General features: G+C 37.9%; 1 protein-coding gene across 1 annotated transcript; it reads left to right on the top strand.

Moving 5' to 3' along the window:
* Positions 1–10,613: 10,613 nt before the first annotated feature.
* On the top strand, positions 10,614–38,101 carry SNRK (SNF related kinase). Its single transcript, XM_009886803.1, has 6 exons — positions 10,614–10,712; positions 12,042–12,734; positions 27,517–27,658; positions 30,244–30,456; positions 31,277–31,411; positions 36,210–38,101. Exons 2-6 carry the CDS (start codon positions 12,146–12,148, stop codon positions 37,426–37,428), a joined length of 2,298 nt encoding a protein of 765 aa, XP_009885105.1. The 5' UTR covers positions 10,614–10,712; positions 12,042–12,145; the 3' UTR covers positions 37,429–38,101.
* Positions 38,102–70,697: the final 32,596 nt, after the last annotated feature.

Raw genomic sequence — 70,697 nt, 5'->3', positions numbered from 1 at the left:
CGCCGCGCGACTGCCATCTGACCCCACGCGGGTCTGTGTCCCTGCGTGTCCCCCACTGGTGTCTCCCCTCGCCCTCCGCCCCGGAGCAGCATACGCGCACCGAGGGGTCACCGCGGGAAAAGTGGTGACCAGTTTGCCCCTTTGCCACCCTTCTGCTTTCGCCAGCTGTGACGCGTATTTTCTGTCGCTTAGAAAAATAGATAAACAAGCGAGGCGAAAGCTCTCCAGTTAGTGGGACTGGTCACGGGTGCGTTTTGGGGGAATGACGGTGCATCTTACCCCCTCGGAACCAGGTGCATAGCCAACAGGTTTGCTCAGAATGCAAGCTGGCGTCTTTTCTCCTCGCAGAGCTGAAGCATACCCCTGACAGAAGCTGAAAGCATAAGTATCCCGTGTTCTTTGTCGATATGTGTATTGCTTCTGTCAATACATTTATTGCATTGAATTTACTGCCTTGAGATTACTATAGAAATCGGTCAGATAAATACGTAGGTCCTGGAGAGAGGTCTTTGTGCATTTTGCTAGGTGGGTTTGGCACTCAGGTGGTCTCCACTAGTTAAATTTATGGAAGATGACTTCAAAAGATGTTTGTGGTTGATGAACAGTCTTGGCAATAGCTGAAGGACAGATGTGTATTGGTTTTGGTGTGGGTTTGGTTTGTTTAGTTTTATAAGTAGACTGAATAAAGTATTGGAGAACATCCACTAGGGAAAAAGCCTATATTGGCCAGAGGATGGTTGGTGACAAATGTGACCTATTTTCAGATTGGATATTTTTGTCGGTAAAGGATGCTAGAACACCTGTGAAGGAGAAAGCTTTACATGGGATATGGGCATGTCAAAAGCTTTGGGTTTTTGCTTATGCATAGATAGTTTCTGATCATCTTGCTTTTAAGAGCTGGTTAAGAGTAGATATGCAAAGAACTGGTTTCTTCAATGGTACCATTGCAGTTCCAGGAGCAGCTGAAGTGTATTGTATGATTTACAGCCACCTAGCATGAATGAATTGCATGCAAATCTGCTTACGCCTGCCCTCTGTAGTGCAGTCACTACTTAGTCATATAGGCTGCTTTTTGGAGTTGTTTATTATGGATATATTTAGATCTTCAGGCTCTGGGGAAGGACCAGTTTAATGAATCTCAGCAAAATGAAATCCATATAGAAGTGTTTACAAGCAAATGTTTATTATGTTAGAATTAAGCAGTTCTTGCAAGGCATGCACCATTAGGAACTGGGTTAATGAATGGTGGGGGTTTTTGATAGCTATATCACAGGAAGTGGGAATTTGGCTGGTGGTTATACTATTGCTGATCCTTAGAAAGAAGGAATCTGAAACAAACTTACAAAAACTAACAGTCATTACTACATAATGCAATCAAATTTTACCTTGTGAAGCAAGTTGAAATGTTAACTTAAATAGACTATTATCTGCCCCTTTTACTTCTAGTGCATGAAAACATCCAAATTTTGAGGATTTAACAATAAAAGCTAAGGAGGAAAAAGTCTAGTGTTGTCTCAGTTTTTTCCTGTATATTCTACATGACCAGAAAGGTGGTAGAATGATGGCATGATTTTTCAAGTGGTTGGGAAAAGCAGCTAACCTGAATGCTGGCGTAGTGCCTGGTAGGCAAGGTACCATCTGAGATGGCACATTCATCTGGCTCTTTTAAGAGAATCTTTGTGATCCACGCCTGAGGCTTCCAACAAAAAAACAGGGGAAGAGATGACATATTAAGTGGACTTAGTGATAAACTGGGATGTTTTATATTTCTCCTTTAGATGAAATACTTTATGTTCAGTTCCTTCTGTTGCAAATACCCCCTCAAATGAGAAGCAAGAAACTACAGATTGAGTTTCGGATACTGAAATTCTGTACAGGTTACTGAAATTTGTGTTCCTTGAATCTTGCTATGAGAACTGATATATCCATGTGGTGTGGGTGGTTGCACTGTAGATACATAATCTGCCTTTTGATTATTTTAAATAAATAACAAGTTAAGAGTATGCATGTTAATATGCTACTGCAGATACTGTACTTGCAGTAGTCATCTTCCTTGTGCACTGTTCTGACCAACCTGGTCTCTTCTAAGGCTCTAACCCTCTACCTTCGATATCATATTTGAATAATTCTTTTACAGTCTAGTCTTTCAGTGTATTGTCCTTTTTATCTGCTAGCAACTGTAATGCCAAACTAGCACCTTTGTCTTGCTTTGTTGCCTGCCTTGCTTTCAAGGGCACAATATCCTGGTGCAGCTAACTATTTTCCTCGGAATGTGCGTCTCATGAAATAATGCACTTCTTTTCTTGGATTTTGTCTGCTTTCAAAATGCCACTGAAATGCTGTAGAACTTCTTGATGAACTTCTGTCCGTTCCTACTTAATAGTGTTTTCTAATTATGTCTTAAAATAAGAAACCAATGAAACATGGTTCAGATCAGGGACGCTGCTTTTTGTACATAGGACTGAATGGCAGTTTGTGATGAATATAGTAATATTAAATTGCATAAGCTCTTAACTTTAGTAACCTATGAGGTTCTGCACGTCTTCCTTGTCACACTATTTTTGAGCACTTAACTGGAATGCTACAGCTTCTGTAATAATGTAAAGTAGCTGTTGTTTTAATACACATAACAGTATTATGTAAGAGCTTAAGAGGATTTGAAAAACTGTATATTCACTTACAATTCTAGGATAACTTACCCTGGCAGACTTCTAGTACACATAAGTTGATTAAGTCACCAATGTTAAGAGCTTAATGAGGAAAAAGTGCTGTGTAGTTTTTATACTTGTGAAATATAAAGCAGAGCATGTTTGCTTTCTGAAAAGCTGAATCTGTCTGTTGTACGGTGATCTCCAACAGTGTTAGGACATGAATGTTGCACTGAATTTGACAGACTGGTTTTTACTTTTTTTCTTCATATGTCATTGTGCGTTTTCTGCAGCAGTCTCCTGTCTCATTACTGACTGGACTTAAACCAACTTTAATTGAGAGATAAAATGATAGCCTAGACTTTTATAATTTTAGTTCATGTTGAAGCATGGTGAATTTCAGGTGTCTGCCAGTTCCTAACTAATTTAGGATGCTATAAATGAGGATAAAGTATTGAAACTGAGTAACTGTAGGTTGGGGGTGATCTATTTCTTAAGGTTTAAGTAGTTAGTGTGCTGGATGGAAAATGTCAGTATCTCAGATGCAACTTAAGCCAATTCAGTACTTAAGTTTTATGTTACCAGAGGTATTGCTAAACAAATGAAGCTATCTGACATTTGAGCTCAGCGCTCATTCTTAAGAAATTTTGTAGAAATTATTATTACTTGTAATAGGTACTAACAGTATGTACATATGTTTGCATCTGTATGCTCATATTTGAACTAGCATTTGATGTTTTCATCTCCCTTGATACAGGATAAAATCTTGTTTGTGATTCTGAATTTACACAACAAAGATGATGTTAGATGTTACAACAGTGGTAACTCATTAAAATGTTAAGCCACACTGAAGTGTTCATTGATTACTGGTAGAATGTTTAGAGCTCCTGTTAGTGGTCTTTGCTACACTGTCTGGCATGAGAAAATTATGTGGTAATGTTAATAAATAGACATTTGAAAAAGGCGAAACAATTCTGAGAATTCATGGACAGGGAGTACATGAGGTGATTCCTCTAAAAGAGTCCAGATTGGTGGAATAGTTTGTCTGTTTTCTGCAATGTTCCTGCAGTAGGGTTTCTGGAAATAAAGATGTAGTATCCTGTCTAAAAGATACTAAAAGATACCATCATGAATCACAACAATATGACTTCTGTCTAATATGCAAAATATTTCTTCATCAGTTTCATGTGGCTAGTTATTTTTTGGGGGGGAAAGGAAGAAAAAAAGGAAAATGTGATGAGATTTAGAATATTAAAGCCTTTGAGAAGCTACTTCAGTACTGCTTATCAAGCTTGGAAAAGGATAATTTCGGGCTAGGGAGTCCAGCCACCATGAGTTATCTCTGTTGCTTGTAAGATGGTTGACTGAAAAGCTTCTCCATGGTGTTCAGACTACTTTGATACCAGATCTTGATTGGTTATGTTTGAATGTTTGTAACTAAGATACGCATAATAATTTCCTGTATAGCTGAGGAGAAATTTTTCTTTCAGTGGGAACTGCAAAACATGATCGTTTCAATTGCAACTAATTTTTTTTATATATCGTGACATCACAGGGTCTGAACAAAGTTTTGTAACCGATTTACAGAAAGTACTAGCAGATATCACAAAATATGGGACATGTGCTTTTTAAAAGATGCTATTGCATACTGCTTGGTGGAAGACAATTTAGGGGACATGGCATTTGGGAAGATGTGGTATTTTTCTCTTCCTCTGCAATAATACTTTAAGAGCAGCTTTAGATCTTAAGTGGTGTATTGCTGAAGCATCTGATACGTGAACAGGTTGATGAGGTCTGTTTGTATTACTTAAAATTTGTTTAGCTACATACTGAACTTTGAGAGTAGGCACAAGAAGAAAACAGAGACAATGTGAAATTGTTTGCTTTTTGAGCTGTGGCTGGTGTGAGGACTTTAAATGGTGTAAAGCTATTGCTGAGTTCTCAAATCCATAGGGCAGATTGCATTTGTCTTGTGTAATACCTCCTCTTAGAAATGGAAAGTGCCTTGTGAGCTACACTGGTTATCAGCATGATTATGAAAGTATCTTGGGCCTTTAACACATTTCACAACTAGAGGCAGTTGGAACCAATGCCAGTGACTACTGATGGTGGGTTTGTCAATGGATCATAGTTTGACCACTCTTAGCACATCGGTCCTCTTAATAGCTTTGGCATCTAGTCAGTGATCATAATCTTATTACTACTACTATGTTGCTATTGCCTTGCAATATGTATCTACTTCAGTGTTGTCTGTATTTTTCTTTGCATTCACCTGCTTGTTGTGAAAGAAAAAGGAAATATGTGTTCTTGACTTTTAAAGTGGGGAGCCTTGAAGGACCAATTCAGATCCAGTGATTTTTTTTTCACTTGTCTATATTGAAGATGATCCTCACAAAAATAACAACTATCTAGTGGGGTTTCTACAACACAGTTCTCAAATCTTAGTTTACTAGTGTTCTGCTAGCCACTCACCACAGCTTGGCAGACCCTTGTGAAAGAGGAAAGCTTACACTTTCCGTGCTTGATGTGACTGTACTGTGACTTCAAGAAAAAAGGATGGCAGACAGCAATCTGTAGGTCTAAAAGTTTCTTGTCTAAGAAATAAATATATTCTTTAATTGACAATATCCTGGATCATGCATCATATTTTTTAAGTTTAATTTTTCTCAAACATGGGACCGTCATAATTTTCTGTTACAAAATAATGTTAGTAATTTATTTCTTTTAAAATCTATTGCGCTACCCTTCCCTCGTCCAACCTGTTGTTTATAGGCCTGCCAAGTACTTCTGCTGCTGACCGTTCACTGAATAATGGACCTTAGAGTTGAAGCATTCTGTTTAGCGTTTTGTTTTTATTTCTGGATTCTAAGAAGAGTTAAGGCTAGGCATCAGTAGCTCTGACGCCTGCAATACATTCTAACATAATGAAACACTAACATTTCACTACAGGCTTCCCAAATGTTTAATGGCAAAACTTCATCAGCAATTGGCAGCTCTCATATCTTTTCTGAGCAAAATTCTGAAGGCTGTTTAAAACTAGGGAATACCATCCAATTGTGCAGGTTAATTCTTCCTTTTATGTTTGGAACATAAAACTACTTGGTAACTTTTATCTTCATCATTTTAGGTGTAGCAGTGCTGAATGGTAGAGAGATTTGCTCATATATCTTGACACTTTAGTAACACACTGTGAGGTGGATGCTGACGCTGTGGGAGATGACAGTGAGACCTAATATGAAAATAAAAGTGCATGTGCACCTTGCAGTATTTCATTGTGGAACTTGTCATGAGCAGGAGTGTTTATAGAGTTTGTCATCAGTGAAGGGGAAGATATGCATGTATGCTGTGGTGCAGTTACTCAAAGTGGAAAATAAAGCATGAGATAGCATTGTGTATAGAAGGGCTGAGTTGTATCACTGCTGCCCCCACCCCCCAAGAATGCTGCATCCGCAAAGTGTTTGGCTGTAGTGCAGGTACCAATTGCTGTCCTTTCTTTGAGTACCTTTGAATGGTAGTTGTGTAGGCTTAGGTCAAAGGAAGGTGGACAAGGAAGGGCTTTTCTGGACTGTGACACCTCTGTGTGGAAACAAAAGGAGAACACAGGTTCTTGGGCTTTTAAGTCCAATATTGTGTCTTGAATATTCAAGGCATATTGGGTAGTGTGAGGCTTAAAAAGTTTCAAATACTCTGGAGGAGTTGATTCATGACTAGTTTTCAGAGCACGTGGTATGCATTGAAGTGTGTATGTTCTTCACACTTCACTCTTGCAGTGCTTTGTACCTGTTTCTAGCATGTTGGCTCTCCCTTATATAAAAGGAAAGGTGATCGAAAGCCATCTCAGGGAAAGTAGATTGATACACAGGTAAAGGTCTAACATCATCACATATAAGTAGTGGCTCATATAGTAATAAAGACTGTGAAGGTATCTTACAGATAGCAGGTAAAAATTGATAGAAAATATTGGGAAAAATGTGAAAAATTATACTTGCACAGTTTGTATAATGAGTTGATATTTCCTTTGCTTTGATCTCAGATTCTAGTGATTTGTACAAATTGCTTTCAGAGTAAAAAAGTTGCTTCTGGATCTCTGAGATCAGTTTATGTCAAATTTTGGTTTACTGTGTCTAGGAAGAATAGCAACATAAGTCTTACTCTCAACATATAATTATGTAGTAAATAAATAATTGGCATAGATGCTGTTACTTTTTTGAGGAAAAAAGAGCAAAAGGAGAAACGAGGTGAAACTTATTTAATCTATGTTGTGGATGTGTATAATATATACATCCACTGAACTAGTGATGCTAAATTCCTGTTACAGAAAATGAAAATGCCTGCTTCTAAGAAACGATTCATTTGATCTATTTAGCTATCTGCTTTAGGGTGTAATTTGTTTTATCATATACTCTTATCTGTGTTGACTGAATCTCCATTTATTGTAAATGGAGACAGGAATGGTTAGCTGTCTGTGGGTGATGAGTCCCAGTGAAGATTACTTCAGCTTTTATGTCTGTTAGCCTGATAATGCAGGGAAGTTTTTGCATTGATAGTATTACACTTTGTTGAAATGGGACTTTGCATCTTCATTTTCTAAAGTAAGAAGCTAATACACGCATTAAGGTAAGATAAACTGGGCTGGTCTTGCATGTAGTGTATAATATAAGTAATGAAACTTCTTGGATGGCATGAACTGCTTAAAGAAAAACTAGTGTCTCTGAAACATGCTGTTTTTCTGAACAGATCTATTCTAGATCTGTTGGATATCTATTCATCTGTCTTTTAGAGATGGTTGAATCACAGTACTGTTGTTAAGCCTCTTAATAGGATGCATGTGATACTACAAAACGGCTTCTGCAGATCTCCATTACAGAGGCTGTTTGCATTATTTTGTGGGATATGTGAACTTCTGTGGAAGGAAGGATCTGTTCTGAATCTATTTACTGGTAAATGTCTACATTGCATAAAATGAGTATCGGGGGCGTAGCTGAATTCTGGTATAGTTAGGGAAAACTGCATTTTTAAAACCATAATTAGCCACATGGATTAAATGCTGCTAATGGTTAGTAAGCTTGCCAACTAGAAAACCCAAACTCTCTAATGCTGAAAAATGAACTTATAAAGGACTTCAGATAATGTGAATTAAAAGACAGACAGGTAAATATTTTCTGTGATATAACGGGCTCTTAAATGTTTTTTCTCAGGCTGTAGTTTGGCTTGCTGGCAAAGTATGGCTGGCTGATTGTCAAGTGCTGCAGTTTGCAGTTCCTTCATTTGGTAAAAATGTTGAAGAGGTCACATTGTAAACTGGATCACTGAAATGATCTGTTATTAAAACTGACCCTGGTTTTGGAGCATGATGTTAGTCGATAAGTTAGATCTGGAAGTTTTGGGTGATTCTGTTTACAGTGAGCCCCAGAAGTTTTACTGATGTAGCTAAGGAAACAACTGCAAAGAAAGGGTCACAAAGAGGATTCAGCTTGAAAGCTGGTACTTTTGAAACTGTACTCTTAGTTGACCTTTTAAGTACTTTCAAAATTCTGCTTTCTTACTCTAGAGAGAAGTGGAGAAAAAGAAACTACTTCTTTGAGAAGTATAGCAACTGTGATCCTTTAGGTGGCATATTTAAATTGTAATCAACATTTGTATCTATATGCACTATGACAATTTTGCATCCATTTCCTATGACTGAACAGTTCTTGATTTTGATATGTTCACTTGTGCATCTAAGATCCTTGTGTTTAGCTGTGGAAGCTCCATCTCTAAAGATTTATTTAAAAGCCACAGAGTTAAAAGTTAGTTGGTCTGTTATTGTGGAGACTTTATGTTAAACTGTTAATGAATCTGCATTAATTTTATTTCAGCTAATGGGGCCGCAACATTAGTGAGCGTAGTTTATCTTCCATTTCTGTAAGCTTTTATCCTATCGATTACTATCTGATTTGTTTCTCCATGGCTTCAGCATAACTGATTTTTTGCTGGAATTTTGTTGACAGGTTGATGTTTATGTGCATTCTGTCATTTAAAGATAAATCACTTGTTGAGTTTGTACAAAGATGGTTGAGAATGTGCCAAGTGAACAAAATAATTAGTATAAATCCTTACTGCTGAGTGTTGTAGTTACTTAAATTCAGGCAAGTTACATTCTGTTCCATCTGCCTGGGTTTGCTCTCTCCCTTTTCCTCTGCTAGGAATGGAACATTCCTGAATTTAAGAAAGAAAAGCTAAATCAAAATTGACTGAGGCATTTTTACCTCCATCTTCTTACCCCCTCCAGTAACAAAACTTTGGTTTTGCCATGCACTAAGAAAGCTCTATTTTGTCTGCAGGTGTTGTTTTTGAATCCAAGACTTAACACAAAATCTCTCTTAAAGCCATGTCTCCTCCTCAGAGGGTAAAGGTGTTTCATGATCTGGCTCAGATTTCTAGGATGTGATGAATTTGTGTGAATAGAGATGTAAATCTTGAGGTTTGATTTAACATTCAAGAAAGTAATGGTCTGTAAAACCTTGAGCTCTGGAGTTTGTGTTGTAGGTAACTTCAATGGCTGGCTGGTTTTTTGACACAACTCTTATGTTTGTTTTTTTTTTAATTTAAGGGTTCTAAAACTGCTAAGCAGTTTAGCGTAAGGTATTGACTATAGGATGCGTTATGGATGTCCTAGTGGCAGTTAAAAGAGTTGTCTTTGTAATTTTGTGTGCTCTTTTTTTCCTCTTATTTTTTTCATCTAGAAGCAGTGAAGCGTCTGGTTAGGGTTCTGTGGATACAGCAGTTCTATGTGTGGTGTAGTTTTTTTTTAGTTTTTTTAAATGCTTGCAATCCTTTTAGGTTTGGGACTCTGGAGTCATACAACCATATAGGGCACAGCTGATAAATATCTCCCCTATTGCTTCATACACGTTAAGGTTAGGTTGTTTATGTGTGTACATGGACTATTTTTCATTAGCCATCTTGGGGGTTAGGTCAGTATGATGGAACATTATACAACAATAATAAAACATTAAAACCAAAACAAAACATGCTCCCCAAAAATAAAAAAAACACCCCATTACCAAATTGGCCTTAAAAGTGGTATAAAACAAACCAGAAATTGTGTAGAGAAAGGCAAGAAGAATGCTAAAGCCTGTGGAATAACCTCTGTAAAAGGAGGACTTGAACAAGACTGAACTGAAACTAGGAGGGGAGGAAGCTGAAATAAACTGAGTTGCTTGAGGCAAGGTAGACTATGATAGTTCTTGTTTTGGAACAGACAGTGAATGAGAAGATGCACAAATTATCAGGACACTAAAAACAAACAAAAGGAAGTGGTTCTCACAGCACATAGTTAAGCTATTAAACTCCTTGTTGCAGGATGTTTTTGATACTAAAAATTCACATCCTTTAATAAAGCACCTGCCCAGTTTCACAGCCCATTAAACACAAAGTCACTGCTCTCTGATGTAAAGAACTTTTTGAAACTCTTAAATAATGAAACTCTCCTTATCTTTATTGTTATGTTTCCTGTTGTACTATGGTTTTCCCTATGCATCCTCTAATGGTTGCTTACCAGGTAGGGCAGTGTTTGATATGGGCATTTGGTTTAATGAAGCATGCTTTAATCTAGTTTTGTACTTTCTGGAATAAGGATGGGATGGTATTACGTGGTTAATTGGGAGTGGTAGGGGAAACTCTGTAAGATGAGCAGTATGGGATGTGTTGAGAAGCAGATATGTTAACCCCAATTTTGATACTATAGCATCTTGTAGTGAAGTGGAGTGTTTTTTGGAAGATCATCTAAAGCACAGTGCTTAGTAGCATAGTGAAAGGGTACAGTAACACAAAACCCATTGAAGCTTTTTAAAGCTGGATTATTATCTTTAAAGAAAAAGAAAAACCCAAACCCCAATGTTTATATGATTGTTACACTTACCCTGTTCCTTGTCTTAAGTTACAAGGTTTCAGAATTTGATTGATTTCATTCAATTTTTACAGGGGTGGAGGTCTCAAACTGAATTCCCACAGAGCTTGTGGAAGGAGACAGCTGGATAGAGAAGAGGTTATACAATGGCTCCAGCTGAGAGAAGCAGTAAGGTGAGCATGTTAAACATCAGAGAATCCTCACAGGACCCCCAACCTTGTAATTGAATCCATATGAAACCAGGTTCATTAGTTTCACTGCCTGTGAAATAACTTGTTTAGCAGGGAGTGTTTTTAATCTAATGCTTACATTTCAAGTTGAAATAACTAATGTAAGGGGCTGTTTGTTTGCCAGCTTCCTTTTCAAAGATTTTCTTTTTGAAGTTCAGTTTTGAAACTGTGAAAATACATTCTAAAGAGCTATGTTTTCTGTATTTTATTGAGTTGGCAATAAGCCATCTAATTTTCATATTTCTAGCTACTTTGCACACAAAGTGGGAGAAATGGTTAGCTTTTTGATAGCTACAGATTTTTATTTAAACCTCGATCTAAGTTAAAGAGGACAAGTTTTTGGGAGGCTTTTTGTGTGGAAAAAAAATGGTGATGGGATATAAGACCTTCAAAACCAGGTTCGAATATGAACATATTATAAGTTGGATCTTGTCTGCTTAAATGCCAAATTAACTGGTAAGCAGGAGTTCAGCGTTAATAAGCTGAACTCTTGAGTTCTGTCCCCTTCCTTCCCACTCTTCTTCCCCTTATCCTGACTCACTCCCAGGACTGCTGAACACATGCAGCCTACGTGCAAACTTTTATCACCAGTTTTTATAACTCCAATCAAAATATTTAACAAGACATTTTATTTAGCACTAAGAGTACATCCAACCCAAATGTTTCATTTCAGCCTGTAAAGCTTTGTTTATTTGTTGTAATTATGGTATTTACTGTTAATGCTCAAACTAATGAGAGTAACAAAATTAAGTCTTGTGTGTCAGTCTGAGCTTTGCTAAACAGGAAGCAGTTAAAAGGGAGAAGGTAAAAGTCCAAAGTCATGCCATCAGAACTTTGTATTAGAGCTGTTCTGTGCTGCAACATGAAGGAATATGCCAAAAATAAGACTTGTCAATATATTGTGCTGCCCAGCTGATTTCTAATGTAGCTGTAAAAGTTACAGATTTCAGCTTTGCCAGTTTTAACAGTCATTATAACACTGATTTCGTCAAGTATTGCTTGCAAGGTTTCTAACTCAAGAACATGAAGGCCGCTGAGTTTCAGAGAAATTTTCATTAATCCACTGTTAAAATTGACTTTCTTCAAGCATACTGATAAAATGACTTCAGAAATGTGATGGTTACTGCAGCATGGCTTATCAAACCCTTTGCAAAAAACCCTGAAGAATTTCATAAGTCATCTGTAATAATGTCTCAATGTAAATTTAGGAGAATTACCGGATAATTTTGCTTATATTTATACAAATATATGATCTTGTCTCTTTATTTTTAGGTGTGCTTGGCAGTGATGATGGACTATTTATTTGCATCAGATACTCTTATATGAAAAGATCACGTTTCCAAAGAGCCTAAGTGTTATTTTGTTTCTGAAACAGAATGGCAGGCTTCAAACGAGGATATGATGGAAAAATTGCAGGATTGTATGACTTGGATAAAACTTTGGGCAGAGGGCATTTTGCTGTGGTCAAACTTGCTCGGCATGTCTTTACTGGTGAAAAAGTAGCAGTAAAAGTAATTGACAAGACCAAACTGGACACTCTAGCCACCGGACATCTTTTTCAGGAAGTTAGATGCATGAAACTAGTGCAGCATCCCAATATAGTACGGCTGTATGAAGTGATTGACACCCAGACTAAGCTTTATCTTATCTTAGAGCTAGGTGATGGAGGAGATATGTTTGATTACATCATGAAACATGAAGAAGGTCTGAATGAGGATCTGGCAAAAAAATACTTTGCCCAAATAGTTCATGCTATATCCTACTGCCATAAACTGCACGTAGTTCATAGAGACTTAAAACCAGAGAATGTGGTCTTCTTTGAAAAACAAGGACTTGTGAAATTGACTGATTTTGGGTTCAGCAACAAATTTCAGCCTGGAAAGAAGCTCACCACAAGCTGTGGATCTCTTGCATATTCTGCTCCTGAAATTTTACTTGGGGATGAATATGATGCACCAGCAGTAGGTATGTCCTCTTTGAATTCAACCAGTAATCTAAAGTACCATGATGCTGTAGCACTATGTTTTCCGTTTCAAGTTAATGCCGTATGTGGAAGCCAGCTATTTGGCAAGAAATAATATTACAACCTAGATAAGTTATGGATGAGTTAATGCTGGAGCAGCTCTGTTTGAAGAAGATAATAAAGCACTCTCAAAAATGCTTAAAAGTTCTTTTTGTATGAAATGATGCAATTGTATACATTGTAATTAACTTTTCTATTAATGATAATGTGAATGCAGTGTGTATATTTGTACTTGCTTTGTTAGAGTACCCACCTCCTTTTCAGAAAAGTGCCTGTTTTTACTTTATTTTTAACATTCCCCCCCTGCAAAAAAACCCAAACCACCTAGTGACTTTATTTACTCAGTTTAGCCATATGAGAATGACATTGTGAGCCAAAGCTGATTACATGTTCTGCTGCAAGGTAGTAGGAATCAATTTTTACTAAGTACGAACTTGGCTATTGAAGGAGGAGACAGGGAATTAAGGAAGGCTTAACTTCTTCCTCTTCCTCTTCTCTGCCCTTTTCTTATCTGAGAACTGAAAATAGGGGGGGAGTTCCTAGTTGGTCCCAGTTGTTTAAAAGGTAAGAGAAATAGTAACATGTAAATTAGTCTGCATGTTTCTAGCTGGAAAGTGGAGTGTGCTAGACAGACTACTATAGGTAATTCTCTTACTCTCTCTGTTAGTTTTCCTGCATATACTATTAGAAGTAACTTAGAGTTTTTTTAAAAATAGCTGTAAACATTGATATAGTCACTGAATGATGTCCTGGAGTCATACAGATTGTTTGTATCTGTTAGTTGAGGTAGAACGTGCTGCTTCTCCAACAAATGAATGTACATTTAATTCCAAATGATGCTTCAAAAAATAGCTAATTTTAGTCAACATGCCTCTTGTTCTTGTGTGCCCAGTATCTGATACTTTTACTGCATTAATAACACCCATTAGGACTCTGTACATGGCTCTCTGCGTGTTATGCCATGGTTATTGTAGTGGATGTAGTGATGGTTTAAATTAAGACTGACTTGTCCAATTTGTTGCTAATTTACCTGAAGTAAGCAATCAGCTAATTTTGTATGCTGACAAGGTATTCCTACACACTGTTGAACTAAAATTCTTGCATTATTTTTAATGTAAATATTTTTAGCTAGTAGATCTTACAGTCTTTGCTTAAACATTTGAATGTCACTTCATGACTTCTAACTTTGAATAGGTATTTTACTGTGGGTTTTCTGGACTTGAAAGTACTTTGTGTGCTATAATTAGGAATTTTAGATGTCTGTGCAGTTTGTGGTTTTGCAAATCCATGTCGATGCTACAGTGATACTTGACAAAATGATTTCTATTTAGATTCAAATGTTTTAGATGAGTTGGTTCTGTTTTTTTATTAGTGGTGAATTAGATATCTTGAGTCATTCTGTGTTCTTCTATGTCTTTTTATTTTGAGAATTTACTGAAGCATGAGTGTAAGTGATTGCAGTGGCCTCCAAAACTAAATGGAAAAGTGAATTTGTTAAATATTCTGTACAGTGCCTTATGTGAATTATTTCTTGAAAAACGGAGTAGCAGTCAAATTTTGGAGGATGAGCAAAAAATGAAGTTTTGATATTGCTGCCCAACTGAAGATGCTAGGAAGAAAGAAGGTGTATGGGGATTAATGGGGGGTCAGGGGGCATTAGGAACACTATGACCAGATGGTCCAAATTGAATTATATAGTTAGTAAAGTGAATTTTTGACCTCTTAATGGTAAATGTAAGAATGGTGGCATCACATAAAAAGTTTCTTAGAGGACTTTGTAGGCAATCAGTTAGGTATACTTTGGAATAGTACTAGAAGAAAATGATTAAATGGATTCATAGAGGAGACGGTCTTGATAATACAGAGTGGACTGATATGAACAGTAGAAAAACTAGGAAAAATTAATTTCTTCTAGCTGGTCTTTAAGGACACTAGTTAAGTTCTATTTCTGAGAATATTTAAATACAGCTCTGTAGTTTTTGCTTACTTATTCCCCAGTATACTGTCTCAGTTACTGGATACTAGAACTCCTCCTATCCTAGTTGACAGATTGTAATGCTTGTATTCAAACTTTTTAGTGGCACAGTTTTCATTGCTTTGTAATGTACTAACAAAATCTCCAAAGTACTGTCAGTACAATAGTTACAGAATAAAAAAATCAAAATTTATTACGAGTTGCCTTGAAGAGTCTGGATTTTCCTTTTCTAACTGGGTAGAAAAATAAGATACGCTATGTAAGGTTTCTAAATATGACTTATTTGTGTATTTTAAATGCAAAGATTGTGGAGGAAAACAAAAATACCAGGGACTTCTTTAGAGCCCTCCTTCCCCCAAATGGATTCTTAAATGTAGAATTTTAAAAGCATATATGCTTAGGAAATTTATCACTAACCATGTAATTATGCAACTGAGAAATCAGATTGTGCAAACTTTTCTTAACCTTTAAAGATAAACTTTCGTGCTAAGATGAGGTCATACTTGTGGACAAGAAGTATGTATAAATTCAGAAGTAGACGTTTTCAAAAGAGATTATATCAGTTATGTTTTGACACTGGTAATGTGCAAGGTGTGTATATATATAGCTTGAAATAGTGGTGAAGTGCTGTGAACTCATTCAGCTATTGGCTGAATAGGGCTGTTAATATTGCGATGATGACAATGGCAAAGATATTTTGCCAGTTAAGATGATATTACAATGTAGCTGAAGCAATCTAAAAGCTAGTTGCTTACGTGAAAGGTCAGGCTTTCTCCAGTGCAACTGCATGGTCCTGCCCCTTTACGAGAATCTGACCACTTGAAAACCAACTCAATTTGCTAAAATGCCAAATAAAAAAAGGATCGCCCTGCTTATAGTCTGTGCATGTTAAGGTACGTTGGCACTCATAATATTTTAAAAACTCCACACCTGTTTTCATTTATCCAGAATTGTTCTTATATTTGCAAAAATTACTGCAGGAAAAAAAGATCAAGACACATGATGTTTTGGTTTTGTTTGTTGGGTTTTTTTTGCCAGAGACCTTTGACACAAATGTGGCTTTTCTGATGTCTTATGAATAATATTAGAATGAGTATATGAAGGAAAAGACTTTACATTTTCGTGCTACAAAGAGCTGAAATATTCATGGCAAATCTTCTATTAAGTTATATCCTTAACAAATATCATGGAAAAAGCTTGCTTTATGAAAAACTAACTGTTTCAGCTAGTTTAGGGTTTAATCTCCCCTTTGTGATGCTATTAAGTTTTCACACTTGAAAAGGGACTAGTTAATTTAGGTGTCTCGTTTCCTTTTGTGTTTAAGGCTGTAGTTAAAATGATGCAAGAGGAATATTAGGCAATGATTGTATGTTCCCAGGGCTTTTCAAAAAGCTGAGTGAGTTAGATAATGAGAGGTTCTGTTGCTTATAGTTTCTCATGTTTTTTTCACACTTAATTAAAATTTGTTCTAGTCAGAGGAAAGTGAGAGGACTGTTGTTGCACATAAAGTTCATTTTGTAAATCAAATGGACATATTATTTTAGATCAGATAGAGTTCTGTTTAGAGCAGTGGTGTAATTCAGCGAACTCCAGCAGTATTCAAAAGCAGGTAAGTACAGAGGAGAAAGAATAAAGCATGCTTCTGGTAGTACTTTTCCTTTGTTACCCTACAAGCATCAACAGAGATTGGATCATTAAATAAACAGAAATCACCTCTTTCCTGGGTGATAAAGCTTAATTACAGTTTTTCAGATTAGTTGATTCTTTCAGAGGAAAGCAAGTTCTATTTTAACTGCTTGGTATCTCTACAAAGTATTGTGTAGGCTACAGTAATTCTGGAAGACATTGATACATCTGAGAGGCTTTTATTATTGTAGTTGGGTATTCTGTATGTGATTTTTGTAGGTGCATGGAAACATGCACATTAAATTTATTGTAAGATTGGGATTGTCTATTCAGCACAGTTGAGCACAGGCCTCTAGAACAGTGCTGTAATGCACAAATAACACTGTAAGTATCATCACAATTACTTAGCATCACAGTCTGTCACAGCAACACCAAGAGAATGGTGGCAAGGTGTTCCCAATAAGACATGACTAACAAGAATATTACGGTTACTGTAGCTCAGTGCTATTCATGTAGTCCAAGTCCAACTTGCTGCCTTCTTGGAAGTTGCAGAGGCCAACCATTTGGATAAGGTTCATTACTTTAGTAGTTAGATGCTGGCTTTCTTGCACAACTCAGACCTGGATATCTTCTGACAATATGGTAAGATAATAATGAATGTATTCATGTATGTCATTATCTAGTCAAACATTTTTGATTATTAACAGAAACAGAGCATTTTTCTGAGATGACGATACTACTTTTAGACCCACATTGTCTCTGGAATGATCCCAAATTCTTTCGTTTTCTTTTTGCATCAAGCATTTGCAACGGCTTCTTATCTGCATATAGTGTTGCTGGAGCGTTTGGTCTTTCAAAGCTTCAGCCATGTTTACCAGGTGCTTGAGGATAGCTAAGTAGCCCCAATGATCCTGTCTGGCCTGTGTGGAGCTAATTTTGATGTTTTTGCTTGTGTATAGCACTTCATTCACAAACTGAGTCACTAATGTAAGCATAATGGCCAGTGGGTATGTACAGTAACCTTTTACATGATAAAAAAGCTGAATATAAGATTTGATAGACTTGAGTTAAAAAAAAAAAGTGGTAAGACACTTGCAAACCATATATGACATTGAATCATTTAGCATACCTGACAGCATTTTGGAGTTTCAGTATGCTCAAAATCAGATTACAGCCAAACCTGACAGAAATGAAAGGCAAAAATTCCTACAAAAGCTTTTTCACCAATTCTTTTGAAAGTCTCCTTTTTTAATTTTGTGTTGTAGCACTTTAGAAGATTTATAGATATATTATAGAATGAGCTTGAAGGTGTAAGAGTGCAGAAAGCTGAAAGAGCATAATACTCGGCTGCTTCCCCTTCCGATTTGCTTCCGTCGGTGCAGAGCTACCCCTTCTTATGTGCTGCACTCTGACCATTTAATCAACTGATTTTATTAGCTAATTTGACAGATTACTGAACTTTTCTGCAGGTTTAACTTCTGCCAGGTTAGCAGACCTGTTTGTTCCCTGAGCATTGAGTGGAAGAGCTGGTGCAAAGGAGGTGAAGGGAGCATGCAGCTTGGACTAGAGTTCTGGGGGAAGATAGTAGGACCTGCCCCTCTTTTGTGTTAGAAGGTTTAGGTTAGATCAACTCAGCCTAGCTCTCTTCACGTTCCATGTAAAAGAAAATAATTTGACTGAAATTCATCAAGTATCGTTGCTGGCTGGGGTTAAGCCACAGCAGTCACACTACTGAAAAAAACTGAGTCAAATTTGAAAAAATTATCAGAAATGAGCTTTTTATACTTCTTAGAAGGGGCAAGGAATTGGTTGTAGAATACTTTTAGAAAGTTTCAGTCTCAAGGATATTCATGTCATGTTAATAAAGAATGTATTTAAGTTCTGTGGCAATTTGTGTGCAGGTAGTAAAACTTATTTTTAATAGAAGGGGAGTCCAACTTTTATGTAGTATGCTATCCTTTGATTCTGCTTTTTTTCCCCTCAACCTAATTACTTTATTGACAAAAAATACTTTTCATGCCTCAGATTATTGAGGGTGTTATGTTACAGGTATCAGAGCATTGTGTTCAGGAGTGGAGTTACGATGTGACAGGGCTGTAATGAAGGGTGGGTGTCTGTGATCCTGAAGACAGCTCAGTAAATCTGTGACAGCTAATATTTATGAAGTATAATTTATGTTCCATTCTGAATTATTTTATGCACAAGTTTTAATGCATTCACCAATAAACTGCTGGGTGAAGCAAAGAACAATTTATCTAACAAACTGCAGAGGAGAAGCTGTCAGGATAGTCTTCAGTTACTACCATATCAGCTAAACTGTAACTTAAGTATAGGGATGTTTCTTAGTCATCTCTCTGTGTTCAAGGGAGAACAGTTTTCATAATATTTCAAACTGCTGTTGTGGAGCAAGATTTCATTATGGTAAATACCTCTCCACAGCCAAGAAGCTTCATTTCATGTATCTTGCAAGCAAATATTCAGATGACTTATGTTCAGCCCGTGGCTGACTAATTTGGCAATACAGTTCTGGTGGGACGTAAATCAATGGTGTACTACTTAGTTACAAACCAGATGCTCAAGTTTTGCATTCATGTGTAAAGCTGTACCAAGATGTTAATTTTTTAATAAAGTACAGGTTATACATTTTGCAGTTAAAACCTTTAGGAAAGGTAGTCTATCAGAAAATATGAAGGATTTCTTAGATACTAGAAGCAAATTGTCATTAGTATTTATAAATAAAAAAAAGACCAAAAACATTGCAGTGAAACATGTGTATGTGCTGTATAGATTTTGATATGTCCAATGATGTTGATAACATGTTTTATACAGAGAAAAACTTCCTTCTACATTTGCCTAATTAATACTGATTTTTACCCTGACTAATAATTTTCTGAGTAGTAGTATTGGAAAGTCAGTTCACGCAGAAAATGTTAGTTTTGTTTGTGTTTTTAATGTAGATTCAGTAACTTCTGAAATGTGGCTAAGCAACAGAAACCAAAGGAGAAAAAAATGCGTTGCTAAATGCAGAATTGATGAATCAGAGTGAAACAGACTATTTTGGAATAAAGGCAGTGGCATGTGTTCAATAAGACCTTTCAATGGTGGTGTCTTTTGTTAAAATATCCTTACTGAAATTTGAGACGCAGTAGTTACTAAAAAAAATGAAGAACAACTATTTGTCTGTATTTTAGTAGTTCTATGCAACCGGCAAAACCCATGCTATTGTCTTCAGGGAAAAACAAGTACTAGTTGCCAGACTGAATGAAAATAAGAATTGCTTCCAAAGATAAAGACTAGTTACTGATGATCATGTCTTAGTCAAATAAAATAACATCTATAGAACAGACTGTTTCATCAGACAGATAAGCTAATTATGAAAATAATTTGCTAAATGCCATTTGCTATTTCTGCTCTTTTTTGGAGGCATAGGGGAAGGACAAGATTTCTCCTAATTCTCTTGTCTGCTATGTGTTCTAGTAGTAATTTTAATTGGATTTGTTGGGCTTTAAAACAAGGAGAAAACCCAATTCTGCCTTTTAATTTTGAAAAAGTTAGCACTGATTGCAGATGATCTCTTCCTCAGCCTTCTGCAAGGGAAAAGTAAATCCCATTTTACAAAGACAAAAAACAAATAGCTGAATTAACAGACAGTGGCATCTCTGAAAACTCGAGACATCAGTATGTAAGTTTATTCGAAGCCTTTTTCCTGAAAAGTTAAAGAATGGAATAATAGTTCAATCAGCTAAAAATCGAGTATCTACAAAAAAGTAATCTCTTCAAACTTTACAACTTGTCACAACTGGTCCAGTTTTAGCATCTTCCAGATTTGCCAGCAGTCTGTGTACATGGTAGTGTAAAAATACTTGCGATGCATAGAAATGCTGAAATTGTTAACAAAGTTATTCTATACTGTCTTGCTACTGACTTTTGATACAAGGGATACAACTTTTTTAAGCTTTTTAGCATATACAGGGGTGGAAATACTAACTCTCCTTTGAAGCACAAGTATCTCAACAATGTATCAGGCACCATTCAAACAATAGAGTAGTATGATACCAGCTTTTATCCTTTTATACTGTAGTATGTAATTTCTCATCACTGTTTTTAACAGAAGTCTCATTTTCTGCAGTATTTGACTTGTCATATGAATCTTTACTCTTAAACGGTGTTTTGGTTCTTCAGACAATTATGTGTAGTTATGCTATAAGTTTCAGTGTTCCTTCTGTTTTCCATAGTCTATGCTGTGAACAGGATCTTAATTTTCAACTTGTAGCAAGCATGCTTACCACTGTTATGCTTGTGAGTTATCAGCCAGGCTCCACTCCTAAATTCCAATCCAAATAAAGTAATTCATGATGGGGTTTTGTGTCTGAGTTCAAAACAGCAGTCTTCAGATACTGCCCAGTTGCTGCCTAGCCCTGAACATGCCCAGAGTGCATGATGATCTTTACATTAGATTTTCATATTTAACTCTGCATAGAACTTGATATTGAAGTGCTGGTATGTTGAGTCTCTTTCAAGGCTTGTCTTCAACAGATTTCTATGGATTGGGCTTTCTTCCGTAAATCTCTGAAGAGGTTGTAGCAGCAGTGCTGGTGATATTCTTTTTACTGTCTTAAGATAGTGGATAGAGCAATTGCCCATGATGCTGGAAATCAGGGTCTGTTTCCATCCTTCATTTGTCCAGTCTGTTGATAACCTCTGCAGTGCCAAACTAAACATGGAAACATTTCTGTCATCTCCCTAAAAGTTGACTTGTTTTCTTTTTTGCTCATTAGGTGGCTTCTAGTGGAAGATAACTATTGTGTTCAGCTGTTACAGGAAACATTCCTATGAGAAATGTGTAAAACCTGACTAAATTGACTCAATATTATAAATCACTTCTGAAGAAACAGACTTCCTGTAGAAAGAACTGTCTTATCAACTGAGCAATATATACTGTATAAACTATTAAGCAGTTCTACATTTAAGTGAGGAGAACAAAAAAATCTTTTTCTCATAAAAGTCTGAAATAAACAACTTTAAACAGACTCAATTTGCTTTATGTAGTAAATGCAAATGTGTCTAATCCAAAATGAGAATGGATTTTTAGCTGCTTAAAATCACAAATGCATATAGCATATATAAAGTGTGACAAGTGCATATGACTTCTGAGGGATGGTAGAAACTTGGGCAAATCTTATGCTACAAGGATCCCCCGTGTCACATAAATTGGAACTCTGAAGTTTGTAGTGCTTATTTTAGGAATAAATCAGGGACTTTAGAAAGCAATAAATAGCTAATGAAATGGTGAAGCCCAGCTCAGTGGTTAAGCAGATGAATATGGATATCCTTTGTGCAGTGTACGAACTGGAACATAACAGATGTTTGACTGCCCTGTGTTTAAGACAGGCATAACATAGACAGCTAATGACGTAGTTTGGTTTCTATGGCAGTGACTTCATGTTATGTAAGGAAGTCGCGTATACACAGCCCTGGTTGTCATGGTTCTAGGAATCCTGCTTGAAACAGTCCTCTCCTGATCAACATTACTTAATGGCTTTAAAAACAATAAAATATTCTCTACTGCAGCTAGCTAGCTAGTGCTTTTAAAAGTCCTAGTCTCTCTTATTTTATTATTATAACAATGGCAGTTTCAAGTTAATAGTACCCAGTTTAAAGGCTAAACTGCATCTTCAGATCTTCGCTGTGCTTTTGAAAGAGACCTTGATTTTGGCCACTGCAGTATATAAGTATGCCTTCCTTCACTATAATCATTTGAAGTTTTACAGGTTATAAGCATGCTAAATGCATGCAGCACGTCAGGCCTAAATTCTGCTTTTTCATCAATTTTCTGCAGAGAGCAAATTAGATGACTCTTGGAGGGAAGGAGAAGCAGTTTCCACAAAGCCTTCAACTATAATTACTAAGAGTAGTAAAAAACTTGAAATGGTGAGAAATAAATTCTTGGTTAAATCTGCTCTTTTAAAAATGGGTCTCTAACCCTTCTTTTCACTGTGTTCCTTCAGTTAAGAGTTTCAAATCTAGAACTGGCACTGGCATCTGAGTTCTGAGCTGTGACAAGGGAGGATAGCTGCAAATGTATGCCAACTCATTGGCCCAAGCCAAGGAGTTTTGCTTACAAAACCTGCTCCTTTATCCAGTTAAACTGTGCAGTAATAAATTCATTACATCTAAAGGTTTTATCTAAAACCTAATCTATTTTTTTAAGCATTAACATTGCACCATAGCTAATATATTATCTTAATATGCCAGGGGTGTGAAGGTGGAGGAGAGACAGATCTCTGCACAGTTCTTTACTGTGTATGCTGTATGTCAAACCATATTTGCCTTAAATGAAGGTGAGATTTTTTTTTTTAAATGGTGTAGCCTGTTTAATGGGTCTCTAAAAAGCAGTCTTGCTCTGCATTCAGATCCTGCCCATATAGTTCTGTGCTCTCCTTTGCATTTTTTTTTTTTTGACTCTGGTGCTTGTGCATCCCTTTAGTGAACCAGTGCCATTCAGTGAATGGGTAAAAATGTATATAGATGTTGTCATCTTTGCTTTTAAATGTATATCTACAGCTTCTAATAATGTGTGAAAGCAGGAAATTGTCTCAGCTAGGATTTATCCACTGAGTTGACGTAAGGTGTATCAACTTAAGAACATACTATAAGGGCTGCCTTGACTAAAACAAAAAGTATGTTTTCTTAAGTGTGCGGAGATCTAAAGAAAAAATTACGTTCCTTTAAACTTTGAGTTATTTTTCTTCCTCCTTTCCCCAGTTATTAGCTGATCTAATTAGAGATGCTACTTCTTTCTAGAAGCCTTGCTTTGATGAGATGTCAAGCTCTTATTTCATTGCTGCTCCAACATCTTTCCAATCTTCTCATGCAACTGTCTTGTCAAAGTTGATGCTTTTGACCAAATCAGTTCGCTAGATCTTGACTGAGGCTTTCACTCAGTTTGAGTGAAACCCCCCTGGTGTAATAGGGTAAGAACACGCTTTGGAATTTAAAAATGAAAGATCAAGGTGCTATTGTCTGCTCTGCTGGTGGAAGTGGTCTCTCCAGCAGAAGCAGTTATTCCGCTTTTGTTCCACCTAATATGTGAGCAGAAATTGGCAACAGCAGGGTACAGCGCAAGAGTAGGCAGCATGTACTGACCAAGTGCTGATCAAAGCAAACCATCTCTGTCTTCCTTAGGTTCTTTGGGATCCAGAGGATAAATGAGTTTTCTTGTTATTAATAGGAAAGAATAATAGAGCAGTGCTGATCATGGCAGCACAAAACAATATGGAAAAGAACATTCCTGTGTATGGCTTTATATATAGTTTGGGGGAAAGATAAAAATCTGGTAAATCAGCACTGTAATAAAATAATTTCTGATTCTCTTTTACCAATTTCTCAAAAACAGCAATGCTTAAAGATCCTGAATTTTGCCTCTGTCAGCCAGATGGCACTATTCTGGAAACGAAGAATTTTCCATAATGTACTGTGGTTATTAAATTAAATGAGTGAACAAAAATTGTATCTTTAATTGAAAGAAGGCATTTTCATTTCTTGCAATAGTTTTTTGCAGTATATTTTCTGAATTTTACTGAAAAATAGACAGCTGTAGATCTCCAGTAGACAAAAGTGCAAAGTGCAGACATAGGATTGATTTTTTGCATTTATAAAATGGCTTACAATTAATAAATTGGGTACAAACATTAGCATTTCTTATATGTACCTTATAGTCATTTAACTGTTGATCTTTTAAATATTTCAAAATTGTATGTGGGTACTAACTCATTTTTATGGAGTATCTGCTTTGAAGACTTCAGATTCTAAAACTTGAATTTTGAGTTACACTGAAGGCTAGCAAACCAACATGTTTAAACTTACTTGCAGGTCATCATAGAGTCATAGAATGGACTTAGTTGGAAGGGACCTTGAAGATCATCGGGTTCCAACCCCCCTGCCATGGGCAGGGACACTTCCCACTAGACGAGGTTGCTCACAGCCCCATCCAGCCTGGCCTTGAACACCTCCAGGGGTGGGGCAGCCACAACTTCTCTGGGCAACCTGTTCCAGTGTCTCACCACCCTCACAGTAATAATTTCTTCCTAATATTTAATCTAAATCTGCCCTCTGTCAGTTTAAACCCATTACCCTTTATCCTATCACTACAGTCCCTGATAAAGAGTCTGTCTCCACCTTTCCTGTAGGCCCCCTTTAGGTACTGGAAGGCTGCTATAAGGTCTCCAGGGAGCCTTCTCTTCTCCAGGCTGAACAGCCCCAACTCTCTCAGCCTGACTTCATAGGAGAGGTGCTCCAGCCCTCGGATCATCTTCATGGCCCAGGTCACTTATTTAGATTTAAATAGGTCACCTATTTGAATTTAGAAGAGATATTTACAAATAAGTAAGACTTTTTACCCTCAAGTTTATGGATACTTTTTACAAGGCGGAGATGACTTCCCCTTTTTAGTAGCATTAGCTTAACTATGTCAAGCTACAAGTGGATTCAAAACATACAAAATTAGAACTTTATAATGCAAAACTGACAGGGATTCCTGTTGTTTGTTCTGGAAACTTTTTTTTGCAGGGAGATCTGCCAGTAAAAATCCCAATTTTCATACAACATTGTATGTGTCTTAGAAAAAGTGCCAATGTGAAATTTTGTGGTAGGTTGGGAAGGGCAAGATACTGTTGTTACTGTTCTTATTTTGTTCAGGATTGCACACAGCTGTTGGCGGAGTAATTGTGGTAGTTTGAAATACCAGCGAATAATCCAGTCCTTATATACTAGTTCCATTTTTCTGTTCTTTCAGGATTCGTATATTTCAAATGAAGTTACTTTGAAAATGTTTAATGTTTCCTGTCAGCTTTTTTTTTTTACCACTTCCTTCACACTTATCATCCTTTACCCTGTGTTTGGTGTGAGGAGTGAAAAATAATTGTGTTTTATAGCTGAGTTGAACAACCCTGTGCTGGTTTAAATGGAGCATTCAAGTTCTGTGTGTTCACACTATCAACACTATTTTAGTTCTTGCTGTGCTGGGTCATGCTTTCATTTTCTTGAATAAACACGTCCAATGCACTGCTACGTGGACTCTTCTAAAATGCTTCAAGCTGAAAGAATACATGAAGCATTTTACTGTGGGGGGAGTATCAACCAGAACACTAGGATAGGTCGCATTACAAAATAGATTTTAGGCAAAGTTAGAAACCTAGGAAGGACATTGATAACCAAAAGATGACTCTTAATAGAAATGCACAAATTCACATGCTTTACTTGCTTGCAAAAAATGAGTTCTTATCAAAAATGAGTTCTTATCTATTGTGTGGTGAGAGAGAGATAATGCAGCAAAACTTCTTGGCCACTTTCAAACTAAACAGTAGGAGGAAGATGTAAGTAGCTTTACAAAATTAAAGGTGTACCTCCTAGGTGAAATTACCTCTCTGTCTTGTGAGGCTTGTCTAAATCCTATATTCCAGAACATTCACCTTTCTGGCACCAGGCTACCAAAGCAGTAACACATTTACTGAATCTTAAACATGTGAATGGTCATGTTGAATTTGCAGGTATACATGATGCAGTGTACTGGCCTCAAAATGCTCAGTACCTACAGGATTGAGGTCCTTGTAATCGTAACAGAAATCAAATAATTGAGTTAATAGCATACACTTACTACAAATTAGAGCTCTAAAGAAAATTACCATGTAGTATTTCTGTTCCTCTGTCAGCTAAACCATATGAAGAATGGGTTGTAACTAACAAAATGAGTAATTGTTCTAGGGATGAATGTGTGTGATGTACATTATTAAATACAGTCGTAGCCATGCTTCAGTTTAAATGCATGTCAAGTATTTTGAGTAGGCCACAGAAAGCACAGATGCAGTTGGGTAGATAACTTTGTGTGGTTCCCTCTTGCAAGTTCTTCCAGCTGGTGTGCTCTGCTGCTTATGACTACTGCCAGCTGCTCTCCCCTCTTTCCCCATTTCTCTCAGTTCAGCTGTTGGCTTGGTTTTACTGGGTACAGATGTGTGAAATGCTAGGGTGTAGGACCCAAGATTGCCACTGAAATTTCCAGACTGTGGGGTTGTAACCAAAGCTTAAGACCATGGCCTTCTCTCTAAGCATATATTGGAGTTAAGTTATTTTTATGCAATATGAAATATTTCTCAATATTTCTCAATATTTAAGCTTCCTGTATTGAATGCAGTGAGACTTGTGAAGTATTTTCTTCTAGGCAAACGCTTAATAAAGATTTGAACTAAATATTAGATTTTACAGTAAGTAGAAACCAAATAAAGGGCTTCATGCCGAGAGTGCTTCTTTTTCATCCTTTGGTATGTCATTTCATTGGGGAACAAGAAAGTTCTTAAATGTTTTTTATTTTACACAACCAAGCATTAGAAGGAAGTAAGATGACTCCCAGGGTGTAGTGGAGATCACTGTTAATTGTTATGTTTGATGGATATTAAAAAAAAAAAAAAACACCAAAAAAAAACCCAAACAAACAAACCAACAAACAAAACCCCAACACCCTGTACTTTAATATGATTGCTGTAAGAAAGTAGTTTTACCTAAATGATTTAATTTATTATTTACCATCAGAAGTAGCAAAGAATTCTTATAAAGCAACACTACTGAAGGAAAAACATAATCCAGTTCATTCTCACTGAAATAAGTGACTTTCTTTGTAATTTCTTTACTTCATAGAGTAACATGTAAACAATATTGAGAACTGTTTATGCTAGTCCTTAAACCGGAATGTGCTTTGAATACAAATGTCTTTCATAGGTAGACACAGATTATGAAGAAAAGGGTAATGAATTCTTGTCTGCTGAGTGACCAGATTATCTTCAGTTTTATCTCACCCTTTGCTGTCAAAGACGTTATGCATCTCAAATTGTTATGCATCCCTGAAGTAATGAATTCTGATTCTTTTCTTCCTCTAAAATTATAAAAGCTGTCAAACAATAGAACTACTGTATTTTGTACTTCAGTGGAATTGCAAATTCCATAAGTAATGCTCATAATCAAAGACTGCAGTAATAACCCCAGTATGCATCTCAAGAATATTTCACGGTTTTGATGGTAATCATGTCTGTTTCCTCAACAGTTATTTTAAAATATGTACTGTATATTTACAGATATATGGAGTTTAGGGGTCATCCTCTTCATGTTGGTTTGTGGACAACCACCATTTCAAGAAGCAAATGACAGTGAAACTCTGACTATGATAATGGACTGCAAATACACAGTGCCACCTCATGTATCCAAAGAATGTAAAGAGTAAGTAGAGTACTAAAGAACTTGGAAGCACTACTAGAAGTTGATGCTCATTACCTTTGGGAGCGTCCCCATACCATATTATCAGTGTGTGGAATATTCCTTGCCTATTAATAAGATATTATACCTACTGCTTTTGTTTAGTTGTTAGTATTTCCTCACACTGATTGGGTAGTTTCTTGGGCACCAATATTGCTTCTTTTTTATTGTTTTTCTTTTTCCCCTTCTTACTAAAGGTTAATCCCATGATTTTTTTTTGCCAGTAGGTTTTTCCCACACTTCTGTGAAACTTAATTTGTATTTTACACAATATATATTTTTTATGTGTCTTGGTTGTCATGCATTTTATAAATGTTTGAAGCTATTCAGCACTGACTGGCTCTGGCCACCACTCTTGCTGGACAAATTACAAGGAGTTGTTGAGATTATTTTGTAGCAGGGTTTAAAAAGGTAAATGATTCCTACAGATTTCTGTTCAAAATAAAGTTGTCAAAACCAAGGATATCACAGCAAGTTTTGCTCATCTCCTACTGAAATTGCAACGCCAAATCAACATTCTAGGCAATCAAGGGAGAAAAATATTCTGTCTGCAGATACCATATGCCACTTGGGAATCATGACTCATTTTGATGTGTTGTTTTTCTGCAGTGTTCACTGCAGCTTTTTTTTTTATATGTTCCAATATTTCCCATATTTCCCTATTGGTTAATGACCTCTTCAGTCCTTTTGATATATATCCCAGTTGCATCACTTAGACTATTTTACAATGTTTGGCTAGGTTCTTGAATCTCCAATAGACTATCTTTTCATTTTCAATGTGAAAGTCCAGCTGCCTTTATAAATGCTTGAAAAATGTATTTGGTCCGGTCAAAAAACTAGAGCAGCATCTAGGATTCTGTTACTTGACACAGAATAAAATTTGTTACAGCTGTGGTCATAATGACTGTTCCTCTCTTCACCTGTCATCTGTGTGGTCCAGGAATCTAATGCCATAGTTGGTTTTCATGTCTTGTTATTAGTGTCTAGCATTTCCAGTAACATGGACAAGCTTCTATCAGTGTTCTAAACAGCTCGAAGAGCTTTATGTACAGGAAGAGGTTTAAAATATAATACAGGAAGAGGTTTAAAAGAGAGCTCTTATCAGTGAATTCTATCGAATAAATCTCTTGAGATGCTGCGTACTGTGAGCCAGGAAGCTTATTTTTTTGCAGCCTTTAGCTCAATGTATTTGCTAACACTAAGATCTGCTTTCTCAACACGATGCATCAACAGTATACGATCAGTTACCCAAGTCCTCTATGGCTTAGGTTTTCTTGGGGAAAAGACTCTGGGAATGTTTAAACTTCCTGCTTGGAGTGAAAGCATTCTTGGTGGTCTGGGATGCATAAGCAAGCTTAAAGCAGGAGGCACATGTGGTACATTTGTGTGGTTTTACTACAGGTGTAGTTTAAAAAAAGTCAAATGAAGTATGTAATTTGTTCCCTTTCTGTCATAATATTAACAAAAGCAAAGAAAATCAAGGCTCCCGTGTCGCACCCCGCCTTTCCTTTTGGTAAAGGCAGAGACCACAGCTACTAAGAATGTATGTGACATTCTTTTTTTACAGTAGAGTTTTAAGAAGTCTGAATTAACCTCCATTTTTAATTCCATACATAATCTCACACTAAAAAAAAAAAGTAATAATAAAAAAAAAAGTGATTCTCTTTGTGATTTGTGTGGCCTTGCAGTTTGAAGTTGCATAGTGTAGTAGAGTTAGTGCAATAAAAAGCATTTTGTGAGAACTACAGAACTCTTATTCCACATGTTGGAGCAATAAAGTTTCATTGAAACCTTGGCACCAAAACTGTATATCCATGTTTTCTTTGTTGTGCAAAGCCAAAAATACGTCCCCTAAGAATTTTTCTCTGAAACTTCACATATAGTAAGCAACCAAAGATATGCTGTGCTAATCAAGTCTTCTTTCTCTGTTTATTTGAGGAATTTATGCACTTCCCTTCCAGCACTTGCAGACACTCGGTATCAACCCGTTAGTAGGTTGGTCACTTCATCAGCCCAGATAGTGTTTTGGGTTGTTTGTTGATTTTTTTATTTTTTTTTTTAATTTATCGATAGAACAGATCACTGTCCTTTCATGGATACTGAAGAATCAAATGTCTGATCGCTATTTCAGAATAAAATATTTCCACTTATCTTGGCATTCCATATTCTTGTTGACAGCAGCAATAATAGAAAATTATATTTCTATTATTTTACAGACCAGCCTGTGGGCCATCTGTGACAGTTGCCCTATAAATCTATTAACAGACAAACAAACTGGAAAAAATCAGGTTAAGAATCTAAGCGTAGTAAATGAAAACTGTTAGTGTCTTTGATATTTATAGTTTTTAATAACTAAATTGTTTGTTTCACTTCAGCAGTATTTGGAAAGTCTTTGAGAATAAATAATTTCCCATTACATTGTTTATTGTAAAGACTTCTAAAGTTCTGTGTGGACAAACAGCAGAAAATTTCTTCCTAACATTGTTCTTACAATGGCTGTTTTTTAAACATGTGAGTGCATTTTGTTTAGATATATTTTTTATTCACAGTCTAATTACACGGATGTTGCAGAGAGACCCGAAGCGAAGGGCATCTTTGGAAGAGATTGAAAACCACGCATGGCTCCAAGGAGTTGACCCATCTCCTGCAACAAAGTACAATATTCCTCTTGTGTCATATAAAAATCTGTCTGAGGAGGAACACAACAGTATAATACAGCGCATGGTTCTTGGTGATATTGCAGACCGAGATACAATAGTGGAGTAAGTTGTCAATTTTCTATATGCAGTTTCTTTTGTGCATCTATCCTTATATTTGATTAAAGAATGTGATGAGAACCTGGGTACTTCAGTGCTTAAATATCAAGCCATTCAGCTAACAAATATTACAGTCTTGCTCTTTGTAGGATATTTTACAATGAGAAATACTTAAGTACTTAATTAAACCCCTTAAATATCTAAAATATTCCCCAAATTGAAAGAGAATGTAAAATTGTTTTTTCTATTTGTTCGTGTTTAAGCTGGAGAAACTTTTACTATCTTACCATTTGGAGGGGGGAAGGGAAAACAGCAGCCTCACTTCCTGTGCCGCTTAAAGCTTAACAGTGGCATCCTTTCTGTTAAAACATCTGAATGATGCTTGCTGGCTTAAAAATTTAATTTTACTGTAAATTTAATGTGACCACCCTAAAGTAATGAAGGTTTTTCCTCCAGTTGATGCATAAGCAAATATTGGTACTTTGTGGTTATATGTGCCAGTGGGAAAGCCTGTCTTTGGTGCATAACATTAATGAAATACAATTTTAACATTTAAAGAATTCCTTCAGTAAAGGAAGAATTCCTTCATTTTGGGGCGGGATGATATTCTGAGGATGTCCTCATCCAACTATAGTTGAAATTACGAGACTTGTTGCTCTTTATTTTCAATAAAACCAAGACATGCTGTCAAAACATCAAAAATACACAGTTCTGCTCTCAGACACGCTTCCTGCTGTGAGAAGTACAGCAAGTTGTGTGAGATGCATGTCCAGTTTTTAGAAAACTATTGATGTATGGTTTATTTCGTGTTTTGCACTTTCCTTAGGGCATTGGAAACTAACAAATACAATCACATCACTGCTACTTACTTCTTACTAGCTGAAAGGATTCTGCGAGAAAAACAAGAGAAAGAAATTCAGACCAGATCTGCAAGCCCTAGCAACATCAAAGCTCAGTTCAGGTGAGAATTCACAAATCTAAATTTTTAACTGGGCTTAATGAGAATACTGTAGAATTGCTCAAGTACTTTTTTAAAAACAGTAAAATACCTGTTCCTGGCAAATTTTAAATGTCTTTAAAGTGCTGTGGATGCTTCAGAAGCTGTTCAGAAATCAGTTACCAATAATATTTTCAATTCCTATCATTTACAGGAAATTACTAATCAATTTGAAGTCTGTATCTAAAGTAGTAAGTTTTGACACCTGCTAGGAAAGGACATGTTCATTGACCTTCAGTTCCTCATACAAATTGTGTATGTAATATCACTGGAAAAAAATCAGTTGCGTAATCCATAAGCATGTTGATAGGGAATTAGTTATAAATGGGAAATCACTCTGAATTTGATGTTATGGTTTAGTTGTTAGCTTTGATTTATTTTTATTTTTTTTAATGGGTCGAACTTCCCCTAAATCTTAGAGCAAACATCTGTAGGTTACATTCTTTTTAATATCAGTTGATATGCCTGTTGTCTAAGGCGAATTTTTGAATTAATTGCTTTAATCACCCATTTAAAGATATTGCAATAGATTTTTTTTTTTTTTTTTTAGTTTGACAAAAGCATGAATAAAAAAAAGTTATAGTAAGGTTCCCTGAGATGTTTCAAAGCTTCAGTTTCTGACACAGTAAGACTAAAGGGGGAAGTGGGATTCTGGCATCTAGTTGGTATTGATATGTTCAACCAGTCCATTTGCTCTGCAACCAGTTATCAAAGCATCCTCTATCTTCAGTTACAGCAGCGTATGCTTTACAAAAACAAACAAAACAAACACAATGCAAATAGTATAGTTTCTACCTGCACATTGATATTGGAGGATACATGGTTTGAACAGTTATTTTTCTTAAACATTTTGTTTTGAATTTCCTGAGTTGAGTGTTAGACTATAAGTAGGGATCTACTGGTATTGAGAGAAAAAAACAAAACAAAACTTTATTGGCCCATCTTGACAATCTTTCCAGTGAAGATGGAGGTTGTGCTGATGCATTTCCATTAATTTTTGTTCTCTAACCTCCAGTCTCTTCAAAAGTTGCCTTTTAGGTTTTGGCAAAATATTATTGGTAACTCTTCTTAGCAATAATAACAATTGTTAATAGCTAATCTCTTAATGAGAGGAGAATATTAAGTGCTTGTGCTGATGTTTAGAGTTGCTGCCTATCTTCAGTGTTGTTAATCTGTCTGTAGGATTTAGTGAAAAAGATAAAATAGCTTGTTCATGCCAAAGGTTTCTTTGTGCAACTTTCATGCAAAGTCACATGTGAAATCATTTAATAGGAATGATAATAGAGACATAAATGCTGTGGTGTCCTTCTGGTGCATACCCGTAGCTTCCTTGGCCTAATTGATGAAAGTTGGATACTACTGCCTCCAGTTCAATCTAGGAAAAAATGGACCCTTGTTATAAGTTAAGGGCATGCATTTGTGAAAATAAGCTAAAGATACATCATGTCCATTGGTTGTTACCTTGGATTTAGGTGGAGATTTTGGAGGCTTTTAGATGAGTCTCTTCCAAATACTATTCTGTCTGCCTGAATAATGAATTGTTTCTCTCTGAACCTTACAGTGGTTCTCAACATCTTTGTCATCTCTAGATGAGCCTGCACACTGTGTTATAGATTAGAGTAGACTGAAATTTTGTTGCTGCACTTAAGTGACCATTGAGTGAATGACCTTTTAGATAGGAAATTTATCTTACCTTGCATGGTTACAAGTGCTTTAGAAGAGTTACTGTTGCGGGCAAATAAGGGTTGCCTGCAGAACCAAATGGTCTGGAGCTCAGTGTTACAGAGCTTACCTCTCTTCAAGGGGTAACACTACAATTTTCATTCTGGAGTTCTCTCTTAATGGATCATCCTCTTATTTTATGTTGATTTATTTTACAAAAGAAATGCAAGCAGAGCATCAAATGTGTCTAACACTGAACTATTAGTTATAAAACAAATTACTTTAGAGGAAATCTTTGAGTTTACCTTCAAATGAAAATTCTAAAACTGCAAAGTCTGCTTTTAAATTATGGGTTTTTTTCTATTTTTTTAATAGTGTCACTGTTTCAGTAGAAGAGCTGTTCCAGTTATATGAGGAACTGGAACAAGTTCATTGAACCTAAATCTTGATATGAATTTGTAAAGTTGAATGGAGTAGTTGAAGCCTGCCTTATGAGTATGAATTTTCTTTTCGTGACAAGGACATCTGCATAAACTCAAACTCATGCCCTTAATGGTCCCATGACCATTCCTTGTCTTCATGATGATTCTAAATTCAAAGTGTTTATGTAGAATGACGTCATGGAGAAAACAACAAAGTAGTGCATTACTTTGATTCTGAGACTTCAAAAGATTTAAAAGAAAACCCCAAACAACTTACTTGCAACCTGGAGCTTCCCTTTTGTTCCACCCTCCCCTCAGGCCTACTGGGAATAAGGGGGGGGGGGAAGGGAGGCAAACATGGGCTGCTATGAGAGATAAACATATTGTAGTGAGGAGGTTTATTGCCTGGAAACTACAGTGCTGTTAGATACTCCATTTACCCTTTACTGTGACAGCCACAGAAATATCTTCCTTTTTTTTTTTTGGGGGGGGGGGTGGCTGACAAACCAGTCTGTTCTTAAAGCATGGTAAATTCTCGAAATGTTTAGATCTTCATTTTCTGTCACTTCTGTAGTTATGTTTCTAATTTATTTAGGTCCTATTTGTTAATCACAGACAGTTGCTTGTGTTGAAAATACCCAGCATAGCACAAGTCATCAGAAAACTAGGTCAGTGTTTTCCAGTGTTTCTGGAGTCAGCTGGGCCTAAGGGAAGATGCTGGTGTCAAACCAAGGAGGACCACAACTTAGGCTCCACTCCTTGTCTGGACAGCTTGGGTCGGAGCTGCTGGTTGTGTGGCCTCCCTTCAGGCAGAGCGAAACGGGTGGGAGGGCACCAGCAGCTCCCAGCGCCCAATGAGGGGGGAAGGAGCCTGTGTGGCTCCTCCCAGGGAATGGACTACACAGGCTCACATGGGTGTGTTGGCCACCGGGTCCTACTGTTAAGGATCCTGGTGGATTTTTTTATCACTGGTTTGCTAAGCAAAATTGAAGCTAGTACTTCAAAACAAAGCCTGCAGTTAGGCTTGATAAGTGCAATAATGGCTTTAATAAAGTACTCTTCTTCAGAGATCATAGAATTGGGAAAATAGTTGTCAATTGTCACCAGTGTAGATGGGCATCTCACACTTCCAGATCCTTTTCTATTCAGCCATTCCAGAGAGAGTCTTGAGCAAATGCGGTCCTAGTGCAGGTACTTCCATTAACTTTAAACACTTAAAGAATATGTTTAGAATAAGAATAACAAAGAGATGTCTGAGCTTTCCTTGTTTCTTCAGCTTGACCTCTTAACACAGCCCAGATCAGGAATTGGTATGACCCTTCATTCTCTGTATGCAGGCTGTTCAGGCAGGTATCTGGGGTCATACTTGGTGTGAAACATTCTCTGCTTCCTCTCCTGCTTTCCTCCTACGCCTTGCTGCTTAACTGGGCTGCAGCCCTTTCTTTTAGCACAGCCAAAATATGGTTGGGAATGTCTTATAATTTGCTGTCCGTATGTGAACAGAGTTCTCTGCTACAGCTTTTTATGCAGTATGCTAGAGTAATTTAGTTATGTAAAGTTCAAAATGATCGGCAAACTTTTTAAAATTAAAGATAACTCTTACTTTGAGAGGTTAGAAAAAATTTCTTGGTCTCCACAAGAGAAGTGGGGCTTACTCTGAGTGAAGCAATTGAATTATTCAGTATTAAGGTGTTGGTCTGTAGGATTTTGGATTAAACTTTCAAAATACAGAGAGAGGGGAAAGACTGACAGTCTTCATTCTTAATTTATTCTGTGTGCATTATGGAGAAATTTCTATATATATTAGGATTTAAAATAAAATATAAATCATTAGACACGACCTTAGATAGTGGAGATAAGACATCAGCTGCTAACTGTAAAACTGATTTACACTCAAGTGTTACTTTCATTTTGATTTGAGCTAATGCTCGTACACAGTCATACATTTTGAACTTTGATTTACAGTTTATTCAAGTGTCATATTCTTAAGCAGCTTGAGTCCTGAATTCATGCAGCTGTAGTATTCCAGTTGCTCAGCTAAGGACAAATAAACGTATGATCTTAATTCATGTGTGTTTCACATTAAAGGGGATTTTGTAGAATAGAGCTTGGTCTGAATGAGACTTACTGAAAATGAGAGAATGTTTCTTCTGACTCAGCTTTTCAGTCTCACTCGTGTTAATTGTATCCTAATCTTTATATTAAGAATACTAGAGGAAAAACCCAGAAGCTTCAGATTAAAAGTAGTTCGTAATGCTATCTTAAGTTGGCCTTGAGTCAGCTTGTATATTCCTCTAGGTACTGGTGGTTCTATACCTGCTTTAGATTATTTTCTTTGAGACACAATTACTTGAAGTTTTTTATTGCTGAATTCATTTTCTGAGAGCAGTGAAATCTTAAGATTTCATTTGACAGTAACCAACATAATTTCTAAACTATGCTTTTGGGTATAAGGTGTTCCTTTAAAATAACAACATTTCTAAAGGAATACAAGTTCTCTGAGAATGTTTCCTCTTCCTCAGTTACTCAGTGCTGTTATTTATAAACATGCCACTCAGCAGGCCCTTTTGTGTGGCAGTACTTGTGCTTCTTTTGTGCAGATCCTACATTTTCTTGTATGTTCTGAAACACTTGCCATGATCTAACTTTTCTTTTATCCTTTACAATTGTTTATGTAGGCAATCATGGCCAACAAAAATCGATGTACCCCAAGATTTGGAGGATGACCTTACAGCTTCTCCTCTCTCCCATGCAACTGTTCCTCAGTCACCAGCTCGCACAGCTGAGAACGTTCTCAACGGCCACAGGAGCAAGGCCCTCGGCGATTCTGCAAAGAAAGAAGATATCCCTGAATTAGCTGGACCGGCGCTTTCAGCAGCCCCATCGGTGAGCTTAAAACCCACTACAAGTGGCCGGAAGTGCTTGTTCAGAGTAGAAGAAGATGAAGAGGAGGATGAAGAAGATAAGAAACCTATTTCTCTTTCTACTCAAGTTGTTCTGCGCCGTAAGCCTTCAGTTACAAATCGTCTTACTTCGAGAAAGAGTGCACCAGTCCTCAATCAAATCTTTGAGGAGGGCGAGTCAGATGACGAGTTTGACATGGACGAGAACTTACCCCCAAAGCTCAGCAGGTTAAAAATGAATATTGCCTCGCCTAGCACAGTGCATAAACGCTATCACAGGAGGAAAAGCCAGGGACGGGGCTCTAGTTGCAGTAGCTCAGAAACAAGCGATGACGACTCGGAAAGTAGGAGACGCCTAGACAAGGATAGTGGGTTTACTTACTCCTGGCATAGACGGGATAGCAGCGAAGGGCCACCTGGCAGCCAAGGAGATGGTGGTGGACAAAGCAAACCAAGTAATGGAAACGGAGGGGTAGACAAAACGAGCCCAAGTGACAACAACAAAGGTGGGGGGAGTCCCTCCGGTAGCTCCAGCGGCAGCACCAACAACACTTCAGGTTCTACTCGGAGATGCGCTGGATCAGGAAACTCAATGCAGCTATCGTCTAGAAGTGCAGGGGAACTGGTTGAAAGCCTGAAGTTAATGAGCCTTTGCCTAGGTTCACAGATTCATGGCAGCACTAAATACATTATTGATCCTCAAAACAATCTCTCCTTTTCCAGTGTAAAAGTACAGGAGAAATCAATGTGGAAAATGTGTATAAGTTCCAGCGGAAGCACAAACCAGGCTTCATCGCTGGGCAACCTAAAATTTTTTTCTGACCAAATGTCAGATACAGCAAATGAATTGGATAGGATAAAAACCAGGAACTTGAAAAACAATGTGCTACAACTACCTCTCTGTGAAAAGACGATATCTGTGAATATTCAGCGGAACCCAAAGGAGGGGCTGCTGTGTACCTCCGGTCAAACCAGTTGTTGTCACGTCATTTGACAATGACCTAACTTTACTAACTCGATCTACTTGACAGCATCATTCTTCCTGTTCAGAGCTGTGAACACCTTGTCACCGACCCCCTTTTGTTGTCTTAAGATTTTTAAGTGGGCTTTGAGCAGTTATTTATTACACTTTAATTTTGTGTTTGCTTGATGGTATGACAATGCATGGTCTCTGCATGCTGCTAGCCGATACGTTTTTCTTTTTCAACAAAACAGAATATTTTATTGTGTAATTTTTACATTTATAATTTTACTATGGAAGATCTGGATGAAATTAAAATAAATATCTGGATCCTAATGTAAATGGAGCACTTAGAAGTTTCATGTTCTGCACTTAAACTAGAGAGAGAAGCTTTTGTTTGCTTGTGAAATGTTAATTCTTGTTCTGACCTTCTGTGATAACTAAAATATGTGATACGTGGCATACTTCTATGTGTCTGAAACAGAACCAAAGCAATAATGTTTTGATGCTGAAAACTCTTCAGGGAGCTTTCAGATGTTCCAAGGCTTGTACAAAGCAAAGATGCACTGAAAATTAGTGATCTTGAAATATGATTTTAAACCCACACCTATTTGTCTTAAGCTATGATACGGATAAAGTCGTGGCTCAAAAATCAAACTGAGAAGATCTTGTTTTGCTAGAGGCAGTTTTCTTTAAAAAAAGAAAAAAAAAAAGGCAAGTAGATTTGTAAGGCAGCTTTCTCCCATAGAAATATGTTAATATTACAAGCAGACAATCTTCTTTTTTAATATAACAAAGGTAAATTATTGAGTCTACTTCTGAGTTTTTACATGCTAACTGAAAATAAAGTATTTGTATGAATTACTTTTGTTATTAGTATATCATGACACTTAATATTTTAGTTTTTTACCTTGTGAAACTTCTCCCCTATCCTGTCCTCCTTTCCCTGAGACTTCAGAAGGCAATAAGGGATGGAAAACCTTTAGGTAATTGGATTCAAATTGAAAATGTTATTGTCACTTACATTTTTCTCATTATTACTCTTTTTAAGACTTAAAATACGGCTGTTCCCCACATGTACACCATTTATTTTCCCTCAGTAATCATGCTTTTTCATAAAGTCATTTTAAAATAGCATATAGGGAAGTATTTATTTTACAGCTTTTAGCCTTTTTGTCAGGTTTCCCATTGCCATGGCAAGGTCTTGATTTAGAGTATTTCTGTACAAAAGGATACTTTTGACCAGATGAATTAACTTTGTGGAATTTTATTATCTAGAATAAAATATATTGCAGATTCCTAGTTTTGGGAAGGGCAAGAATGTTTTATTTTTTCATGCTGTGCACTGGGTCTTCTAAGCAATGCTAGTGAAACCAGTGGTGTTATGTAGCAGCGCCCTGGGCAGACATTGGATGTCTGAGAGGAGTTTACACTGTTGAGCATCTTGTAACACTTGCAGAATGGTCAAATACAATGCATTTCACGTCCACCGCAGAGTGAGCAGAGCACCAAAGAACGGCGTTACGCTTGGTCATAACTTCTACAGCTCACGACAGCTCTTCTTGATTACTAAAAGACTTTACTAAGAGAGTCTAAATTGCATGGGGTATCGTTACTGGCTAGCCTAGCCAGGGGTTTCACATTCTGCTTCCTAAACAAGGCAAAGGATAAGCATTTTACTACTTTTAAGTTTTAAACTCTAGTTGCAGTTTAGTCAGTGTGATATTTATAAATCAAAAGCTATAAGAATAGATGTGTGGGTGAAGCCATAGAACATATTTGCTTGAAATTTTTGAGCAGGGATCTTACCAAGGGCCAGAAACGAGATGTGTGGTTCACAGACAGTGAGCGTAACATCCGAGTAGGAGACAAGTTTATAAAGGGCATTGGCAATAAACTTATTTGTTGCAGCTTTTTTTCCAAGTATTGTAAATACTCTTTCCTGATATCATGTACAGCCTTGGAATGGCACCTTTTAACTAACCCCAGGTGTATTTTGTTTCCGATGTTTTTATATACGACTGTATATATGGTGCTCACTTTAGAACAGCAGTGTTGACCATTTATGCTGCATAGTTGTATTATAGCCTTATAGTTGTGTGTGGTTGGTTGAACCTTTGGGTGTACAGATGTTAGTCTGAGTGGTGTCCTTTATCCATGTGTCGATAGGTGAATGATTGTGCATGTGGTGTATGTCGTATTATGTTCTCACGTAAAAGGAAGGGCGAGAATAACCACTACATTAAGATAATATTGGACCAAACTATTTAGAGCAAGTAAACAGTTTCTTGTACCCCTTAACGTGTCTTTAAAAGTTGCATATAGTTACAGTAGTGTATAAATTAAATATTGTGGAAAAACAATTAGTCTTGTATTTTTCTGTATGTGTGTATATAAATATATATATAAAAATAATGTACCTCTAGCAACTTAATCTGTATTTAAGATGTGACAATCTTGACACAGAATTTTAAGAGTAGCAGTATAAATAAGCAGAAATAATGAACAGAAATTTAAAAATTTCTCACCAAGAAAGAATCCATGTGTGTGTGTTAAGAGGGTACAGAAATATCAGCTGATCTTATTGCTTCCAGCAATGTTTGGCTTTTTCATTGTATAAACATTCATGGTGTGCGACAGAAATGGAAAATCCAGTTAATAAAAGTGATATCTTGATTGATGCATCACCTATGATTTGCACGTCAATGCAGTTTGTTACTCCAGGTGTTCACTGTGCAAGGGCAGCACAGGCTCCTGTCCCAGTCCCCATGCTGCAGCATGTGGCAGGTCGGGCCTCCGGGGACACACTTGCTGGGAGCTGCTTCGCAGTGCTGCAGGCATGGAATAGCTCATACTGAACAGCGCTGAGGGTAATAAATTCAAATAGAAAGCCACAGAAATGTAACCTCGGTTGCCTTGAAAATGTGTAACTTCACATGTTGTTAACTGAAAGTTTGCAAATTCTCTTCCATAGATCAAACTTGCTCAGTCTGGTTTAAAAGTTGTGGTGGTTGGCATCTGCTAAAATAGCTTTTTGTTTAAAGGTTGAAGTAGCTGTTTCTTAGGCAGAACTCCTGAAAGCTTTAAATGGTTTAGTAAACTTTCCAAGCTGTAGTTCAGGTGGGATACATGTGTCCAGCTTGCCATCCTAGCCAGCCCAGTGCTGATCTGCAACACAGAATACAACGGGTTTCAAAATCTCAGTTAAAACGTTTGCTGTGCGTGTGCCCAGAAAAGTCAGATGAGTCTTATCAGGGCCAGGGGAGGGATACCTCACTCACCCCTGCTGGGATGCTGGGGGAACGAAAGGTGCTTGACTTGTCTTGGGTTCTTCTTGTTAGATGTAATGACTGGTTGCATACCAGTTTGCCAAATCTGCATGGCTGCTGTGTAAACTAATAATTTCTTTTTTTCTTGTGAAGATGTATGTGAGTTGAAGTTTCACCAGTATAGATTGTATTAGGTTTGGATTAAAGACAGTACTATTCTGCTTTGCAATGTAAAATGGGTAATAGTTTAAAAAAAACCCAACAATGTTAGCACCCTGCCTGTGCACCAACAGGTACTGCCACCCAGATCTAAAACCCCAATGCAAGAGCCAGCTCTATCTGCATGCGTGCTCTACTGTCATGTGTCACAGCATCCCTGGAGTTAATTCTGCTTATTTACTGCAACTGCTTCACAGTGTACCTTTGACAACTGTGCACTGCAACATTTAGACTGCCATGTGCTGGAAAACATCTGCTCCTGAACATTTAGTCTAAAATTAAGTGTGTCAGTATAGACAGAGAACGACTGAAATACCGAAGCTCAACTGCAGGTGTACGCTGTCACTGTCACCACTTATAAATTGCTGTGCCTTAATGTGTAGCTAGAGTAATGCATTTTTGGCTGTATTTTTTTCCAAGGTACTGCAAAAAGCAGTTCAGGTTGAGACGGGGGCAGCAGTGCTACCCCAGGCTTCTGGAACATGTCCTGCCCAGCTTGCCCCAGTGGCACGTGTGGGTGTAAGGTGCACTGGACCGCCTGAGAGAGAGGTTTCTGGTATCTTCTTGTGCATGTTACCAGTTTGCCCTTAGAGATGTGTCTGGTTGGAGCAGTTCAGCACAACCCGCTCCTCTGCAGCAATTTAACACAGAGCCTGTGCGTTAACCGCTCATGAAACGTCAACTGTAACTAGCCAGAGAGGGTATGGACACGGGGTGTTTGGCACACTTAGAGGGATTAATGGCATTTAACAGGTTATGTAATTATATGCAATTAATGTATGATTGCTTTATGATTGGCTAGTTGTGTGAAGCTGTACCCACAGGCTTTTGCAGCTGGGGCTGTGCCGTCGCTGGTTATAGCAAAATGGGGGGGAGGCTGTAGCAGGCATAGTGGCCAAGAACTCACTTGTACTACCCTCCTCTGATTTTTAAGCCAACGAGGCCAAGCAACAACATCTCAGTATTTGGTACACAGAAGTCAGATTATTTTTTTTTTAACAAATTTTTCATTAGCAAATAAAGAAATGTGCTAGGCAGTTATAGAGAAATCCCAGCATGGATGGCTGGCAATAAACAGAGAATGGGGGCAAACTGGGATGTCCCAAACACAACCCAGCCGCCCCAACAGCCTTTCCCATGGGTAAGTTGTTGTGGATGAATCAGAACAGAACTGTCTGTCGCTAGTTCCAGATTATGCCTGGCTTTCAATAAAAGGTGTTTGAGTAATTACACCTTGATATGAGTTGTACTTGGGAAAGCACAGCAGTGACTCACTTGTTCAGTTGCCTAAAGCCATCGAGGTTCCCTCACCAAAGTCACACAGGTCCACTGTTTTGAGGGACAGTCAGGCTGCCCTCCTCCGGAGCAACGTGTTTGTAGTTGTTTTCACTTGTTCCCTTCTCGAAGCACAGGCTCTGGCTATTGGGGTGGTTTTTTTGAACTTAAAATTACTTGCAACAAATGGACTCAGTTTGGCCTATTGTGTGTATTACAAATGACATCAATTTCTAGAAGTCAAGGACCCTGAATTAGTGACAGAATAAAGTCTATTATACCAGCAGAAAAAGTTATCTCTATTTACTTTCCCAGATGGCAGAAGAATTATGTCACATGAAAAATGCAAGTATACTTAGCACTTCAGAGGGCTTGAAAAGCATGCATGTTCTGTAAGGCCTTCACTAGGCTCTCAGACATGTCATGTCAGATTTCCTTAGCAGTTAATTTCAGCAAACCCTTGTGTAACACCCTTCCTGCTTCTTCCCTCTCACTACTCTCTCTTGAGAAACACAGGACTGGGGGAGGCAGGAAGGGAAGGATCTGTTTTTCTCTGGGCACTTGTGTGCCACATGCGCTCAGCTTGAGTGCCCAAGGCCTGGGAGAGGTTCTGCTCAGCACTGCAGACCTGGGAGCTCACAGGAAGGGCTGATGAGCGCGCTTACACCCTGCCCAGGATCCCCCTTCATCACACCAGTGATGACAGATGCCATCATCACCGTGTTTTATGTCAAGCAGCAAGGTGCGGAGAGATCCCTCCTCTCCAAGGACGCCAGTCTTCAGGGCTGACAGGTGAGTCACGGGGCTCTGCTGTCAGCTCCAGCCTGCTGTGGGCACTCACCCCTCCAACTCCTGGATGAGGCAAGGGAGAGCTCTCCTGAAGAACGCACATGGCAGTTGTAGGCATGGTTCCCACTGGCTTTGCCTATTTGAATAAAAATGTAAATTTTCAATAGGTGCAAGTCCTGAATAAGATTCGAGATTGATTCCCTCAGCTCTAGGTAGGCTAAAATACCCAAAATTGCTTGCCCCTTATGGAGGAAACTGTCCTCATGTAACAATTCCAGTGTTTTCCTCTTCTACTGTCCTGAAGGTCACAGGAGGTGCTGCAGTCCAGCAAGTACAGTCAGGGGATCCCTCTGGGCCACGCAATTAGACCTGTGGCTCACAATATACTTGATGAGAGAACTTCTGTATCACCAGTAAATTATTTATGACTGCCCTTTTCCTTAAAAACAGCTTTCTCAGTTGCAATTGCTACTGCTAAGGAGATGCGTAAAATGCAAGTAGTAGGTACAGGCTACTCCCAGAGTCATCTTCCCAAACAACACACCTTCAAACTCATCCCAGGTGTCTCCCTAAAGCTCTAGACTGGAGATGCACTTTATTTCTTAGACCCTCCACAGGCATTAGAAGAACTGCCACAGACCCAATTCTGTTTGCCTGTACTCCTGGGAAGGTCCAGAGCTGCGAATGTCTCTGTAGGGTCTGTCTAGTCGGTGACGGGCTGTGCCATGAACCTCCAGGGATGGACTCGGTGCCCGTAAGGGGAGCACAGGCAGAGCTCCTCAGAGCCCATTCACACTTTCTGCAACCCCCCATGAACCCACCACCATTTGCCTGAAGGACCAGAGCTACAGCTTCCGCTGTACACAAAGTGCTCGATGACGCCCAGGAAGACAACAGAAGACACGGAGAACGAGATGCCTCCAGTCTAGGTGGCTTTGTTTCCTGTCACTTCAGTGCACATTCTCCTTTTCCCTATAGCCCACCGTGTCCTTCTCTATTGCACGCTGAGAAAACCAGACCAATGGCCTCGTACATCAGCTCTGCACCAGGGGATGGCCTGAGCACAACGAGAAAATAAAGTCTCCACTCCTGTGTGCCTTGGGGACACAGTTACCCAGACTAGGAACAGACATGCAGATTACATAGCTTGTGAATGGCAGTTACTGGTAAATATTGTATTTATTTTTTCTAATATTTTTATCTGACAACAGATTTTTGTCAGTAAGTTTCATCCCTAGCATCCCGCAATTTTTACAGATGCACCTACAGCAGAAAGAAAGAAAACAATACAGAGACATTCAGAAGCAGAGACAGAAACATTTTTTCTCTCAAATGAGAAATGAAAACAGATGACATCATGAATGTAAAACAAACAAACCAACCAACCAAAACCCAGTATCAAACAGCATGAAACACAGCAAACCCCCAGGAAAAGGACAAAGAGCAGCAATACAGAGGGAGAGGAGCTGAATTTCAGTTCAGTAACAAAATATTACTTGGTAATTATAATTTCTCAGCAAGCTAAAGTGTATGCTGTTTAGGACAGAAAACCCTATTGTGATTGCATAGCAGCCATGATGCTAAAACTAGAGTTCTCCCAGTATCTAGAACAAATTCTAATTCCTATAAAACAAAGGATTTCCATACTTCTGACTCTCTCACGCTATGGAAGGTCATAATTCCTCCATACCTACCAGCTTTAGGTGGAGAATCCACCTAAGGAATAGTATTATCCCCATTTATAGATAAGGAAACCAAACAGAAGTGAAGGGATTTGCCCAAGGCAAGAGCAACAGCTAACATTGCTTATGTCACTGGGTACTTAAACCTTACTGGAGGTTTTTCTGATAGTCTACAGAAAACAGGAGACTGGAAGGACCACAAGGACAACCAAAGTCAGTTTTGCAGAAGTCCACTTATTTTTTTTCCCCACATGATGGCTGTTGAGAGAGAACTCAATTCTTTTTCTAACCCATCTTTAGAAAATTATTCCAGACACCTGATAGAATCACCATCAGCAAAACACTCCAACTTTATGCTCATAAATGACCATAAATTAGCAGACAAGCAAAATCCCTTCAAAATGGCTCACAAGAACATATTCCACCAGGAACCCATCTCACAGATTTTTCTTCTCTTGAACTGTTCACTCAAAAACACTGACTAGGCAGCGCGAGTAAAACTTGTACAAACATGAGCTACTTCAGATCAAAGTGGGCAAGAAACTGCAAAGCTGGGGAGCTTTCATGGAGAATATGCTGGTCCCCTCCTCAAAAAAAGCTTCGGTTTTGGGATCTCAACAGCACATAGCTCCCTCAGAGATCCCTGCTGGTGGCTCAGGGCAGAGCCTGTGCAGCCACAACCCCGCTGCGGCTTCAGGAACAGGCTGTGGAAGAGCAGCAGCCCGTGAGATACCCCTGAAATAGCAGCAGCGTGGGGGACGCGCGGTGGGAGAAGCAAGAACAGAGACAGCAGCTGTAGCACGGTTTTGCTCCTCTTCCCAAGGGAACGGAGTCGTTTCTTACTGGGTCACGCTTGTAGAGTTTGAGAAATGCTAATTTTAAATTCCAGACAGAATACATTATTTTGGCTTATTTATATTACTCTGCTGTGGGGGCCCTGTGGCAGAAATCTGAAACGTGCAAAGTAGGCAAATACCTTAATTATTACAACAGCAGATTTTTCCAAACAGAATTCCAGCAAGTATCACATACAGGTAAGTTTCATCTACCAAAGATGAAGGTCACAGCAGGAGAAAATAAACTGTCTCAAGGTCACAGGAGCAAACACTGTAGGTTTTGGTCCTATTACTGTCAGAAAACAACGAAACATTAGGAAAATTACCTTTTATGAAGGTATTTATGAAATGCAAGAAAAAAAGCCCCAGATATTCACTACATATGTCAAGTTTATTTGGTATCAAGATACATCAAGTTTAATTGATCTGTTACTGTCAGTTAATTTAATCAAAAGACTCATTCATACAATGCTGCAGTTCAAGAGCCAGGAAAGTGATACCAAAATCCAATGTAACTTAAAAAATAAATACACTTCATAAATTACTGATCAGCATTCTGTGCAAAGGCTTTTACCCAGCTTTTGAAAAGATTTTAGCTGTGGCTTATTTAGATAAGTAGCACACAGGAATTTATAATGCATACTTTATAATAATTACGTTCAAATATTTCTCAGATCATATAGGGAACAATAATGTATTTCATTATGCAATGTATAAAATATTTAAACTAATTTGCTATGTGCAAACAGCAGCGAGGAAGCAGTCTCTGAAAAAAATACATGATTTGTAATAAAGAAACAAAAGGGGCAATAACCCCAAAGGGACCATACGCTGTGAAATAAATGATAGTCTATCTGTCGATCTTCTTCTTTTTTTTTTTTTTTTCTTCTTTTACAAAGTTGCAGTTGAAAACTGTAGTTGCCTTCTGGATGTTACTCACAGGATCTGTTCTCAATCACTCAAAGCAGGGTGAGTCTGGCAGTCTTCAGCCAGACCCAGCGTACGCCGGAGTGCTTTATTTGGTGTTAACTTCACCAGCTGCGTGTAAGAAGCAAAGAGGGCAAGGAGAAAATATCTTTTTTCGTAGTGTCAGGCAGAGAATATTTACCAAGTATCATACAAGCAGGTGCCACCTACTGAATAGATGGTAGAGTGCACGCTCTGAGAGCTACACATCATCATAAAGAAATGCTCAAGAAGTGCCCGTATTCACATGTGACTGCTTTAGTCATCCTCCTTCCCTCGTGTTTACTCCTTCAGTGACTCAGCCGCAAGCTTCATTTGCTGTGAGAGAAGGGAGAAAAAGAAGAGGTACACTAAGTGCAGTGGTAACGTGAGGAATTACACAAACCAGCAAAATCTGAATGCCGGACAACTTCTGAATCCAACTGATTAACAAAACTACACAAAAAAATTAACTCAAGCTTCGGTAGTTAAAAACAAAAATGCAAGTCTGTAACGCCTGACTTTTACGAACGACACAGTTTTAACAGAGGTATTACTTTTCCCACCAGAAGACTCAGCAAATGATGACGCAATTTGGATGCTCATTACTTCTTTTTGTGATGAATGATGCCTTACCCTCAAATTACTGGGCCAGACACACAAAAAAAACCCCTTCTCCCTCAGACTTATGACCAGGGGGAACTGCTGAAATAACGGCAAAATGAAAAGCCGGGGGAAATTCCTGTTGTATTGGAACTGTCTTCTGCCACTCCCAGGCAACAACCGTGCCCACGACAGCGTACTGTGTCAGCCGGCATCGCCACCACCGCTCCCCCCGGTCCTGCCTGTGTGCAGGGTGACCGTCACTTTGTCTCTTCATAGGCAGCACTGCCCTTGCCTAAAACAAGGGCAGTAAGCACAGACAGGTACGGCTGATGGGCTTCACTGGAATTTTTCCATTTAGGAAGACATCGATACCAGGCTGGAATTATTAAGAATGCTTATCTCTGGATCACAGGTTTATTTATTTAGTTATTTATTAAAATACAGGATAGTTCTTTGTGATAACTTCAGATAAGCAAAATTCTCACCACAATGAAGGACTGCGATATCAGAATCTCAGACATAATGGTAATTAAAAAAAATAATTATTCCTTGCTATAGAAGATAGTAATTCTGAAGACACGCGTGCAATTTGCTTAGTCAGTGGGAGAATCTACCTGCTGGCCAAGTGGTATGCGCAGTTTTAAGGTACTGGTGTGGTTTAACCCCAGCCGGCAACTAGGACCATGCAGGCGTTCGCTCACTCCCCGCCCCAGTGGGATAGGGAAAAGAGGGAGAAAAAGGAAAAAAAAATCCCCGGGTTGAGATAAAGACAGTTTAATAGAACAGTAACAGAAGAGGGAAGAAAAAAAAAAAACAACAACACCACCACCACCACCACTACTACTACTACTAAGTAATAATAGAATATACAGAAGGAGTGATGCAATGCTCACCACCTGGCGATCAGTTGCCCAGCCTGTCCTGAGCAGCAATCACGGATCCCTGTCCCCCAGCCAAGCCCCATTTATATACTGAGCATGATGTCTATGGTATAGAATATTCCAGCCAGTCCTGTCTATGTGTTATCAACATTATTCTCATACTAAATCCAAAACACAGCAGAAGAAAATTAACTCTATCCCAGCTGAAACCAGGACAGGTACATTCTTTACAGATGCAAAATTTTAGTTCACTGTGAAGTCTTCAATACCGTAGAGGGGTTTTTTATTTTTAGAAAAATCATAAAAGTAATTTAGCCTTAAGTCTTTAAGGGATCTTAAAAGGTCAACGAACTACTGACAAAATGCCGCCCCTAATTTCCCATTGCATAAATGTTAAGCTGTAACTACTCTTCAGTATTTCTGTATTGCCCCTTTTTTTGGCTGTTGAACTGAACAAAAACATCCTGTGATATAAGAAAGAGATAGCAGACAGCTATGGTGATATGTGTTATTTCCAATCCTGTTGTTAACCATTTTTGTTTTCATTATCTTAGGACGTCACCAGAGAGACCTCAGCATGAAACCAGAATAACAATTCCAGGCGTGGAAAATATCTGCTGAGTAAGAGAAACCAGAACCACTCTTTGAAGCTTCTTGTTAAAGAGGATGTTTCATAATACAGAACTTACAGAGGCAATAAGAGCAGAGTTTAAACTCTGCCAAAGGCGTCCCTCACACATCACCTGGGGTTATCAGCTGAGGGTCTTGCAACGTCTGGAAGGCTGGAAACCACCCCGATAGACTAAGAAATAATTACTGTGACTTAAGTCCCCTGCAAAAAGGACTGAGAGACAAGAGTCAAAGGAAGGAGACTAGATGGAGACCAGCCCAAAGGACAAGGTGAGCAGCAAAGGCAAGGAGATGCACAGCTCCACTGCAATTCAGGAGGCCGTAGGCTGGTGTCCAGCATGACTGCTGTCTTTGAGGAGATCTGGCACGCAAGGAAAGAAAAAGGCTGGACATGAAAAAATGTGAGGCATCATATGAAGAAATAACAGCTTCCAACACCAAAGCAGCTGTGTAGTTCCTGTATCATCCACCCAGTGGTAGATGGACACGTGCTTCTGAGTTAAAGCTCTTTCTTTTATGCTTGTACTTGATTTTATACAAATGGCTCACTACCTATGAGCTATTAGAAAGACAAATACCAAATAAAAATAATTAAAAAAATGGAAAAAGGAAACTGCAAATACAATGGACGCTTTCATTCAATTTCTATCCCGTAACATAAAGATGTCAGATTGCTTTAATGCAGCACCTTCTAACTTTTCTTTGCTGCTAGCCTGTGCCCGGACCCATTCCAAAACATTACTCTGCATGATAAAACCCACCTACAATAACTCTTCTTCACCATTTTTATATGTATTTCCATGCCATCTATAAGGGAAGTAACATTAGTTTGGGATACAAATATTTATATGCTTCACCATAGTAACAGCACAGAAAAAAAAGCCGTATCTAAAAGCTGGAATACAAATTCCTCTTCTGCATCCTGATTCACTTATTTAAATAAATGTCTGTATAAAACTACAGCATCTTAATTAAAGAGACTTCTACACCCACCGTAAAAACATTAAAAAGATACAGAAGACAGCAACTTAATTCAGTTCATGATTCATCAAATGCAAACCTAATTCTCTTATTTTAGAATGATTTTTCTTAAATTCTGAGCGTTGTTGTAATTATACAGGGATTGATGAGGAATGTAGAAAACTGGAAAGGTATTTTTATTCTCTGATTTCCACAGGGCTTGCCAAGTCTGGAAAAAAAACAAGTACATGACTATTAATGATGACTAGATGGTCATCTGTCCAAAAATTCTGTAGAAGCGGGACTACTGTCATTTATTTTTGAAGCCCCTACTGATTTTAACTGAGCTAATCCTATGCCAGTATTCTCTTATGCTGGCGATCTTACCCTAATATATTTAAAATATATGACAAACAAACGAATTTCCCAGCTTCTTCAGTGGGCCAGTAAGTAGAAAAACCTCTTAAAATAGTTTCACATGTCGCCATGGCACACACAGCCTGGCCAAAACCGATCCAAATGCAGTCACTCACATATTTCAGGAAATGAATCATAAGCAACCTGAAAACCTCAAGAGCTGCATATTTCATTTCTTCTTCGTAACTTCTAATACCAAACCATATTTTGCAGTACCTGGCATCACCAGGCTCCCCTAAGAGCTATCACTTTGTCAAGCAACATGTGGTGGCACCATTAGACAGTGAAATTCTTTGCCAAGATCCGGCTGAAGAATTTTGAAATTTTCTTTTTCTTTTTTTACTGTGAAAGCAAATGTTCCATTTTACTGGGAAAATATTTCTCTAGGACAACATATGGGAAAGGGAGCGTATTTTTTTTCTGATACGGAGCAAGGGAACTAACATGGTACATTTTAAGATCACCTTTACCCTGATGGCCCCAACAGGCTCACTGGCAAACCTGTGGAACTGCGTTAACTACTCTTCCATCAAAAAGACATTTCTTGTAAGTTTAAGTAGTACTTTAAAAATATAGAAAAAAAAGGTATTACAAATTTCTCAGTCTACTTTTCAAACCTACTAGACACATAATGTCAAAGAAAAACAATGCTCAGTTGAGGGGTATTAAAAGCCTCTGTAAACTAACCAGAGGGACATTCAGAAATGAGCTGGCTCAGTAAACCGTTCTTCATTTATTATCAGCTGAGAATTACTAGCGAAAGGTTTATGCTTCTGTTTTGCAAAAGAGGTGGCTGGTGCGTGACATCTGATGGCACAGTCCCACTCCCTGGCAAGCCAGGCCTGGCTCTGCGCAGCACTTCGGATCACGTCTCTCTCCCGCTGTGTGGCCGCACCAAATTAATGTTTTATGTAGCACATGTAGCATGTGCTACGTTTTATGTTTTATGCAGCACATGTAGCAACAGCAGCTTATGCACATAATACGTAAGCGCACCACGTGTTTAGACTAACATTAGTTTACTGTAGTGGGGTTATAGTGTAGTTTACACTAAAATTCTACTGTTAGGAATTATCTCTAAATATTTATCTGCTGTAATTCAATAGATTTGCTATTTCCATTTTATTAAGTTTAAATTTCTCTGTAAAGTACACATAATATAATTAGACAGTACTTTCAGTAGAAATAGCAAAAATTCTTCAATGTGGTTTACAAATAGACTTTACCAATTAATTGGATTTCACTGCATTTCAACATTAAATTTTCTGAAAGCACTTCAATGAAATATAACAGATACTTACACACCACAAGTCTGGACATCAGGATATTTTCTTTGTGTGTTCACAACCAGAAAGACAAATTTCAGTACACACTGTAGTTATCAGTGACTGGTAACTCTCCAGCTAGAGGGTCTACGAAGTCTGATCTTGTGATTTAGAGCTATGAACAATACTACTTAATACATGCAACTAAAAGAAATAGCTGCAAACACGAACTAAAAGAAATACACAGCAACACCACAGACTAAAGGGAAACCAGTTGAGATGCTAAGGGATTTACCACTAGCAGCACTCGCTCAAGCCACAGCCTCACTGGAAATCCAGGTCGGTTCTGCCCGGCACGAGGAGAACCATGGTCCATCTTCATTTTCAAACCCTGTGCGCAGACCCCGCAGATGACGAGATGCTCAGCATCTCGCTCAGCACAGCAGGGCTGCTTTCAGCATGGACATTGTACAGCCCGGCATGAAGCTTCGCTCTGCCCCTGCAGCTGCGCAGCACGCGCTGCCTGTCACAAACCCTATCTTGCATGTCCATCTGTGACCCTCTTTCGGCACGAGAGGATGACAGAGAGGTCCCAGCACTTCTGTTACCAGTGCCCATTCCACACACACTCATCATCTAATCAAACACTCTCCAGTTTCCTATATGGTTTCTATAGGACAGCCAACATTTTTTATCAGGTGGCTCACAGTCTTTGCTTTCCTCACTTCTGCTGTCTGTTTAACGCTGATTTCTTGCACTGGCTGAGCTCTGTGTCAAATGCTTAGAACACTATTATAATTTTCCAGTTATGCTCGGTCCTGGTAAGCCAGCCTCTAACCACTCTTAATTTTACCACTGCGTACATTAACGCCAAACTGACAATTCAACCACAACCTGAGGAAAACATTTTTAAAAAGTAAAAAGCATGTAAAAGTGAAAATCAAAATACTCTTAATTTTACCACTGCGTGTGTTAACGCCAAACTGACAATTCAACCACAACCTGAGGAAAACATTTTTTAAAAGTAAAAAGCATGTAAAAGTGAAAATCAGTGAAAACAGGAGTTAATGACTCGCCATTTGGTGCTTTTCCATATGCATACTCAACATACACATACATTTGTGGATATGAAGAACGGATGTGTAAGTAGCCATATAGTTAAATATAAGAAGACACAAAGGCAGATGTTTCTTATCAGCAACTCCATCTTCTGCTTTTCCTGTATTCACCATGTAGAAGAGCTCATCAGCAGGTTACTGCTTAAAGAAAGCATAGTGTTACATACTATCTTTCCCATTTTCGCAAATTAATTATAATACGAAAACACTGTGGATATTTATAAAATTATTCTTTCCTAATGGTGTACAGTCACAACAAAGACAGTTTCTTGGGCCTTGAGCTGTTGGCTGACAACTGCAAGAACTGTATCAGCATAATCTGTAAATACCAGCCAGCTATACAAGAGGCAAATTAACACCCGCTTCGAAACTCAGTAAGCCTCTTCCACATCTAATATTATATTCTGTGTAAAAAGTTAGGTAATGGAAATTTGTTCTTGCTCATTATAATGGTGGAAAGTTGCGGTAACTTCTTATCTAGAACTGCAAACCTTCCCTCAAGTTTTTTTGCACGTAGCATTGACCACTCTCTGCAGGGAACGGAACTTAAGTACTTCAGGTCTGCAGCAACTTTTAAGCCTCATTGCTGACTCTGACCAGTTTTTCAGCAACCTCTTCGTTGCCATACCTAGAGATAACAACATGCTTGTTTACAGTAGCAATAAACACTTTCTACACTAGTATAAATCCCAGGACTTCTGTGTTATACCACACAGCCACAATGTAACACTGAATGCTTGTTTTCAGTAACTTATCCACTACAACCCTCAAGTCTTCTTGACAGCTATTGATTTCCAGAATACAGTTTCCCCCCTTCTTGAGTTATATGATAAAAGACTTGTAGGAAAAATTTCACAACTTCCTTATTTACTGGAGCCAAGACCAACGGCCCTGTGATGCTGCAAACCAGTGAAAACAACTCTCTATAAAGAAAAGTCATACATGAGCATTAAACAGCCAAAATGCAGATTTTTTGATGAGGAGGTGAGAAGAATTTTAAACTGAAGATAACAAAGAAACAAATGATGAATTGTGTAGCTCTCATGAGAAGGACTCTGTAAGCAGCTACAATAACTTAACTTTTTGAGGACTCAAAAGTTACCACGCACTGCACCTATTACTCTCCTTACCTCCAGGCTCCATCTGGACTATTGTGTCAGTTTTTGGGACCTCCAGTATAAGGATACTGATCCCTTTCACCAAGTCTAGTCATGGGATACAAGATGGGCAGGGAGTTGATGCACTTGCCCCGTGAGAAAAGGCTGAGCCACCTGCCAATATCTACAAGGAGGGTAGCAAGAAGATGGAGCCAGGCTCTTTGCTGAGGCGCCCAGCAAGAGAACAAGAAACAAAGTGGTCATAAAGAAATTAGCACCCCTCAAAGAAAAAACAAACAATCCACTACAAGGATGAGTAAGGACTGCAGCAGGGGTGCAGGCAGGTTTTGCATTCCCTGTCCTTGGAGGCTTTCAAGACACGACTGGAAAAAAAAACCCAAGTAACCCAGCCTGAATTCAGTGTTGATCCTGCTTTGAGTAGGAATCGGACTAGAGATCTTCTGAGGTCCCATCCAGGTTGAGAGAATTTTTTGTTGTTGTTCCTACAGGAATTGGGGCAGAGAAGTTTGCCTGGACTCTACAGATCTAGAATGGGAATCTGCTACAACAAATAGCAGGTAACAGCAAACAGCAAAAAAATATTTCTGTTCTCTCCTTTCTTGTAAGGTTAATTCATGACAGAATAGCAAGTACAAAAAGCTAGTGTTAATGAAACAGTAAGTTTGCAAAATTAGTAAGTGCAGAGTCAGGAAAACTTGCAGAATCACATAATACGTGCCTTGGATTAATGTGCCTGATTAATAGCGCTGTGAGCCACAGCAGACAAAGCAACCCCATTTGTAGTAGATTTTTTCCAAGATTTTTTCTGATCTACTTCATATTGTCTCTGATTTAAATTGCAAAGTATTAATTAATACTTATTACAATATTCTTACTGTATTAGTCACCCTTTGCTGAACCTTATTTTAGTTCAGTACAGTAGACAGTACAAAAATGTGGAAATAATAGTAGAAGCTACATTAGATAGTATCATAGTATTTTCTTCAAAAGTATAGGTTACGTATTCTGACCCTCAGAACATTTATTTTTATCTTATTTTAGTTCATACGTTTAAAAATACTCTTCTTTCACCGTATCTAACCACAGAGTTGCGAAGCGAAAGATAAATACACTAACAATATGTCTGAACGCGTAACGAAGAGCGCGTGCTCTGACCGCACTCACAGGATGCCAGACCAACCTTCGCAAATGCTCTCCCCTTTAGCTCTGCAATTACCTCTCGTCCGATAAGCAGCCAGTCAATAGATTTTGGAGTCAGAAACTATTGACGAGCTATGAAAGCAATGATGCAAAAATATCCAAAGTGACATGACCTTGATCGCCTCTCGGAGCGGAGGGGTGGACTGCACAGTCCTTCCAGATCTGCGCCGGTCACTCATACATTTCTTTAATGTTGTGACCTGGGTCAAACAGGCTTCACTACAGTTTAAGGGTGCAGTTTGTCCCTGGGTTAACAGCACGTCAACAATGTTTTAATGATTTCAGGGTGAGCTCTGATAAAATTTATTTTCTCAGGAGTTTTGGATAACGTTCGTTACCAGTTTGCAGTTACTACTCATGATCAAGAGAAAATGGGTAGAAGAAACCCTTCCTCCTCTCTGAAGTTTAACCAACGTACACGCTAAGCGGGATGCCCCTGAGCTCGCAGTTATCCTGTGGAAGAGAAACACGCAGCATTTTAAGAGTTTAACTAGGCCTCTGGACACAAATTCCTAATTTATTGATAGGGATATGCCTGACACTGAAGCGTAACTGCAGCCATAGCTCAGTTAGCCTTATACCAACTGTAGTAGCAGTTACAGCCTGGCTAAGAACAAGGTCTCTCGGTATACGCTAATTTACTGTGTAAGCTCACGTGCTTTGCACTCACCCTGCCTCATGATTCAGGAGGCACAGCTGAGAAACAACAAAACCAGTGTCTGAGGAAACAGGGAGAGACTTGAAGGTGGTCTGTGGCACTGCAGTGAGACAGCCAACAGTCCTTCCTCCTCACACTTCTGCAGGAATGGTTAAGTGCTCAGACGATGTCAAAAATACACAGCTCACTACAGCTTCTGCGAGAATAAACGCTTCGATCTAACACTTTCAGGGTAAGCAAAGATATGTGCTTCCATTTTTTCCAACCTAAGGCTGGAAGGGACCCGCTGGGTTATAGACTCAAGCCTCCCTCGAGTGCATAAACCCACGCAGCAGTAGAGGTTTAGCCCTGAGGAGACCACACAACATCTATTCCAGTATTACACATGCCAAAACCCACACAGTTTTTGCCAACATCCTTTAACAAATTCTGTTGTACGAAAGGCAAAAGACTATTTTAAACTATTTAATGCCACAAAAAGAACAGAGGAAAAACCAAAGAGCATGAACACGTCTCCCTGTAGTCCATGCAACAGCAGGGAACAGACTGTGTGAAAAGTTGAGATGGTGTCTCCAAATGAATTATGCCCAACCCTCAGAAGAAAACAACAACAAAAAAATATTCCGTAATCCCATTACTTTCTGGCTGCAGATTTGGCCATCACTGGAAGCCAGGCACACCAAGCCCAATACCTAAGCACCCAAAGCACTAGTGCCCTGTCCACCCTCTGCTCTGCCAGCGGACACAGAGGCATGCCGAGCCCCAGCCCAAGCCCAGCTGGCCTGAATCATAACCTGGGCCCACCATGCTTTCCAAAGTTGTTGATTTGTGGATCCGTACAGAGCCCCACTCAGTTTCCAAAAATTAACAACAAAAAAAGTTTACTCCTCTACACAGGGAATCAATTAGGTAATTGAGCTTACACTGTAGACATGAAACTAAGAACCCAACTTAAGGCACTATTTTTTGAAATTTCTATCTGTGATATAAATCTGGTATCAAAAGCAGATACACATGGAGGGTGTATAGCTGTGCTCTGTCCTGCTACCACACACCAGCCACAATCCTGCACATACAAAATTTCAGGGAAGAAGCTTCAGCCTGACAAATAACATCAGATGACATGAGAAAAATCAAAAAACAAAACAGTGTAAGTAGAAAATACTAAAATATACTTGAAGTATAAACCACGTAATTAGAAATTGGACTTCCACACTAAGTGCTGAGCAGACACACAGCAAAAGCAACCACACTTCTGAGGGAATTTTTTCTAAGAAGGAATTTGCCTCGCCGTTTATCTGCCATATTAGCATGGAAAATGAGTTTAATTCTAAAGTTATTGTTACCACAGTATTCAAAAAATAACATTTCACTGCAGTAAAGTAGGAAAAACTATTAAATGTTTAAATTATTTGGTGAAGAAGAACTATTCTACTTGAGCTTAACAGGCAAAGAATCCAAGACCAGCAACAGAAGGGACCTGTCAGGACATCTTATTTGTTTTTCCTCCACTGTAGAGGCTCTCCTGCCCCAAGTACTTGTCCTTGCAAGATAATTTTCAGTAATAGTTTCATTATTGTCTTTCTCTTCCAAGACAAGCTTTCTTCTACTTCCTGTGAGGGCTCTGCTATTACCTGCTATTGCCTATGAACAGCCAGCTGGTTAGCAATTGCTAGTTAGAGTAACTTTACAAATATTCTGAATAAATCAGTTCTACCAATTTTAAAGTGCGTCAAAGGTCCCTTTGCAGATACTTTCAGAACAGCAATAGTGCGAATGACAGAATTCCATCTTCCACCAAAGACACCTCTGACAAGGCAAGTTCCCCTTCTGCCAAGCATTCTGCTGCTTGGGAAGACTATACACACATGGAAAAAGAGGCAACTTGTTTTCCCTTAGTTAAACGCTGGGCTAAGCATAAATATCGATCAGTTAAAGGCTTGCTTTTGAAAATATATTTAAGTGGATATCTATCTGATTAGATAAAGTAATATGCCTATTCAGGTAAAGTCAATTACTCAAACTACTTATGGTGGATTTATGATCTGGCTGAGAAAATTCTTGAACTAAGCACAGGCAGAGGATGGGAAAATATTATGGGGAAATAGATGTTAGCCTTGCTCTTCACTCTATCCTGGGCATCTGCTTATTGCCACTCTGGGGCCTGGGCTAGAGAAACCCTTGATCTCAGAATCCTTACAACACAGGTAGACGCACACACACAAAGAACACATATAGCTTATTAAACTTGTCATTTTCATTTTAAGATGCACAACGGGATGCAAAACATTACTTCTGGAGAACTATGAAAGATTGTCTAATAAGCATGTAGGAGAGTCAGAATAAACTTTGAATTAGCTTGCACAGATATTTTGAACATGAGTAAAAGGCTGGTTTGGTAGTTTATAACTCCTCATTTCTTCAAAAATGAGTAAGGTTATAACAGCTAACAGTCCTAAATTATAGGTATAACAGTATTTATAAATTACTCTACTATGCCTGTAGTAATTTTAAACAAGCTAGCAGAGGGTTAGCAGTCTGGTTTCCTTGAAGGCAATGGCAAAGTTCTCGCTTACTTCAGTGAAGCCAGAATTTCCCTTTACGTGCTTCCTAGGTTACGAGTAAACAAAATGCTTTTTCTTTTTCCCAACAGATCAGTGGGAAGAAAACCTCTTTGCTACAGGTTGTTTACCACGTTTGTTCAGAAGTGATGTAGTGCTTGATTGGTAAAGCTCCTGTCTGTCTGTCTGCCTTTTCACTAGGAAAATAAAGTACTCCCGTGAGTTACATCAATGAGTTGCTGTACTCATCAGTACTGTCATTCCACAAGTGCTCTTCCTCCGTAGGCCCCATTTTCAGAGCTGTCTGTATTGCTATCAGAGATCCTAATAAAATTTTGTGGTTTTCTACCTCTATCTCCAATTTATTTGCAAAGCCTTATGAAATTATTTTGCAATAAAGAGCAAGCTATGGAAAATTAAAACTATATAATAGCGACTATTTGCAGGCTGAAGAGATTTGAAATTTTACACAGCTATGTAACATGAAGACAAACAGCAATGTGTAGATATGCTGAATATTAGCAGGTACTTTGTTTCTGAGATCTGATTTAGTGCATTGGAGCACCCTACGCTACACTGGGCAACTACATAAAAAGATTCTAGGATGATGTTTAGATGAGAAAAAAATGTAGGACTGATTTCTAACTACTTAATTTTGTTATTTTCAAGCCTTGCCAGCCCTATAATCTCAGTTTCTCTCTGTTAACTTAAATTTTGTGCAAAACAATACATAAAGGCATAAGCAGATTACTTGTATTACATAAAATGCACAGAACTTTGTAAGAATTGTTTTTAATAACACTGTAATTTTTAGGTTTAGAACTTTATATTAAAACTATTGCCTCCTAAACAAAACTTGATTAATTGCCAAAAAGGGTAAGCATAATTTCAATATGAACTTTGTGTTTATACAGCTTTTCCATGCACAGAATAAGTCAGTTGTCATATGCTTTGGTAACACTCCTCTTTTTTTCCAGCTTTTTCATTTTTGTCAAGTATTTTTGCTTTCTTTAATAAAGTATTTTACTCCCTTTCCTATTTATTTCTTGCTGATTCCCAGTCCTGTCTTCTGCTGTCTTAGTTGCACCCTCTTCCTTAGATTTTTACTTCAAATGCCTTTAAACCTAGAAATTTCTCCCCTCTGCATCTAAAGTCACTGGTTGGTGAGGGTCAAGCTTGCTGGCAGAAAAACTGTCAAGAGGGCTGGCCCTGGAATCTGGCAGCTCCCTGGTGGGAAGAGAGTCGCACTCTTCCAGCTCCCATCATCCCGCTCCACTTTTCAGGAGCGGTGGGAAGGAAAGGAAGAACAGAGAGCTCTTAGCACAGCCCCACTTTGCTGCTCTGCTCAGAGGGGCTAGATAAAACCTGGCAACAAACTGAAGCCTAAGAAGTAAAAGTGTTGAACAGATACACACTGCTTCAGTCCAGCCTCTGTTCTAGGCTGACCTCCTTCTTTTGCTTCAATGGAAATTAGAGCTAATGGTGCCAGCTTCAGCATGCACTGAGGGATTAACTATTGTGATTCATGTTAAATTGCCACACTAATTTAATTCTATCAGACCTCAAGGCTTTGCTTTGAAATGTTTCTTATACATTGCAAAGTGTTTTCTACTGGGTACCCTGGGTTACCAATTCCATCACATTCCTATTTCTCAATTTTAATCTATCACAGCAATAAATACATTATCTAGCATACAACCACAAATATCTAAAATAATTTCTCTTCAACACATTAGTTGTAGCACATTAACACTCTGTTCTATTGCTATAGAAACACCACAGAACATCACCATTTGTCAGAAAATAGATGTTGTCTTATAAATTTTATAGTAAGACCTTTAAAAAATAAGTTGTTACATGTACATCTGTCAAACAAACCAGTAAGTGCTGTCAAAGGACTCTAAATAAATGTATAAGACATCATATGATTTTGCATCAGTAAAGTAAGTTAATATTATCCAGTGAGTCACCTAGTTAATTCACTGTAAATTTATGTGATGGTATAAGATGGAAGGTGAATGCATATTTCCACAGATCCTTCAGGGCAAATCAAATACGCAAGCTGGGACAGGACAAATAATTACAAAATATTAACAAGCTGCAGAAATCCATTTTCTGCACTTTGAGCTTGATAATATGTCAGTGCTTACATGCTCATGTTTCCTTTTTGGCACTGGAAACAATCAGAAAGCAAAGAGTGAAAATTCCATATACCCTTATAGGACCAACAGAACTGCAAAACCCGTGGCAGTCAGTTACATCCTTTCCTAAAATAGTAATAATTTACAACCACAGCAAAAGATTTCTTCAATAATCTAAAGCAAACGCCTCTCATACAAAAAAAAAAGTGTGCATCATTTTCGATATTAATAGGAAATAACAGCAATTATTAGTGGTGTAAGGAAATACATCAAAGGAAATGAGTATGCCCAGTACAAAGAAATGGAATTGTATGCTGTGGTTTACAGTAAGCCAGTGTAGGAGTGCACCTACAAAAGGAACTCAATAGCATCCACACACAGAGATTCTTCTTTCTCTCTCTGTGTATCCATATACTGCATCTATACATATATAAAAAACATAAAGAAAATGCATACATACACACACAGAAGAACAAATAAAGAATATTTTAACAACGCTAGTTTCACAGGAATGAGCAGTGTCAGTATAATGCTTGTACTTAAAGGGGCTTTGTGAACAATATTAATGGGAGGCTGCTAGGTTTTGGTTTCCATGTGTTGGGTTTTTTGGTTTTTGTTACCTTCAGAATTCTCCTCCCCAGCCCTCCCCATTTGTAACGTGTGAAACCTGGAAATTGGACAATATTGCTACCATAATGTTATGGCAAATTCACACTTCAGTCAGCAAAGGAGTTCTTCAGTAGACAGTATGCCCTAAAGACTAATTAGCATTAAGCACTGATTTAAAATATATAATATATGTTACTCTATATTACTAAGTATTAATCTTATATATAAATAACCTTCAAATAATTATATTTGAATTTTGCAATCTTATTAACTTTTGATCAAAGAAATGTATCCCATGGAAACTGTCATCTGCTGAACTTGCTTTTTGACTTTGTTTTATCTTTCTGCGACGTGGGAATAACCACAAATAATATTGGGAAAAATATATAAATAACACCTTAACAAAATTTTCTCCCTTATGAGATCTGCAGGGGTTTGACTAAAAAGAAGAAAAGAAGTCTTGAACCTGTGTTAGTGAATAAGTGAATCTCTTTTCTTGATTTCTGCTGATCAGCGAAAATAAAATACAACTCAGAATTACTAAGCTCCATATAAGTGCTCTTGTATTAGATGTTTATGCAACAAACTGGAACCTCCACAGTGGCATTAAAAATAATCTTGGTTTTGAAGCAGGTATAAAAATTCTTCTGATTCATGAGATAAGCTTAAGTCTAATTGATACAGAGAGTAAGCAACTGCTCCCATTAATAGTTATTCCAAACTTCTAACTGTGTTCGCTACACTTTTGTACATTTCTCATGGAAAACATGGGACTGATGACTCCCAGAGAAGAAGTAACTGGATGAACTAATTAATACTTTGGTCTGATAATTGCAACATCACTGAGTTACAAACAAGTAAGGGGAACTCTGGGTGTGTCCCACCTGCAGAAGAAAGGTGTCTTCTTACCACATGTGAGCCTAATTTAGTCACCTAAGAGTTTCCCAACTTGGCAGACCAGCTAAATTCTGGGTTTGCTCAACAGTACTTCCATCAACCCATACGTCTTCCATTTTCATTAAGGTTTTACCTCACCGCTAGTTACCAAATATACTAGTTACCAAAGAACAGACACTTCCATCTCCCCAATGATGACCAAGCCTTTTTCCAGAGACAGACGGATACCATACCTCAAAGCAGAAACAGGGTGTACCAGAAGTCACAAGAAACTTATCTATTTAGCAAATTTACTACTCCTTTCTCTTTACATAGGAGTACTCTTACCTTTTGAAAAAATTCTATCAGCTTAAGAAGATGCTGATAAGAAACCCCATCCTTTCAAGGAAACAGACTTCCATAGTTTTTAATTTATTTCAAACTATTCAAGCAAGGAGGGCACCAACACAGAGCTTCTCTTCACCAAATATCCAGCAATCCAGGTTTTGTTCCAGGCAGCCCTGCTCTTCCAATAGCAGGTAAAATTGTCCTTAAGCATCTAGGGCTGTGCTGCTGCCCACACTTTTTCAACTCTCCTTTTTTCTTCCTTAGGCAACCAAAAGCAGTTCACAGGCAGAACTGTACAAAACTTTTGGAACCTGCACGGCCAAGCAGATGGTGACCTGTATGCGTAGCACAGACATCTAAAAAAGCCCTCTGGGGCAGGAACTCAACACTTGTGCATTTTTATACAGAGCTAAGGCAACAGAAGTCCTAATGTGTGTAAGTCCTCTAAGTGCTACAACTATATAGACACTGCAATATAAATAGATACCTACCACACACAGTTCTTTTGTCTTAGGATCTGACTTGAATCTCAGAAACTCGGGTTTGGTGAGCCGTTCTGGCAGATGTACCATCTCCTCCATGAGAATTACCAAAACAGTTATGCAGACTTTTAAAATCCTGCGCCTTTTCCTATTTCTTTCCTATAAAAATCTATGGAGTCAGCACACACGCACACGTCCGCTAAACCTTCAAAATATTTCTTTGCATTGAAATTTAAACTCCTCCTAACACACCCTCGAAGGAAATATGATTGGTTACATCCCTGAAAGTTTGAGCAACCAATTTGGACATCAATAGAGCAATATTGCTCAAAATACCACCATATTTTTTTTGCCTATTTTTTTTAGAAATGGTTTTAGTATTATCTTTGTTTAGCCGGGTATCAAATGTAATCAGCCTCTGTCCTTATGTAAAAATCTCTAAAGAAAGCACTTGCTTTAATATAAAAAAACTGTTTTTCATCTTTGAAAGGAAAAATCCTTGCTTTGTGATCTTGAATGTCTTTGTTGCTTTTCCCTGGGGTTTTGGGGTAGGGGTTTTCTTTCCTCCTCTTTTTTCCCTAGATGGAGATAATTACATTCTGCACCTCTGCTCTACTGGCCCACTGATTCATTCCGGAGTTTTATCTGGGAGATGTTCCTTTCTGGCTTGTCCTCTTCTTCCAGAATAAGCCAATACTGTACCAAACTTTCAGTGTCTGACAAGGTAAGAATTTCTGCCCAAACAGGACATGTTTTGAGCATTTTCTCCTCTACTCTGAGGGATGCAGCAGACTCTTCCATTGAGATGTGCGCTATTGCAGCACATATTGCTCTGGACAGCCTTGCTCCAGGCTAACGAGGTAAAGTATAGCTATGACTGGGCACAAGGCAACAACACCCCTGCAGAGATGACCTACCATGTACTGCTTGTTTCTTCACATACATTCCAACTACATCTTCCATGTGAAACAAAAATTGAGGCAGCACAAAAAAAACCCTGTATGGTGGAATATGAACAATATTATCCTCATCTGAGGAAGCAGATGAAGACAAAAAAAGATTCTCCCAAGAAAAGAAGGGAATCAGGCAAAAAATTCATCATTAGGGCTGCATAGCCAAGATTCAAGAACTAAAGCAATCTCAAAAAAAAAAAAAAAAAGGCAGCAAAGCCTGTAAATGAGAAAATAAAGCCAAACAGGGCAACTAAACTTTCGATTCTACAAATGCTTCTTAGGAAAGCAAATCTTTCTCTTTTCAATCCATTTCACAAGATATATAGCCATAAGCAGTGCACATTACACCTATTACTGGGTGAATAACTTAGTAAACTACAGAGGAGCACAATGCTCTGACATGATTTCTGGAGTTTTACTTGGTGTGAATAGAAAAGAAAAAAAAAAGGAAAAAAAAGAAGAAAAAGGAGTACTATAGTACATTAACTTACAAAATATTGTATTTGTTTCTAGTCCTGCTTTTTCTTTTAATTTTCATTTATTTTACTTCAAACTTTAAAATACAATAAAGCTTTAAAAAGCATCTGTCTGAATTGAGTTCTTCTGCCAGATACTTTCCTCCTGGTTTCTCTAATCCATTTTATATGAGCTGGCATCTTAAAAAGAATACCCGGCTATGCAGAGCCTAACAGTACTATTGAAACCTCCTAACCGCCCACTCCTCAGAAGCAAAAAGACATTATCTCACCAACAGACTTGCTCTGAACAGTGATCTCTTTTGCATATGAGCTACCTATCACTGCACGCCATGTTACTTGTAATTCATATAACTGCACATCAGAGAGAACCAATGCTGAGAGTACATACAGGAAAACTTATTCTTTTGTTTAAGCACACAGATATTTATATAGTGGTATGATGCTTTCCACATATGTAAATGAATTTAGTTCTTATGAAAATTCCCTCTGAATATTGGAGACTTCAGTCTCTCATTAAATAAACACAGAGCATCAACATAATATTGCTTCCGTAACACAGCAATACCAAGTCTGATACATATACAGTAATGTATATATGCCTGTCTATAGAAAGCTACAGTATGCCCCATGATTTCAAAAGATCCTAGCTGAATATTATATTGAGTTGACAAAAATATGTATGTCAGACACTTCAGTTGAACACTTGTTTCAGGAACAGAAGATTAAGGGAACTCCACTGTTTTCTATTTTCTATATTACCTCAAAATACTTTCAGTACTTCATGATCTGTTAAATGTACAACATCACTTGCCCTGTATAAATAATAAAAAATGGTTACTTTCAGCTTGGCAAATGCACATTTCTTGCAGTTTTTACAGCATAGCATGTAATGAATTAACTACACACTAGGCAACAAGAATCTAAAATAGTCTCCATGCAAACTGAAAAGGATGCTGTATATTAATTAAAGACTGACATGCTCTTTGACCCTAACTATCTTTGAACACAAAACCTCTCGCATTTCCCAAATGTCACATCTTGCTGCTTCTCCATAGAAGTGTATGAGACTTCAAATGCAGCAGAAATGCTGTGTTTATGATGCACCACAGAAGAATGAGAGAAAGAACAGGCAATGCTCGTATGTTGACTGTTGCAGACATTCAGGTTAAAACAAAATAAATATCCTTGATGAACTGAACATGTCAGGCCTCATTTGCTCCACTTAACATGCTCCCTATTTTGCTTACGTATTGAAAAACTCCTCATATCAGTGTAACCTTCTTATATTCATTTTTCTTTGTTTAATCACTTCACAATTCAATCATTTCACAGTTCAGCTGTTGTTTCAATGAGATGGTCTGTAACAGATTTGCTGGCAGCCTGAACTACATGTAGGTTCTGTCCAGAATGGCATTTTCCCCAGTCTTGTGCTAGAAACAAATCTGATTTAAAGAGGAAATGCAATAGTAATGAATGTATTTTATCCACCCATTTAGAGTGGTTTATGATGTATCATTCTACTCAGAGTTTCTCAATTCTCTAAATAATCTACCTTCCCCTCAGGTTTGTTCTTTAATATTTTCATGTTTTGTACACACATCAAATGTCACCTTCCAGGAGGACTAACAAATGCTATCCTTATGCAGTTTCACACTGTGGATGCATAACGAAGTAAAACGTGAATACTTTTTTGCTTACCCAGTACCCGAAGAGTTTATATATGCCCTGGACCCTTACGCTAGACTAAAAAGGGCTTGGAACTAGGTAAATGGTAAATTTGCATACTGACAAAACACTTCTGACAACTTCAATTATTAATGGGTATCTTCCTTTTCTCCCTTCAATGCCTGTCCATACGATCATTCACATTGTCACTGATTCAAAGCAGTACCCTCCCACATATTCACAGTTGATTAGGAGTTAGATATGAGAGTCTTTCAGCTGCACAGCTAACACAGGACTGCCAAGAACAGCTTTGCTTCTGGATGTCTCTGAAAGGCAAGAGTTTGGTAATACAGCAGCAAACAAGCGGGTTACTTTTCAGATGTCAGGACCCCAGAATTTTCTGAAGTCAACACTGTAATTGGAACACTGATTTGTGTACCTGGGTGACAGCAAGCAAGTACCTCATTGCAAACTCTGATGACTTGTTATGCAGTCAGTCTCCCTTGCGATAAGTTTATATTGAGCGTAATTATGTCCAGTAACCAAAACATCAAAATAAAATAAAAATCTCAAGTTCATGTGTTCAAAACACACGTGCATCTGCATTGTAATAGGCATCTGGACAAGCAGAAAACAAACATAACCCCACATCATGAACTGACAGGACATATTACTAAAGAATACTTCTTTAAAGCTCAAGCTAGTCTCTCAATTTCAGTGGTGGCCAACTGTCTCCTAAAATCTGCAACTTTCACAGTAACATCAAGACAGTAAGTTTCTTCAAAATCACCCGAATCAGAAGTCTGAAGGGCAGGGGTCATGGAGGAAAGGAGCACGGAGTAACTTTCCAGCTACCAGCCAATTTCAACACAAGTTATAAATTTGCAGAAATCTCAAGGACACTAAGCACATCTTCGCTTTATGAAAATTCGTAGCTTGGTATGAAGGGAAATCCAAACCAATACTGTATCAATGAAAACACAATTGCAACTCAATTCCTTCTACCATCAACCAAGCGGCTGCCAAGGTGTTTAATCAGGACGTGCCCACAACTGCATATAGGTTCAGGAAAGACAGAACATAAATCCTGAGGAAATCAGGCTTCATTAGTTCTGCTACTCAAAAGCAGATTGAGAACATGCAAATGGAAAAGTTTATTGTGTAAGAAATTAGTTCAATCTCCTTCATGGTATTTGCCCCCATTCAGGCTTGAAAAAAGTATTTTCATTCCCCTCCCTGCTTACAATCTGCGTTCATCAGAGTTCTGCCATTTTCACGAGTCTCTCAGCATACAGGTACTGAATTTTCTGATTTCTTTTTATTTTCATCTAGAAAAGACTCTAAGACTCTATACGCAAAATACTTTGTCACCCTTTTTTGTCTCTAAAGGAAAGTTATTGTTCTGTTTCCAAGAGCAAGCAGGTAAAGACATTTTAGAACATTTTTTAAAGAATAAAATTAATGCGAGCATATGACAGAAGGAAACTGTCAACAACAACAAAAAATCAGAGTAACTACAGCTTACTGCTTTGATAAAGTTGAAAGCACTCACAGTTTATAGAAATTTAGCTCTCCAAGGAGCCAGGAGAATAATATCTGCCATGGCAACCAAACAGAGCAGTCTTCTGGCACTTTCTGAATGAGCATTTAGGAGGAGATTAATTCAATACTCCGAATGATGAAAGGGCTCTTGAGATCCATAACTGTCTCCCACAAATTACCCTTATTGTACAACTGGATGTTTAGAACAGATTGCACATTATCTATATTGAACTAGAGCTTTCACAGCAAATTTATACGAAACAGATTAAGCCCACATGATGTGTCACACTATTTTCACCCACTCCTTTCAGGGCGTTTACAAAAATGGGTACTTTATTAAATGGATCATTGCAGTTTTGCAGGATTTATTTTTAAGCTTATTTATATTTGGAAGCTACTGTAAGCCTTTTTACTATACAACTTTGAAATTTCTGAAACATGTAAAAGCATAAAAATGGTACAAAAAATTACAATATAGTGTATAAACAGACTGCCAAATAAGTGAGCATTATATCCTTTTCTATGCATTTCATGCTATTTCGACTTTACAGTAAATTCAAATGATGACATACCTCAATAAATAATTATGCATCTTCCTGCTTATATGTATCAAACCACGTTTTTCCTCAACTGCAGCATCTGATGAGCACCAGACAGCTCAATGAAGACAAGTGTCTTTTAGAAAACATTTTAGAAGAGTATATTAAACATCTGGCTGCTTCATCAGAATCTAAATTACTATTGAATCTCGCCTCCCATGATAAAAGTAATCTAGTATTTTGTTTACTGATTTCCTCATATTGCAAACAATCATACTGTACAACATACAAAACAGAAGAAACTTGCAATAAAACAAGATTTATAGTGCAAATGCATTTACAAACAATTATGGCATAAAAGAGCTAGTCCCTCAGTTTTAGGAAAGCAGAAACACGCGCTGTCTCTTCTGAGACCGCTGCAAGGTCTCCTCTGCAGTCTAGCAACCTTCAAGACACAGGACCTCACTTGCTATATTAAGTGAATAGCTCTCCAGTTTGCAGTTATGAGTAACACATGGATTGCATAGCTTGTTATGGAGGACATACAGCTAAAAATTAGTCTTACCCAGTCTAATAGAAGTTACTTGAGGTTAAAGATTATAAATAGCATTGATTCGGGTTTGTATTTGGCAACTGGAATGAATGAAAGGTGAACTTTTCAAAAATTTCTAAAGGCAACACATGATTTGTAGTGATAGACAGTGGAAATTAGACACTTAATCCACCACCATTTCTGAAAATCCCACTTTTGGCTTTTGATTACATTATCATACATTATTTCTGCAAAACCCCTATCTTCTTCACAACTCAGAATATATTAAGCAGGCAATAGAGAAACAAAAAATGGTGAGTGTAATTACAATTTTGAAGATCCAAGATTTAAGTAGAACTACCATTTATTTGCAAATGAGACAATTCTGAATTTACAATGCTTAAGTATAGATTGTGCTCTATATTGTGTATAGAGGAACTGTGTATCCTGAATAATAAACAGCATGTAAATGAAGGAACAGTGGTTAGGTTCTAAGCAGAGAATAAAGTATTCACCTTGCCACTAAACAGGGAAAGTAAAAACAAATTTAGGAAAAGCACCTCAGTCACTGAATGTCTTCTAACTTATCACACACTGAGTTAGGAATATTGCGGGGAATAAAAATTGCAGTGAAACCTTGAATAATGATGCAGAACACAAGGAGCAGAACTGTGGTTTGGCAAGTTCCCTTCAATTTCCTCCTTCTTACTTTAGTCCCACTTTACAATCATTGTATCATTAACAAACCTTCAGTCCCCATTTTGGTATTGATAATTAATGCTATTTAAGTTTTACAAGGTCCTTCAAAACATTAGGCATTTTAAGCATCAAACATCACCAAAAAAAACCCAAAACAAACCCAACTCTGGGCTAGATCTCTTGAGAGAAAGTGGCTCTCAAATCTAATGGAGTTGGGCTGATTATTCCAGCTGAAGACTTTTGGGCTTCTTGACTCTTGTAAAAAGTAATGAAGTGAAACAGATTTGTACATTTCACCATTTAGACTCAATGGGAAAGCTACACAGGGTTTAATACCTATATTTTAGAAAACAATGGAGGCTTTCCAAACCGTTATAATGATAGCTCTCAGAAGTATATCTGCTGATTAATAAACCTCCCAAACAAACTATTTTTTTTCCATATAAAGAGAATTAAATAGGTTACAATTTCAAGTTAATATATTTCCATGGAATTAGAAACTGTAATTGGAGAATTCTGTCTCCATGGATTTGCAGAAGTACTTACATTATTCAGTAAATTGCTTCTCCCCAATAGTACTGCCTCAGGACCATTATTTTCCAAATCTACTCTTCACTTCACAAACAAGCTAGACAAATCTCCAAAATGTGTTAAGAATTTTAATCTGCATATTCGTGAAATAAAACGTGTAACTAGAGAGCAAAGAACCATTTGCAAATGTGAAACCTGTCCCAACACCAAATTCCTGTCTCCATGTCAGTTGAATTTCTTCTGAGTCTTTATTATGCCTGCACTCATCCCTCCCTCTCTTCCACTAAAAAACCTAATGACCATCAATGTCAATGTTAAAATTTTCTATTTTGTCCCTTTGACTTTACTATCATTCTCTTTGACTTACTGTTCTTTTGCACGCAACTAACTTCTTCTGACTTTCAGAATTACAATCTACTCATCCACTCACTCCACTCTGACATGGAGAGCTAACTCTTCTCACAGCTTTGCCAAAGAACTACTGTCATTATTTCCTTCCTAGCAAGCTTCTCCCTCAAAAATTGTTGTTTGTTCTTTCATGTTGCCACACAGGTATGGAAAAGCTCTCCATCTATAAAAAATATCCTGAAAAAATCATTTTTCATGCATAAAGAAGATTTCATAAAACCATGATCAAGCATTACCGAGTCATCAAGACCGTGTCTTCCTGTGGGGCTAAGAGCTCTTCATTAGATCTAACTGTGATTAGACCTGCCCAAATATCTGATTATTTTTTACCACATCCTCCAGAGCCTTATTTTTTTTAATGTAATACAAAGTATTAGATAATCATAGCTATAGATATCACTATCACTATTTTTCTCCTATAATAGTCACAGTGAGACATTGGAAATGCAGCATGAACTGTACCATATTTAGAATATGGTGTTGGGCAGGGGGAATATATTTTGTAGGAGTGAGTTCTTCTCATGACTGTGTAAAGATACATTGAGAGCTGTACTCCACATTATGAAAGCTTTCTAGTCCCAGATATTCTGAATGAATGTAAAATTTAAATTTAGTAAGATGTTCTCTGAAGCCAACCTTGTTATTCAAACACCTTTCCTATCCTTAGGAAGACAGCTGATTGTTGCCTTGGAAACAAAGACTGCTCTCTAGCGTGTTCATTTCAAGGGATTCAGTCAATTTGAAGTCAAATTTCCAATTGACAATTTTATACCTGCCGCAGGTGCAAAAGTTCTTAAGATTAGAACAGAAACTGTTTGTTTGCAATGCTGTTCTTTGACAACAGCATACCCATATTTTAATTTTTTTTCTTTGCACTGCCCTTGGTGAACTACATCATTCTTGTGTAATACTCTGCAGGAAGACCAATGGTGTACTTTCCCTCTGTGTAAGAGGGTGATTATGATAATGGAGGAAACAAACCTAAAAGTGAAAATGGAAAGACCTTTAGGCATAAACAAACAAACAAGTGGATACAAATAATTTTGGTCATAGGTGTTCTTCAAACTGA

The sequence above is a fragment of the Charadrius vociferus genome, unplaced genomic scaffold (assembly GCF_000708025.1).
Source record: "Charadrius vociferus isolate BGI_N301 unplaced genomic scaffold, ASM70802v2 scaffold106, whole genome shotgun sequence".
NCBI lineage: Eukaryota > Metazoa > Chordata > Aves > Charadriiformes > Charadriidae > Charadrius > Charadrius vociferus.
The sequence above is the reverse complement of the archived record's forward strand: the minus strand, read 5'-3'. Positions and strand labels throughout refer to the sequence as shown.

Excerpts from the sequence above, each read along its gene's own strand:
- SNRK (XM_009886803.1), top strand. The coding sequence starts at position 12,146 with ATGGCAGGCTTCAAACGAGGATATGATGGAAAAATTGCAGGATTGTAT. Across the intron at positions 12,735-27,516 it reads ATATGATGCACCAGCAGTAG|ATATATGGAGTTTAGGGGTC; the intron begins GTATGTCCTCTT and ends GTATATTTACAG. Across the intron at positions 27,659-30,243 it reads GTATCCAAAGAATGTAAAGA|TCTAATTACACGGATGTTGC; the intron begins GTAAGTAGAGTA and ends TTTTATTCACAG.